General features: G+C 35.8%; 1 protein-coding gene across 1 annotated transcript; it reads left to right on the top strand.

Annotated features, from left to right (window-relative positions):
• The first annotated feature begins 18,938 nt into the window (after positions 1 to 18,938).
• On the top strand, positions 18,939 to 47,346 carry LOC134470286 (3-alpha-hydroxysteroid sulfotransferase-like). Its single transcript, XM_063253001.1, has 6 exons — positions 18,939 to 19,111; positions 19,987 to 20,199; positions 22,572 to 22,697; positions 36,313 to 36,407; positions 45,828 to 46,005; positions 46,973 to 47,346. Exons 1-6 carry the CDS (start codon positions 18,976 to 18,978, stop codon positions 47,089 to 47,091), a joined length of 867 nt encoding a protein of 288 aa, XP_063109071.1. The 5' UTR covers positions 18,939 to 18,975; the 3' UTR covers positions 47,092 to 47,346.
• The last annotated feature ends 24,743 nt before the right edge of the window (positions 47,347 to 72,089 follow it).

Below are 72,089 nucleotides of genomic sequence, written 5' to 3'. Positions count from 1 at the left end.
TAATTACCATTTAAGACTATGTGGAGAAATCAGTTCAGTTACAGTGAACAATATTGTACATGTTGAATGACAATGAAAAAGTTAGTAATGATGATCATATTATAAACACATACATAACAGTTTATACTGTGCACTATACATATGACATATCTTGCCTGTTAAATTAATAAATGAACCAATAATACTTCATAAATATTAGCACAATACCTCTTGTTAGCAAAAACAATATTTTCCTTTACTCTTCTGAAAAACAAATTTATTGCATGTCTTCCAATAAACGTAATGAAAGCATTGTTATAATAACTCTTTATGTGTTTCTGGTATCACTTTTTAAATCAATTAATACACGCACAATTTTCTCTTACGATGATAGTTACAAAGCAACTTATATGTCCATCAAAAGATAAATAAATAAAGGAAATGTGTTTATACAAAATGAAGTACTGCTCTTCCACAGTGGAAAGTAAACTAGAGTCACTTGTAGGTAAATGTATGCATTTTGAGACAATAATTTTTTTATCAGTACTGGGGATCAAATCTCGACTGCTTGCTTGCAAGGCACGTGCTTCTGCTCCTGAGGTAAATCCCCAGCCCCTTGAGACTATCATTTTAAGTGACATAATTCTGACATACATTTTAAATACCTCATTGTTTCTCATACATAAGAAACACAAAGTATACATAAGAAGCAAAATAAAAGAGAATAGGAAGTAGATAGATCTGTCTCAAATAGGAAAGAGAACAAGAGGAGGAGCAGGGGAGATAATTGGAGGGAAAGGGGATAAAGTAAGCAATTATGATATGTTAGCATGTGTGCATCAATTTCATGTTATACTTTGTTTCTTTTCAAAATAAAAAGAATACTTTGCTTCTTTTCAAAATAAAAACATTATTAATAAACAAAGGAATGCCTTAGAGCAACTACGGTCAGCAAGTGCCCTCTTATGTCTACCAACAACATACCATCATACCAACAGAGTAGTTTAAAAACTCCAGCTTGGACTGAAACCTTCACATTTCTTGCTTCACAGAGCATTCCACTTGGAAATACTACCATAGAATGAAAAAAAAAACAATAATACGTAACAGTGCTTATGATGCTCAACCAGAAGTACTGTGATAGCACATATTTCATTTCACTCAATCACCCTTTCTGAGACTAATATTTGACACATTATGAAATGGAGACAGTGACTATGTTGTCATTAGAGGTAATGAAGGTGGTGCTAGGAAAGAGTGTGTCAAAAGTAAGAAGGTAGCTTTCCTTTTGCAACTCGTCAAACACTACATGAGGTAATTTTCCCATTCTCACATGGCATCCAGGCACAAATAACTGAAGCCGTCATCTAGAAGACACTTCATAGGGAAAGGTGCAATGCACATTAGGTTAAAACCTGAATCCAAGTCTGCTTTATGTTTTAACCTTTGCTCCTCTCCATTCCAAACACAGGTATAATAAGCTAATGACATAATGTGTAAAATAAGACTTGCAAATATTTCCAGTACATACTATGATGAATCTGCATATTGTGCAATGGTAAAAAATCAAGCTAATGATCTTAGTCGTCTCTTTGAACATGTATATTTTTTGATGGTGAGCAGTCACATGGCAGATAATGCATTGGAATGAGGCATGGTGGGAAAATGTTTACAAACAAATGTAGGAAGTAAGAGGAAGCTTGAACAAGACCAAGTCTGATAATTTATTGCTGTTCTGTCTGGAAACTACCTTAATCCCTCCTGAGGGAAAGAACCTCCATCTGGTCCCATGTCTCAAATATTTCACCACTTCCTTATATTCTCAACATGAGAACTACACCTTCATTACAGCAGTCACTAGAACAAGTTTGTACCACATCCAAATCATACCTAACTGCACCGGACCCCAAGTGCGAATGTCCACCTCATGATGTAAAGGAAATATACACTTCCTCAGTACTCATAGCTCAAAAATTTATGTTGAAGTCTAACTTGAGACTCGTGACAACATCTTGCAGATGGGAGCTCCTCTTAAACACGCAGCGGCCTCTGCCTTCTTCAAGAACCTGTCGTCATCTACATTAATAGAAGGAAAGAGGCATAGTCATATAGGGATTCTGAGTAGAGGAGATGAAAACCTGGGTTTTGCAGCTCTAGAAAGAAAGATTCTTTAAGGGAAACACATCATCCCTTTGCACGTGATGGTGGCCAGAAGAAAAACAAGTAATGCAATCTTTCTCCCAAGTCGAAATAGTAGCAGGCTGTAAATTCATGTAAGTTTCAATTAGAGAAAGCAATGTTCTTGTTGTATTTGTATTGAGCTCATTAAACATAGGTTTATGTGAAACAAAATAATACATCCATTATACCAGAACTAGAATTTGATGACTGTTCTAAATATTCTTTTTCCTCATTTCTGAGGATTTTTTTGAAGATTGTTATTACTTTTGGAGATCAATTGATCGTCCAGTGGATCCTATCAGTGTCATTGTCACTTTGATCACTGCCTTATAGTTGTCTTTAAATTTCCACTAAACAGAACCTCAGCATGTCTGTGGAGTGTATATCACACTTAGCAAAGAACTTTCTTTGTATTCTGCAGAAATTATTCATAGTGCATTTATAATACTGTCTGTATATTTATGTTGCCTACTTCAGTGTTCCACTTACTACTTTGGACAGTTTTTGGTGACTTGGTTTGGACTGCTTGTCTTAGATTTAACAAAATTCCATCACCAAGTAGGATAGTTGCTGAGATGACTAGTGTATGACTGAAATGCATGGTTGCACAGTGATACTGTCATTCTTCATTTAATTGTAATGAACACCTCTGAGACTCAGGATTCTGCAGTCCTTCTCCAGGTGTTCGTGGTGCTTTGAGTCTTCCATAGCATTTCTGAGTCCTCCAGAAGCCAATGGGTTAAACCTGTGCACAGTATTCTAGATTTGTTGGTGATACTATAGAATACACAATCACACTCATGTTGGACAAGCATGCTACCACTGAGACACATACCTTGGCTAAGATCAATAGTTCCTTGTCTTTATTGTGCCTCTGCATCACCTGGAAGTTTTGTGGAAATCTAAATAGCTCAGCTTACACACTGGGTTATGACTAAAGATGAACAGATTAAAATTTTGAAGTCACCCAGGGAAACAATGGAAGAAATTTTAACCACAAATATTATAACTGAGAATTCCAAAATAAGAAAAGTAGAGTGTCCTCAAGTGAGTAAGGTAATAATGCACCTCAAAATTCCAGAATAGCAATCCAATTCAAAATTATTGAGTGATACAAATTATTAGGATCTGAACAAAAGTTCAATGAAATTCAAGCTAAAAACAATAAAAGTATCAGTGAATAAATAATTAGTTCTTTTTGAGGAATAATAAGATGCTTTCTGCCCCTATTACAAAAGAAGAGGAAAACAAACATTAATAGCATAGAAATGAGAGTGGAAGTTCAGCATAAAGCGTATGTCACAGGTAGGGAACCAGCCGTAGCGAGGGTTCCAGACTCAGCAGTTCCTAATGTTGGCATATATGGCAGGAGGAATTAAGCAACCCAGAAAAGTATAAACCAACAGTGCAAATTCAAGTCAGTGAGTGAATGAAGCCACCAAAGTGATAATGTTAGGCACAGGTGTTGGGGCATATGTGAACACTGGGTGGGACCAGTATGATACAGACCTGGCCCTGGCCAAGGTGCATACACTGGTGAAACCAGCAGCACAGAAGAGTCAGAAGCAACTGTGATGGATCAGCAATTGGCAAGCTACATGAATCATCTGATGTTTCAGCACACAGACACATAGAGTAGAAATGGGTAGGGCCACCACATTACATTTTAGGAAAGGGCTCTGGAGAACTCTTGCAACAGATCAGTCACAGACCCCATAATCAGAGGCCAAGATCCACTTGGCTGGATTACACAACATATTTTTGGGAACTGGTTTGGAAAGACTTGTGAATACCAGAAGAAGTTTGTTGCTTTTATGTCTAGTTGGTCATTGTTTTTCCTTCTGGTTGGGGTACTTTGTTTTGTTCTTTTCTTGTGGCTATCTTTGTCTTTGTTGTGTTTTGGGGATTTTTTATTCTCTCTTTCTTTAAATTAACTAGGCTTTTTACATTTTGTTTGCTTCTACTAAAATTTGTTATCTTTCATCAAATACCTATTGAAATTATGATATCTTCAAGTGAATAAAGATTGTCGCTTTCTTCCTGATTCACTTCAAAATAGCTACTCTTTTTCTTTTGTCCTTCCTTTCCTGTGGCTTTGGACTTCCCACAACTTGCATGATTATCCCTTATTACCTGGCCTGGCTTCTGCTATATTTGACCTCATGACTCTCTATCTTGTCCCCTTCCACTCTTGACACAACTCCCACCCCCATAATATGGTTAAATCATTTTCCTAAAAGGGAAATTATTATATACTAGTTCTTGGCATATGTTTCATTTTGTTATATAACTGTAAAATTTGATCCAACATTATCAGGATAATAGTTAACACAATTTGGCATTGCTCAGCTGTCATAGATGCTATATTGCTATTGCTAGATGAATTGATTCAGTCAGCATGTAATACATGGTATAATCTGATTTCTTGTCTTAAATGAAAACTGATTGTATTGTGCCACAATCAACACCATAGTCTAGTACCACAGGAATGGATACTAAACCAAATGCCAAATTCTCATGCTCAACAAATATGGAAGATTCTTGAAGTAAACATAAAGAGCCACCAGTGTCCATTTTTCAAACTGGGGAACTGGGGTGCCAGAGGTGAATTCCTGCACACCAATATGGGCCTGGAGAGAGTTTAACATCATCACTCCCAGAGGCTGAGTGCCCACTCAGCTTCCAATCACACTAGACTAGGCTTGGGAGGTTTTGCAGCCCATCTAGACCACGCACAGTGAGCTTCTTCCATCAGCGAATGAAGTCAGTTCCAGCACATTGATAGTTGACAAGGGAGAGCTTTAGACCATCACACACACAGTGGTTAGATGCCTGCTAAGCTTCCTGGAACACTGGAGGTGGCAAGGGAGGTCTTGTGGGCCCAGTGGACCATACTTAGCAATGTCCATTCAGTCACAGGAGCTGAAGGCATAGGAGATATTTTCCAACATGCCCAGGATAAGCTTTAAAATATCACTTGAAATATAGAAATATAGGAAAATGAAAGACTAAAATGCAATCTCAATACTCTAGCTAATCCTAAGAAAGCCTAGGAGCCATGTACATAGAAGGAAGTATATGCCATAATCCTGAAATACCTGAAATAAGAGAAACTGAAATAAAGAAGCAACTCCCAGAAGCTTGAAAGAAATCCAAATTAAAAATAATGCCACAGGTAAAACAAAAATGATAAAGGTAATGAAAGACAGGTTGAAAAACATCTAAAGTAGACACTGTTAAAATATTCGAGGAACAAAACAAAAAATAAAATCTGTGGATGAACAATATAAGAAACAGAATACATGAAGCAAATTCAAAGAGATATACAGAAAATAAAAAATTCCATTGAAAGTTGTCAAAACTACCTCAATGAAAGTGAAGACAGAATTTTAGCTTTCAAAGATAAGATTGCATCTAGCGAAATGGAAAGATCTTTTCAAAATATCAAGGAATAAGGAAATAACACTTAAACAGCTGCAAATGATGCAAAGGAAAACATCATAAGATTAATAGGGATAAATGAAAAAAAAGGGGGGCAACACAAATGATATCAAGATGCTCTTTACAGAAGTAAGAACTGGAAATTTCCCAAACATGGGAATGGAAACTGACATTAGGCTTAGTGAAACAAAGATAACTCCAAATAATCATAACCAAAATAAAACTATACCCAGACATATAATAACCACCATACCAGAAGTCTAACAAAAGAATAGGATCTTAAAAGATGTTAGACACAAAAGAAAAATCACCTATAAAGGAAAACTTATCAGCATCACAGCAGACTTCTCAGCACAAACAGTGAAGGCAAGAGGAGCATGGAGTGAAGTGTATCTTCACTCCATGAAGATCCTAAAGTATCCTAAAGGAAAATAACTTCCAAACTAGACTGATGTACGTTGCAAAACTGTACTTCAACATGGATGGATAAATAAGATACCTCCATGACAAAGAACACCTGAAGAATTTCATGATCACCAAACCAACTGTGCAAAGAATACTGAAAGACAGTCTACATACACATAGGAAAAAATGTTAAGCAAGGCAATTAAACAGAACAGAAAGATGAAATGCAGTAGCAGAAGGATAACATGTCAACAGTAAACCAATATATAACAGTTATAACCATTAATGTAAATGGTCTCAATTCACCAATTAAAAAACACATTGGCAAAATGGATCAAGAAACAACATCCAAACATATGCATTCTACAAGAAACCCATCTAACCCAAAAGGAAACTCACAGACTGAAAGTCAAGGGATGGAAAACAATATTTCATGCAACAAAATGCCCCCCAAAAGAGGGGTAAGTATTCTGTTTACAGACCATGTGAACTTCAAACCAAAAATGATCCTAAGAGATAAGGAAAGTCACTACAAACTTGTTACAGAAAAAGTTCAAGAAAAGTGATAACAATCAAATATATATACCCCAAATTCCAGAGCACCCAGCTATACAAAGCAAGTATTAACAGAAATGAAAAATCAAATAAGCAGTAACACAATTATAAAGGAGACCTTAACATACTATTGACACTAAGAGACAGAACCACCAGCCTGAAAATCAGCAAAGAAACAACAGAACTTAATCACACTTGTGAACAAATGGACTGATAGACATATACAGAGTGTTCCATCCAACAACATCAGAATACACATTCTTCTCAGCAGTACATGGATCATTTTCTAAAATAGAGCATATATTAGACCACAGAACATATTTAAGTAAATGCAAAAGAATTGAAAAATATCCCATGAATATTATCAGATCGTAGCACCAAAAAATTAGAATTTAATCACAAAAAGGCAGAAAATCCACACACATGGAAATAGAATAATACAACCTTGAGAAATAATTGAGTCACAGGGGAAATTAAAGAAGAAATTAAAAAATATCTAAAAGCAAACAAAAACACTAATAGAACTTATCAGAATCTGTGGGATGCAAGGAACTTGGTCCTCAGAGGAAAATTTATGGCAGTGAATTCCCACATCAGGAAAGCAGAACGAATATAAACACACAACATAATGCTACACCTCAAACATCTATGAAAAGAAGAGCAAGTCAACCTGAAGCCAAAAGGAGGGAAGAAGTTATAAAAATCAGAGCACAAATTAATGGAATATAGACTAAGAAAACAGTCCAAAGAATTAATGTATCAAATAATTGGTTCTTTGAAAGAAAAAAATAAAATTGATAAGGCCCTAGCCAATCTTACTAAAAAGGGAAAGAAAAAGCTACAATTCATGCAATAAGGATTGAAAAAGGTGGAATTAGTACAGATTCTGTAGAAATAAAAAAGATCATAACACCTATTTGAAAAACCTCTTATCTTATAGGTTTTATTCACACAGAAGAAATAGACAGATTCCTAGAAGCATATTAAGTGCAAAAGCTAGGTAAAAAGATGTAAATCTGCTGAATAACACAATTCCTAGAATGTAAGTCCTTATCTACAAAGAAGAGTCCAGGCCTGGACAGATTCTGTGTGGCATTCTACAAGAAGTACAAAGAAGATTTAATGTTGGCTCCTCAAACTCTTCAATGAAATTAAAAGGGAAATAATCCTTCCTAAGTCATTCCTGGAAGCAAATATTACTCTAATACCAAAACCTGAGAAGGACCCAACTAAGAAACAGAACTGCAGGCCAATCTTCCTAATGAACACAGAAGTAAAATTCCTCAATAAAATGTTGGCATATAGGACGCAGCAAATCATCAAGAAGATTATAAACCATGATCAAGTGGGATTCATCCCAGGCATGCAGGGATGGTTCAGCATATGTAAATCAATAAATGCAGCTCTGCATACAGTAAATCCAAAAGTAAGAATCACATGAACATTTCTATAGATGCAGAAAAATGTTTTGATAAGGTCGAACATTCATTCATGATAAAAATCTTACAGAAAATTTGAATAGAATGTCTATACATCAATATAGTAAAGGCCATCGATGGCAAACCAACAGCCAGTATCATACTAAGTGGCCAAAAATTGAAGGCTTTTACTTTAAAATCATGCACAAGACAAGGGTGCCCTTATCATTGCTCTTATTTAGTATAGTACTGAAAATCCTAGCCAGAGCAATTAGACAAGAGAGAAAAATAAAAGGGGTAAAGATAGGAAGACAGGAAGTTAAATTATCATTATTTTCATATAACATGATACTCTACATAGAAGATTCCCAAAACTCCATTGAAAGACTCTAGATATAATCAATAAATTCAGCAATGTAGCTGGATACAAAATCAATACCAAAAATCAATAGCATTCCTAGAAAATAACAGGAAAATAACAGAGAGAAAAACAAGAGAATTCACACCCTTTACACTAGCATCCAAAACAAGGGAATAATTAGGAATTATTCTCCTAAAAGAAGTGAAAGATCTATATAGGGAAAATTATAATACAGTGGAAAAAGAAATTGAAGAGAATCTCAAAAAATTGAATGACATCCCTTGCTCATAGATAGGTAGAATAAATATTGTGAAAATGCCCATTCTCCCAAAACTGTTACACAGATTTGATGCAATTGCAATAATTATACCATTCACATAACTAATAGATCTAGAGAAATCAATCCTAAAATTCACCTGGAACCAGAAAACACGTATAATTACAAAAACTTTTATAAGAAGCAAAGGCAAGGCAGGGGCATCACAATCTCTGACTTAAAGTTGTACTACGAAGCAAGTGTCGTAAAATCAACATGGTACTGAACCAAAACAGAGCTGAAGATCAACGGAATAGATTAGAAGATACAAGCACAGCTAAAAACACACTCAACCACCATAACTTTGATAAAGGGGCCAAACATGTTCACTGGAGGAATGATAGTCACTTTAATAAATGGTGTTGGAAAAACTTGCTCCCCATATCCCGATAACTAAAACTAGATCCATGCCTATCACCATGTACTAGATTAAAATTTAAAAGGATCAATGTCTCAATATTAAAACTAAATGTGTTGGAAGAAAAATTGGGTAAAAAGCTCGAAGACATAGAGGTAGGTAGAGAATTCATGAACAGGAATCAACTGCACGGGAATTATTTCCCTGAATGAATAGCTGGTGTCACATCTTATTAAAAAGTTTCTGCATGTCAAAAGATATATGCAATGTAGTGAAATGAAAACCCACAGATTGAGAAAAAATCTTAGGGAACTGTCCTTCAGACAAAGGACTTCTCTCTAAAATATATAAAGAATTTAAAAAATCAAACATCTAATCCAGAAATGGGCATCTGAGATGACTACACAGTTCTCAGATGAAGAAATGCAAATGACAAGTAAATATAGTAAAAAGTGTGCAACATCATTATACATTAGAGAAATGCAAATTAAAACCACACTGAGATTCCATCTCACTCCAGAAAGAACGGCCAGGATCAAGAAAACTACCAACAACAAATACTGAAGTGGCTGTCAGGAAAAGGGAACTCCCCAGCATTGTTGGTGGAAGTGCATCCTGGTGCAAGCATGTGGAGGTCAGTCTGGAGATACCTCAAAAAGCTGGGATTTAAAGTCCCATTCAACCCAGCTACTCCACTTCTGGGCATATTCCCAAAAGAACTGAAAACATCATATCACATTGATATTTGTGCACCCATGTTTATAGCAATACAATTTGTAATAGCCAGATCCTGAAAACAAAATAATTGCCCATCAACTGAAGAATGGATAAAAAAAGTTGCAGTTTTTTCATACAATGGAGTAGTACTCAGCTATAAAGAATGACTGCATTGAGACATATATAAATAAATGGACGCAGCTTGAGATCATACTCATAAGTGAAATAAATCAAAGTCACATGTATAAATACTGAATGGTCTCCCTAGTGTAAGAAAGGGCAAGAGTATATAAAAGTATGTAGTAATCATGATTACACATTATATTGCTTTGAAGCCGTATACTGTTCTCATTCATTAGTTGCAGTCATTTTATTCTGGTTGTTTGACATTATTGTATGTGATGGTATGAACAGCTATTTTGAAGAAAATAATATAGTATAGTAGCTAGTGCTGACTTAGTCTCATCTTATTTTGAAGTCCTACCAAGCTTTTGTTCTTCTGTCTCCATCAGTTTTATCGTGTTGCATCTTATTGGATTTTATTGTATCTGAGAGTACAAACAAAGTATTTTATGGAAAAAGAGATAATATAGTAATCATCATTCATTTTCTGTTAGTTGATTCTGAACACACTGTAACACTTTCATTCTCTTGAATGGTTTTATACTATCTTGTTATGTTTGATACGATAGTGTATGCAGACTATACTGTAAGAAGATATACTCAAAGATTTCAAGGAAAGAGACACTGTGGTAGGTACTGTTATGTCAGATTATTTTGTAGTGAAACGGTGTTGATTAAATTATTCTGTTCTGACCTGTGTTGTTATGTCCTTTATATCTTATTATTTTTGGTAAATAGAAAGAAAAAAAGAGTTGGTTCTTTGAAAGAATAAATAAAATTGATAAGCCCCTAGTGAACCTTATTTAAAAAGGAAAGAAAAAAACTCAAATTCATGCAAAAAGTATTGAAAAATGTGAAATCCCTACAGACTTTATGGAAATACAGATGATCATCAACACATGTTTCAAAAACCTCTACTCTCATAAGTTTGATAATACAGAAGACATATTCAGGTTGCTAAAAACATCTGAAGTAACAAAGGCAGGTCAAGAAGATATAAAACTGGTGAATAACCCAACTTCTATAACTAAAATTGAAAATGTAATTAAGTCCTTAGCTACAAAGAAGAGCCCAGGTCCAGATGGATTCACTGTGCAACTGACAAGAAATAAAAAGAAGACTTAATGCCAACATTTCTCAAAATCTTCAATGAAATTGAAAGGTAAGCAATCTTTACTAAATCACTCCTGTAGGCAAATAATAGTCTTATGCCGAAACCTAAGAAAGGCTTACCTAAGGAATCAAACTACAGGCCAATCACCCTAATGAACACAGAGGCAGAAATCCTCAATAAATTATTGTCAATCAAGATACAGGAAATCATCAAGAAGATTGTAAATGATTACAATGTAGTATTTATGCCAGGCATGTAGGGATGATTCAACATACATAAATCAATAAATGTAATCCACCGTATCAATAAAGCCAAATGTAAGAATCACATGTTCATTTCCATGGATACACACAAAGCTTTAGATAAGGTCCAACACTCATTCATAATAGGAAACTTATAGAATATTGGAATATATGGTCTTTACATCAATATGATAAAGGCCTTCTATGACAAACCAACTGACAAAACTGAAGATGTTTACCTTAAAATCAGGCACAAAACAAGGATGTTCATTATCACTTCTGCTATTCAGTATAGTACTGGAAATCTTAGGCGAGCAATTAGAGAAGAGAGAAATAAAACAGATAATGATAGGAAAACAGGAAATGTAATTGTCATTATTTGCAGATGACATGATACTCTACATAGAAAACACCAAGAACTACAATGAGAGACTCCTAGACATAATAATTAATTCAGGAATGCAGCAGGATACAAAATCAATACTCAAAAATAAATAGTATTCTTATATGAGAACAACAAAATCATGAGAGAGAAGCAAGAGAAGCCACACCCTTCGTACTACCATTAAAAAATGAAATACATAGCAATTAATGTAATTAAAGAAGTAAAATATCTATACAGGAAAAATTATAATACCCTGAAAAAGAAATCAAAGATGCCCTCAGAAAATGGAGAAACATCCCTATTTCATGGATCCCAAGAATAAATATTGTGAAAATGTCCATTCTTCAAAACTGTTATACAGATTCAATGCAATCCCAATAAAAATACCATCAACTTACCTCATAGATCTAGAGAAATAACTCCTAAAATTCCTCTGGAACCAGAAGAGACCTAGAATAGAAAAGACAATTCTAAGCAGCAAAGGCAAGGCAGGAGGCATCACAGTCTCTGACCTGAAGTTTTTCTACAAAGCTACTGTAACACAATCAACATGGACCTGGAAAATAAACAGACCTAAAGATCAATGGAATATATTAGAAGATACAACCACAACTACCAACACACTCAAAAATATTATCATTGATAAAAAGGGCCACACATCTTCACTGGAAGAAAGACATTCTCTTTAATAAATGGTGCTGGAAAAACGGGTTCCAAATATGCTGAAAACTACAACAAGACACATTCCTATCAACAAGTAAAAAACTAAAATCTATATGGGTCAAAGATCTGAAAATTAAAGGAGAAAAACTAAATCTATAGGAAGGCAAATTGAGTAAAAACCTTGAAGACTTGGGGGAAGGTAGAGAATTCATGAACAGAAATCAAATGACACAGGAAATACTTCCTAGAATCAATAATTGGGATCATATCTTATTAAAGATTTTCTGCATATCAAAATAAATCTCCATCATAGTGAAAAGCAAACCCAGAAACTGGGGAAAGGTCTCAATGAACTGTCCCTTACACAAAGGCATTCTGTCTAAAACATATAAAGAATTAAAAGAAATCAGATCCCTAAAATTCAAAGATCCAATCCAGTAATGTACATCTGAGATGAATACACAGTTCTCTGATGAAGAACTGCAAATAGCAAATAAATACATGAAAAAATGTTCTTCATCATTAGAGAAATGCAAATTAAAACCACACTAAGATTCCACCTCACTCCTGAAAGAATGGCCAGGATCAAGAAAACCTCCAACAACAAATACTGGAGTGGCTGGGGGGAAAAGCAACTCTCCTGCACTCTTGGTGGGAGTTTAGACTGGTGCAACCATTGTAGAGGTCAGTCTGAAGATTTCTCATAAATGTGGATTTGGAAGTTCCATTTGATCCAGCTATTCCACTTCTAGGCATATTCCCAGAAGAGCTAAAAAGATCATAATGTAGTGATATGCATGCACCCATGTTTATAGTACCACAATTTGAAAAAGTCAGATCTTGGAAAAAACCTAAATGTCCATCACCAGAAGAATGGATGAAGTTGTTGTGGTATTTTATACAATGTAGTAGAACTCAGTTATAAAGAATGATCATATTGAAATAAACAACCAGATGCAACTTGAGACCATACTCATAAGTGAAATAAATCAAACTCACATGTATAAATACTGTATAGTCTACCTAGGGTAAGAAATTGTAAAGGTTCTTAACAGCTTTTGGTAATCATGGTTCCCCATTACATTGCTTGGAAGCCTTGTAATTTTTCCTTCACTAATTGGAATGGGGTTTTTTTTCCTGATTTGTTTGATTTTATTATCTGTGATGGTATAAACAGCTATTTTGAAAAAAACAAGATGTTATAATAGCCAGTGCTGATTTAATATCATTTTGCTCTCAAGTGCTACCATGCTTTTGTTCTTCTGTTTCCATTGCTTCTATCATGTTGTATCTAATTGGATTTTATTTATATGGTAGTATTAACAAATATTTATGGACAATGTGATAATATAGGAGCCATTGTTCATTTTCTGTTATTTGGTTCTGAATATCCTATAATACTTTCTCTTGAATTTTTATACTATTTTATTATGTTTGATGCTATTGTATATGAAGGTATGCTCAACTGTTTCAAGGAAAGCAACATTATGGTAGCTACTGTTATATCGGGTTGTCTTGTGGTGAAATATTGTGTTGCTTAAATTGTTTTGTTGTGATCTGCTTTGTTATGTCCTCTTTTCTTAATCTCTTTAAGATAGCAAAACCACCTCTGTCCAGAACCCATGCCTGGAAGGTAAAGCATCTCCTCGGAAAGCTTTGACTGTAATGATAAAACTATCTTCCATAAGAAATTTTCAAACAGTGACAAAGGAAACAAAATAAAAATAGTAGAGCTACCCTACATCAAACTCATCATCAAACTATAACTCCTGATTTTTTTTCTTCAGAACAGAACTATTTAAGCAACATGGTGTTTCACCACAGGATAACGTGACATAAGAGTAGTGACCATACTGTCTCTTTCCTTGAACTATAGAATATGCCTTCACATACTATCAAACATAACAAGACAGTGAAAAGCCATTCAAGAGGATAAAATATTACAGGGTATTTAGAACCAACTAACAGCAAATGAACAACAGTTTCTATACTATCTCTATGACTATAAAAAGTTTTATATTATCACATAAAATAAAATCCAACAAGATACAACATGATAAAACTGATGGAGAGAGAAGAACTAAAGTTTGATGGGATGTCAAAACAAGCTGATATTAAATCAGCGCTATCTATTATGATGTCTTATTTTCTTCAAAATAGCTGTTCATACCAGCACAGACAGGATATCAAACAACCCAGAAGAAAACCAATACAATTAGTGAATGAAAACATTATAAAGCTTCAAGACAACATAAAGGGGGATCCTGATTACCACATACTTTTATGTATTCTTATCATTTCTTAGACTGGGGAAACTACTCGGTACTTATACATGTGAGTTTTATTTATTTCACTAATGAGTATGGTCTCAAGCTGTGTCCATTCATCTGTAAATATCTCAATGTGATCAATCTTTATAGCTCCATCATATAAAAATACCACAATTTTTTTATCCACTCGTCAGTTGGTGGACACTTAGGTTGTTTCCAAGATCTGGCCATTAAAAATTGTGCTGCTATAAACATGGGTGCACATATATCAGTGTGGTATGATCTTTTCAGTTCTGAGCATATGCCTAGAAGTGGAATAGCTGGAACAAATGAGACTTCCAATCCCATCTTTTTGAGAAATCCCCACACTGACCTCCACAATAGTTGCACAAGTCTACACTCCCACCAATAGTGCAAGAGAGTTCCTTTTCCCCACAGTCTCTCCAGCATTTGTTGTTGGTAGTTTTCTTGATCCTGGCCATTCTTTCAGGAGTGAGACGGAATCTCAGTGTGATTTTAATTTGTATTTCTCTAATGAGTAATGAGGATGAACATTTTTTCATGTAATTATTTGTGATTTGTATTTCTTCATCAGAGAATTGTATATTCATCTTAGATGTCCATTTTTGGATTGGATCTTTGAATTTTGGCGGTCTGAATTTTTTAATTCTTTATATGTTTTATACAGAGTCCTTTGTCAGAGGGACAGTTCAGTAAGATTTTTTCCCATTTTGTGGGCTTACTTTTCACGATGCTGGGGATTTCGTTTCACATGCAGAAACTTTTAAATAAGATGTGGTCCCAGTTATTGATTCAGGGAAGTATGTCCCGTGCAGTTTGATTCCTGTTCATGAATTCTCTACCTACCCCTATTTTCCAAGATTTTTACCCAACTTGTCTTCCAATAAATTTGGTGCTTCTGTTTTAATATTCAGATCTTTGATCCATTTAGATTTTATTTTAGTACACGGTGATATGCATGGGTCTAGTTTATTTTTCGGCATATGGAGAGCCAGTTTTTCCAACACTATTTATTAAAGAGACAGTCGTTCTCCCACTGAACATGTTTGGCCTAACCCTAACCCATTTATCAAAGATAAGGTGGTTGAGTGTGTTTGTAGGTGTTGTATTTCTGTTTTGGTTCCATTATGATGCTGATTTTACCACAATTGCTTTGCAGTATAACTTCAGGTGAGGCATTGTGATGCCTCCTCCCTTGCCTTTGCTGCTTAGAACTGTCATTGCTATTCTAGGGCTCTTCTGGGTCCAGATAAATTTCAGAAGTTATTTCTCTAAATCTATGAGGTATGTCGATGGTATTTTTATTGGGATTACATTTGAATCTGTATAACAGATTTGGAGAAGGACATTTTCACAATATTTTTCCTTCCTATCCGTAAGGAAGGGATGTCTCTCCATTTTCAGAGGGACTCTTTCATTTCTGATCTTTCAGTTCTTTCATGAGAATAAATCCTAAATATTTCAGTTATTTAGTTGCTAGTGTGGTTTATCTTCTCTTATTTCTGTCTTTTTGATTTTGTTGTTAGTGTATAGAAATACTATTGAATTCCGTGTATTGACCTTGCATCCAGTTAATTGCTGGATTCATTATGTCTAGGAGTCTTTCAGTGGAAGTTTAGGGGTCTTCTATGTAGAGTATCATGTCATCTGCAAAGACTGATAATTTAACTTCCTCTTTTCCTGTCGTTACCCCTTTTATTTCTCTTTCTTATCTAATTGTTATGGTTAGTATTTCCAGTACTATATTAAATAAGAGTGGTGAAAAGAGACATCCTTGTCTTGTGCCTGATTTTAATGTAAAGGTCTTCAGTTTTTGGCCATTTAGTATGATACTGGCTGTTGGTTTGTTGTGGATTGCCTTTATTATATTGAAGTAAATACTATCTATTCCAATTTCCTGTAAGGTTATTATCGTAAATGAATGTTGGACATTATCAAAATCTTTTTCTGCATCTATAGAGATGATCATGTGATTCTTTTGGCTTTATTGATATGGTGGATTACATTTATTGATTTACATATGTTGAACCATCCTGCATGCCTGGGATGAATCCCACTTAGTCATGGTGTATAATCTTCTTGAGGATTTGTTGTATTATATTTGCCAATATTTTATTGAGGATTTTTGCCTCTGTGTTCATTAGGGAGATTGGCCTGTAGTTCGATCTTTAGGTGGTTCTTTCTCAGGTTTGGGTACTAGAGTAATATTTGCTTCCAGGAATGGCTTAGGAAGGATTGCTTCCTTTTCCATTTCATTGAATAGTTTTAGGAGTGTCAGCATCATGTCTTCTTTGTACTTCTTGTAGAATTCCGCAGTGAATCTGTCTGGGCCTCGGCTCTTCTTTGCAGGTAAGTGTTTAAATACATTTTCAGCTTCATTAATAGATATTGGTTATTCAGCAGTTTTACATCTTTTTGACCTAGCTTTAGTATTTCATATATTTCTAGGAACCTGTGTACATCTTCTGTGTTATCAAACCTATGAGAGTAGAGATTTTTTAAATAGATGTTATCTTCTGTATTTCTACAGAGTCTGTAGTGATTTCATCTTTTTCATTCCATATTGCATGAAATTGAGCTTTTTCTTCCCTTTTTTTAATAAGGTTGACTGGGGGTTATCAGTTTTATTTATTCTTTCAAAGAACCAACTCTTTGATTCATTGATTCTTTGTATTGTTTTCTTAGTCTTTGTTGCATTAATTTGTGCTCTGATTTTTATAATTTCCTCCCTCCTTTTGGTTAGGGATTTAATGGATCTTCTTTTTCTAGATTTTTGAGGAGTAGAATCAGGTTATTTTTGTATTCTTTCTGTTTTCCTGGTGTGAGAACTCAGTGCAATAAATTTTCCTCTGAGGACATCTTTCATTTCCTCCCTCAAGTTCCAGTAACTTGTATTTTTTTTGTTTACTTGTAGGCACTATTTAATTTCTTCTTTAATTTCTACTGTGATCTACTAGATATTCAAGAGTGTGTTATTCAGTTTCAATATGTTTGTGGGGTTTTTGAAGTATCTTTTGTCATTAATTTCTAATTATATGGCCATTGATCCAATAACATGCGTGGGATCATTTCAACTGTTTTGCATGTATTTAAGTATGTTCTGTGGTCTAATATATGGTCTATTTTAGAGAATGTCCCATGTACTCCTGAGAAGAATGTGTATTCTGATGTTATTGGATGGAACACTGTATATGTCTATCAAGTCCATTTGTTCATAGGTGTGATTCAGTTCTGCTATCTCTTTGCTGACTTCAGACTGGTTGATCTGTCCCATGGTGTCAATGGTGTATTAAGATCTCCTGTTATAATTGTTCTACAGCTAATTTGGCTTTTCATTTCTGTTAACATTTGTTTTATATAACTGGGTGCTCTGAAATTTGATGCATATATATTTTAGGTTGTGATCTCTTCCTCTTGAATTTTCCCCCAACCAGTATCTCTTGTGATCATTTGTTTGAAGTTCACATTGTCTGCAAACAGAATATCTACTCCAGCATTTTTGGGGGGCGGGGCTTCCTGTTGCATGAAGTATTGTTTTCCACCCTTTGAGTTCCAGTCTGTGAGTATCCCTTTGGGTTAGATGGGTTTCTTTTAGACAGCATATGTTGGATGTTGCATTAACAAAGCTCCAGTGGAGTCACATGTAGCTCTAAGAAGAATGAAAGAAGCACATTCATTTATCGAGTCAATGACAAAGGAAATATTGTCTGCATCAGCCTCCTGAGTCATAGCGAGTGTTTGCCACTGAAATTCTTCCATGATTTTCTTCGCTTTTTTGTTTGTCCTTTGTGGGTTTTTATGCTTTTGAGACAGGGTCTAACTCTTCAGTTTATTCTGGCTTTCAGATCACAGGGATCTTTCTGGCTCATTCCCCCAAGCTTTGGGATTACATTTGGGCAGCACCATGCCCAGTCTCCCCCACACTGCACTACGAAAAGAAATCAGGGACTCCTGCTTCATGGCTACTGTGCTGCTAAGCTGAAGTTACAGATGCAAAACTTTTTTTCACTTTTATGAGGCAGTACCTCACGGATTAGTACAGGCTAGTCGTGAACTGTTAGGGATGCTCCTGCCTCAAGTCTCCAAAGTGCTAGGATTACAAGCCTGAATCACACAGCTGATTTGTTCTTTTTATACATTTAAACACATTGAACCAAGTGAAGTTTACTGTATATATTTCTATATACTTTTACTTGTTTTGAAAATCTAGTTGTTGATCTGAACTACAACTGAAACAATACTAAGCTCAGAATAATCAAACAATTGCTCAATACAGAAAACCTTGTGATCAGGAGATACAGATTTATTTGTGATTATTTACCAGGCAATTTTTTAATAAGATAAAGAAGGTTAGCTATTAACTATAAATACCTCTTGTCACTTGCCACAGTTGGAACACTAAACAAGGCACAAAGAACTCACCACCATGTCAGATAACACTCCGTGGTTTGAAGGGATAAAATTCCCTATGGTACACTTCAGTCCTGAAATATTAAGGGAAGTACGGGACAAGTTTGTGGTGAAGGATGAAGATACAATAACAGTGACTTATCCCAAATCAGGTAAGGAGATGGGATCATGAGCCTATCCTATGAAAATCTATGATTTGGGTTTCAGTAATTCTACAGATGAATAGAAAGCTCACAATATTCTAGAAACCACACAGTGCTTTGAGAAGCAAGGAATAGTGCCTTAATGCATTTGCATTAAGAGAAAAGGTTGCATCTCAAATATTACACAGGGAGGTGAGAGTAAAGAAGGACCAGAAATGTAACAGGGAAATACTAATGCAGATTCTCAAATTTCAATAATTTTATGGGGGTCAATGTGGTAAAGGATGACATTGGAATTTTCATAACACTCAAAGAGTAAAGACAGTGGGAGTTTAGTAAATGGGCTTGAGTAAATAGTTAAAGAACTATTAAAGTTCTAGTTAAAGACATTTAAATACTTATTTTCTGAAAACTGGTAGATATTCAAATATCCATTGTCAGATGAATGCATAAATCGAATGCTAAATGTATACCACAGAATATCATGCACTCAGAAATGAAATTCGGAAACATGACCCAACATAGATGAATAGAGCTCATTAAGCTAAATGAAATAAGCCCATCATGAAAGGAAAACTGTTACATTTTCACTTATGTGAAATACTTGCACTACTCAAATTCATGGACATAATGGGCAATATTGGTTGCCATAGAGTGCATGGAGTCACTAGGGACTAGTATTTTATGAGTAGAAATATTTATTTTTCTTAGACAGATTATTTGGGACATTGAGCACTAAATGGAGTATGATAACCATTACTTGAAAGAACTGTAAATTATGCTTAAAAATTGCTGCAAGTTTACATCTATATTGTGCATATTTTAGGCCAATTTATAAAACTCATGTAGATATTACTGACAATCATTATTCCTTCTTTTTTCAGGAACCAACTGGTTAATTGAGATTGTCTCCCTGATTCTTTCCAAGGGGGATCCCAAGTGGGTTCAATCAGTGCCCAACTGGGATCGTTCACCTTGGATAGAGTCTACAGGAGGTTATGAATTAGTGAAGGGTCAGAAGGACCCACGAGTCTACACATCCCACCTGCCCCTCCATCTTTTTCCCAAGTCCTTCTTCAGTTCCAAAGCCAAGGTCAGTGCACATTGATTTAGAAATTCTTGTTCAGTCAATCAAGGTCTTGGCCTGGCCCCAGGTGAATGGCTTAAATGAAACAGAAAAATGATTTGATCTTTCAATTCCAGGAGGCAAAAACCATATAACTGAATCCTGTATTTTCTCGTGGTTGAGATGCAGAACTTCTCTGGGTGTCCTAAATTTGTTTATATTTCAATTTAAAGGAAGGGGATTCTGAGGCAAACTCAGAAAGTGAGTTGGATCTTGGAAGTCACTTCAAAAACTTTTACCAGTAGTAAACTGTGCCAATTCATTGGACTTTTTGATCTATGAGCTTGGTGGCTCTATTGTTCTTAATAGGGGAATAAGCAGCCCGTGATCTTGGATAACTCAGTTGTGATCCACCTGACCTCAGAACACTGTGCCTATACCCATTTCCAGCCTGATCAGAGATTCCTGTGTTCAGCAGCTTAACAATGCACAGTCCGTTTGCCAAAAGAATCCTTTTAAACTGCTATGTGCCTAAATATCCATGATGTTTTAGCTGAAATGAATTCTCACAATGTGGATCTTGATGGGATGTAATAATGTCCTGAATTAGCTGGTCGTGCAGTGTCTACCATTTAGTCCATATGTGAATAAAAGTATACGGACCATTCGGCATATATATATATCCACTGTCTTAGAAGCCCATATTTTCAGGAGAGACAGGGTTTATGACTATGAGATGTATTTCACCCATTCTTTTGCTACATTGTAACGTAATTGGCCAATATTAATCACTAGATCTAAAGTAGGACTTAACTAGAAAAATAAGTTTTCTGAAACTTGTCCCTCCCTACAGTAGTTGTTATTTCTTTAAAGAAAAATAAAGCAATAACTTTTGTCCCTCAAAGCACAGTTTCATAACATCCTGTTCCCAAAATTTTCTGTTTTGCCCAAGCAAGGCCACCTAGATATGTTGCAAAACTCAAAGCTTATCAGCCTGCCTGTGTTTTATTTCTGTCCACTTGCCCTCTTAAATTTCATGTGATTAGAGACACCAATCCCAACAACCACGACCAAATGTGTTCAACCAGAGCTGACTCCTGTGCTCAGCCTTCAGCCATTTTGCATCCTCCTGAGCCAGATGTCTACCTAGTTAGTCCTGTTTTTCCCATGGTCTCTCCTGACTCTTGAAATCTGCAACCCCTCCATCTTTGTATGTGGAAACTTCCACATCAGAGTTGTCCTTCTGTGAAGCAGTAGTTTCACACACTCGCCTATGGCCAAGTGACTGAGCTGCCATCAACGTTGGGTTTTCTAACTGCTGTGTATTACTGCACATAGCTGTCTGCTGAGACAAGCCATCTCAAAGTAGCCAAGTGGCTAGCAGATTGTCACTTGAAGGGAGCGGGCAGATCCAGATTCTAGCATCCCATGTCTCTTTTTTAGAAATACTTTCTCTTCCAGGCTTTATTTCTGTGGTTTCAAAATTTTTAGTTAAATCACAATGACTAACCTAGAAACTAATGCCATCTTTAGCAAATATCACGTTTGTGTTGCATAGTGATGTTATTACACCCAATTGAAATGAGATCTTAAGGAATTGGTTAATCTGAGGCTGAGACATTTAAGACTAAAGAGAGATGGTGTCAAAATCATGGGATAAAGACCCAAAGAAAACAAGATTATGAAATGCCAAGTTATCTTTTTTCTTTTTTTGGTGTGTGTGGGGTTATTTTTGTGTGAACACATTCTAATCTTAATTACCAGTCTCATGAATATTTGTGAAACTATGCAATGGACAAAATACCACCCAGATTAATATTGAGAATATTTTTGGAACACAGCAGTTTCTTGCAAAACATGTCCAAGTCAATGAGTGGCCAGAGAGGTAATTACTCTCCTGGCTTAAAACTAAGAATCATTTTGTTTGCTCTTGAAATTTACCTAATTAAGTTTATCCTCTTAGAATTGAGAAATGTGGCTTCTTTAATCAAAATAAAGTCTTTGAAACTGATTTCTGGCTTTTTTATGTGAAAAACTGTACATTTATATGTGCCTATGAACATAGTAGAATTTTCATTGATTTTCCTTTTTGGCAAAATTTTTACAAATCTAAGATTTCTCACAAAATTTACTAGTTACAACCTCTCAGTATGTTCCCCAAATGAATAGACAGACAACTCAGAAAGAACATGTATGCAATCCTCCTCATTTATTACACTTATATCAGAGAGCCAGCTAATAAAATTTTAAAAATCTGTATTTGATTACTGAGTGCTGTCACAAATTAATTGATATAATCCATGATATTTAATAGGCATTTTGTACAAATTTCCTAGGTAAAGATCAAACCATGTAGGAATGAACTCTACTAATTGTTTACTTTCTCAATTTTTAAATTTAAAGTGATTTATTGTATTAGGAATCCCAGAGATGCTCTTGTGTCTGGTTATTTTTTCCTGAGTAAAATCAATGTTACTGAGAAGCCAGAGACGCTGCAACAATATATGGAATGGTTCCTGCAAGGAAATGGTGAGTTGCCATGCAATGTAGGAATTTAAGAACTCAAGGTCTTTCACCCACTTCACTGAATCCATCCAGGCACTTTAGTTCAGCAGCCTGCAAGTCCAAGGGTCCATCCTCACCACGGCACAGCTGTATTTTATGACCTCACTCTCATGCACAGTACTCACACTCCACACAGCACTCCAAAACAAAAACAATAGAAAAGAAGAAAAGAAACGAAATGAAAAGAAAAGTTATATAAAGACACAGCCAGGAGTAGTGGAACATGTTCGTTATTTCTGCACTCAGGAGGTTGAAGCAGGAGGATTGCTTCCAGTTCAAGTCCAGCTAGGACTATATAGGAATTTCACGATCAGCCTGAATTGTACAGAGAACTACATGGGGAGTTCAAGATCAGCCTGAACTATGTAGATAGACACTATCTCAAAAACAGAGAGAATAATTATTAAAACATCATATGCGTGCTGGGGATTTAGCTCAGCAGCATAAGCACCTGCCTGGCAATTGGGAGGCCATGAGTTCCATCCCAGGAACTAAAAAAAAAAACATTATATGCATAGGTCTACATCTACACTAGATTGTATCTGCTGTGATTAATAAGGCTATATATTCCTAGGATTGAGACAGAGGTGTACATCCATCAGTACTCTTACATGAGACCAAGAAAGTCACCAAAAGGGGAGGTCGGGACCTTGATTCATATGTTCAATTGAGGCAGTTATAGGTGTCTTGACTTCTAGGAAAAAAGGACAATTTTCAAAACATGTAGCTAAAAATCAAAAAATAATTTATTAGGCAGTACACTACATACTCAGGAAGAATAGAGTGTGGGTGCTCAAGAGAGAGCTCGATATGCTCTGGGGCTGCAATTCATATGTGGTCTGGGAGAATCCAATATATTGATGATCTCAGATGTGTACAGCTACTGTCATCAGGATATTTTGGCGTAGAGTAGGATGTAAGCCATTTTCCTGTATTTGAATTTTAGAGATTTATAACTCTCTTAAATGTGCCACTTCATTGAGGTTGAAGGTGTCTTTGTTGAAAAGCCATGTACCAATGAAAAGCGTGGCCTCTGATTTTGAGTATTAATGTTTCTTTATATTCTTAAGGAGTTTGCAGAATGGAACAGGTATTGGAACCTTCAGCCATTTCTGTGTCCTTACACTGTGGTTTTCTTTAAATACTATATTAAAGTCATGATTATTCTCTTTTCTATATACCCATTTTTAATACTAATTTATTTTCTCCCTGCATCTATGATACTTTATTTGTTAAGCTAGGTTATGGATGAGAGTCCCTCTTCTTCTGGGCACTTTGGGCTTTAGTTTTCATAGGGTCTTTTCAGCCAGGAATTGAAAATCTTCTCCTGACTCATGCAAAGTCAGTTTATTGTTAAAGAGGCATAATTCTTTGATACTTGCTTCATATTGGGGGAACTGGGCCATCAGCAAGTCATTCAAGCTTAGAGAGAGATGGACATGAACATTATTTCTAAATATAAGTCATGTAGTGTACAATTTATAAGTTACAGTTATCAGGAAGATATATATATATAAATGTTGTTTGGAAAATAGGACACTAGAGGATCAGGTTGAGCTGGAGAAATCTGGAAATACAAGTTTATAAAAATATTTAAAAATCAGGGGTAAAAACTTAAAATAGAATTATGGTGAACTGATGCCCCCATAATACAGAAATTAGATGTTATTGGGCATATTGGAATAATCCTTTCATAATTAACATTAATCTTTAGTTATCTTCTGGTGTTTAGTCAACAAACAGGTACATTTTAAGAGCATATAAAAATTTTCTTAGTTATATCATAATAAATATAACATGTTTAAATTTGAAATGAAGTTGTTTCCAGGAAATACTACATGTATTCCACTTCTTGGTGGCCACTGGGTCATCAGAACTCTAAAATAGGCCTCAGAACTTACACTGTAACTTGTACCTTTTAGGGATGAACACCTTTGTTGTAACTGAATTTAAATAATATAAATATATAAAACAGGAAGCAGACAACACAGAGTTAGTTTTCATTGCAAAACTTATAATGTTCATAAGCAAGACTATTTTTATTCTATGCTGAGTCTATGTAAGTTACCAAATCTTTGCATACTTCAATGTACATCAAAATATCATAAACTACTCCACCAACAAAGGGTTTAAAACACATTTTTTGAAGAGCTACTAGAACTGGTAACCTGGACTTCTTGTGGATGTAGGTTAAGATTTTGAAGTTGTGACTAGAGACTGCCAGTAATGGCTGGTGTCATATTTGGAGCCCCTTTTGTGATGTAGTTTTAGTCTTTGTTTGTTGTTATTTTTATTATTGTTTTGGAGGATGTTTTTAAGACAGGGTCTTGGTATGCATTTCAGGGTTGAGTTGGGCTCACTTTGTAGCCTAGGCTGGTCAGGAACTTGCAGTGATTGTCCTGCTTCACCTCCAGAGCACTGGGAATGCCAGGAGTGTGTCACAACCTCTAGCTTAGCACTCTGTTTTTATACATCCATGAGGTACTATATTTTGGATTCTACATTTTATTGGGTATTTAAGATTCTGTTAAAATAATATCCATGTTAGTACAAATAAATCTATGTTTGTAAAGCAAACATAGTTCTCAGGGAGTTCACAGGGGGTTATTTCCGAGGGCTTTGAGGGCCTGCTTTCTTCTTCTGTTCTTGCCTTTACCTATTGTTATCTGCGCAAGCAATCATCAGTGTTTAGTTTCACTATACACTTTTCATGGAAACCATTGGGGCATTGTCTGCTTTAGTGACCCACCTTTTGGCTGAGTATATGCCATCTATCTCCTTGAGTCTAACAATTTTCCTGCTTGCACCATCAGATGATTCACCACAGATGAAGTATCTCTTAAAGGAATGCCATCATTTGCTGTGTACTGGCTGAATTTGGAGACAAAGGCTGACATCCTGACTGTCCTCTTAGCTCTTCACTGTTTCTTAGGTTTCCCATGCCTTGATTACTGAACATCCAAAAGATTGATGACACCAGTCTTAATGAGGCAATGCTAATCCATTATTATCATCATTATCATTTTTCTGCACATTAAAGCACTTTAAAATGTAAAATGAGATTGAAGACAAGTCTATATTTTATCTTTTCAATTATATTAATATTTTTTTGAGACAGGGTCTTTCTAGGTAGATAAGATTGGCTTTAAACTGACCATTGTAGCTCAGCCTGATAACAAAGAGGTAGCAATCTTCCTATTTAATGTTGAGAGTTTTCAGATTATAGCCTTGGACCACCACAGGTAGTTATTTTATGAGAGCGTTAACATTTGTGTTGGTATTACATCTTTTTCACCTTATGTATGAAGGCTATAATTTTAAAACATTGAGTGAGTAATTTTTTTAAAAGTCATGTTTCTGTAGAATGCTAGGATGTGATCATTACTAACTTTTTTTGTCTTTTTGAAGCAGGATTTTGTTATGAATTACATGGTGGCTTTGAACTCACTTTGTAGCCAGTGTTGGTCTTGAACTAACCATGATTCTTCTGTTCAGTCTCCTGAGCGATGCAAGATTGCAAAGTTTTATGAGAAAAACATAAAGTAAAATCAATAAAAATATTAATAAATCTAATTATACTTTTTCTGCATGAGGAATCAAAATTAGTTAACCTAGTTGGTCACAAGAAAATATTGGGAATTTTACTTAAAGTTTTTAATTAATGCAGTTGTGAATGTTTAATTTTTCAGTGTATATTTAGAGTACATAATGATTACACTCATCATGAGGAGTTACTACCTGACACAATGCTCTCAATTCCTTTGAATTCTTTCTCTTCTCTCCCTCCCCTATCATTCCGTCTCTTGGTCCTCTTTGCTATTTCAAAGATCTGTCTCTTATTTTCTTCCTTAGGTTAGCCATGCTTTGGATTTCTCATATGAGTTAAAACATGCAATATTTAAACTTATTTGTCTCATAAGTACTCAGAGTACTCATATCTAAGTTATATAAAGAACTAAAAATTTTTACATCTCCTCAAAAAGATCACATCAAAAAAGAACAACGGGAAGAGTTGACCCTTTGAAAAACAGCCCAAATTGACAATATATATTTAAAATAACTTAAACGTCTAGGACAATTAGAGCAATGCATGTTAAGACAATCTGAAGTTCTCTAATACTCCAAGAATAATGATATCATCAAGAAATCCAATAATAAGAAAGGCTGGAGAGTTAGGTGAGATAAAGGAATTGCTCTGCACTGTTGGCAGAATGTAATAGAGTATAAGGAATATAAAGTTGCTCCGGAAAGGTAAAAATAATTTGGTTCACAGAGGGAGATACAAATCTAGTTTCAATCTTCTGCATCAATTATCCAATTTTCCCAGCACCATGTATTTTTTTGTTGTTCCACTTTTTTTGTTGCTTTTGGTTTGTTTTAACAAATCCATTTGATTTCAAGGATAAAAAGAAAGAAAAGGCTAAGAAACAAAATTATAACAATGGTTCAACCTTGTCAATCAGAGGGCTACATTGGTATTTACATTGCTCAGATATGTATTCCACAAATCATTCACCCTGAGAACAAGGCATCTGCATTTTATTTGTCACAACAATACCAGCACAAAGCTTTCTATTCATTGAAACCAGAAGAATCCGTAGCATTAATATCTTAAATATTTTTATAGCCTTATGCATATATATACACATATATATGCTTTTTCTTTTTGCTTCTCACATTAATGAAGTATTTAAATGAGTCATTTATTTCACTAATATGTTCTCAAATTGCAACCATATATCTATAAAAGCATAAAATCTATCATTTTGTATGGCTGAGTATTACGTCATTGTACTCCAACTTTTCTATCTATTTCTACATTGATGGCCATCTAGGATGTTTTCAACATCTGGCTATTACAATCTGTGCTGACATAAATATGGGTGCACATGTATCACTGTATTATGATGTGTTTACTATTTTGAGAAAGATAACTAGAATGGGAATAGTGAAGTTGAAAGGGATATCTAATCTTAGCTTTTTGATGAATTTCCAAAAGGTTGCACCACTCTGCATTTCCTGTGATAGTGGAAAACGGATTACCTTCTCCCTCATCCCTCCAGAATTTGTTATTGCTTTTTTTCTACTTTTTTGTCTGTAGGGTTTTTTTTTTAATTTTTTAGTATTTCTTTCTTTTAAAAAAGCAAGAAGTATTGTAAAAAATTGTAGAATTTTTAAAAAGTAATCAACAGTAGATAATACATTACAAACTGTTATCTTAGAAGTAATTGTTTAAGTTACAAAATAAAAGCCTAAATAATGAACAATAATAGCACAAACTATTCTTTTTGATGAACTAATAAAAACTTAGTAGTATGTTATGTATCTTGCATATTTAAACATATGTATAGTTATATGTGCATACATACAAGTTGGTCTTTGGTCACTTTTTTCCCTTTCATTATTACAATATCTACTGTACATTTTGGATCTTATTACTCTTTCAGTGTTTTATTACTAGTATTATTATTTAATTTTAACCTACAGAGACAATGCAATTCTTAAAAATGTGAATATTATTTATTTTACTTATGACCATAGTCTCAAGTTGGCTCCATTTACACGTAAAAGCCTCAAGATCATCCTTTTTTATAGCTTGATTTCTTTACAGTAGCTATTCTTCTGGAGTGAGGTGGAACATCAGTGTTGTTTTAATCTGCATCTCATAAATGATCAGTGATGTAAAACATATTTCACATATTTATTTGTTGTGTTTGTTGATCTGAGAAGTGTGTATTCATTTCAGGTGCCTGTTTTTGAAATAGGGCTTACTGCTAAGAAGACTGATTTTTTTGAGTATTTTTAATATTCTCAGTAGTAGTCTTTTGTCTGCGGAACAGCTGGCAAACACTTTTCTGTTTGATTGTGTCTTCACTATTTTGGTGGTTTCTCTTGCAGTGCAAAAGCTTTTGAGTAGGGTAAGATCCAAGTCGCTGATTGTTTGTGACAGTTTCTGTGTAATCCAGGTGTTGGTCATAATTTCTTTGCTTACATCAGTGTCTTCAAGAATTTTAGCCCCTCTATCTTCCAGCAGATTTAATGTTTCTGTGTTAATGTTAAGATATTCAGTGTCTTCTGACTTTAGCCTGATGCATCAAGAGAAGTTGGCTTAGCGTTTCTGGAGTCATTTCTGCATATTCTCATCTTTCCCATTAATCATCAGATCTGTGTTTTTGCAGAACCATAATGTTATTTTTGGTAGTAGCTTTATAGTATAATTTTAAAACAGAGATTATCATGTCCCCATTCTGGTCTTTATTGCCTAGGATTGCATTTGCTATTCTAAGGCTAAACTGTTTCCAGATAAATTTTAGGATTTTTTTCTAACTGAGATATGCTATTGGAATTTTGTTTGGCATTGCATTGAATCTGTACAACAGTTTTGGAAGTATGACCATTTTCTCCATATTGGTTTTTCTGAATCAAGAGCACAGGTTATCTCTGCATTTTTAAATAACCTCTTCAATCTTCTTTTGTAAAGTATTGTAGCTATGTTTTACATCCTTTGTTAGACTGATTCCTAGGTATTTCATTTTTTGGACTCTGTTGTATAAGGTATTGCTTCCCTAACCTCTATGCTGCTAAGTTTGTTGTTTGTGTACAAGAACACTATCATTTTTTGAGAGCTGAGTTTGTAACCAGTTATGTTACTGAATTTGTTTATTAAATCTAGAAGTCTTTGGGTGGAGTTTTTGGGTCATCTAAATAGAGTATCAAGTCATCAGCAAATAACAATGGTTTAATTTCTTCCTTTCCTATCCTTATTCTTTTTCTTGTCTAATTGTTCCTGGTATGTTTCCCAAGACTATATTGAATAACAGTAAATGTAGTGGGCGTCCTTGTCTCATTACTGATTTATAGAGAAATCTTTCATGTTTGGTCCTTTTAGTGTGCTGTTGGTTTCTGTTGTGGTTTTTATCACAATGAGGATAGTTTTTATCACAATGAGATAGTTTTTATCAGGATGGTTTTTATTACAATGAGATAAAGATCATCTTTTTCAATTTTCTGTAGAGTTTTTTATCATGAATGCATGTTGGGCTTTGCCAAAAATTCTTTCTATATCCATTGAGATGATCACATGACTTTTGTCCTTGGCTCTGTTAATTTGGCATAGCAGTATTATAGATTCATGTATTTTGAAGCATCCCTGCATCACTGTGGTGAATCCTCCTTGATCATGGTGTATAGTCTTTGGTGATTTGTTTCAGTCTTTTTTCCAATATATTACTGGGAATTTTTGCATCAGTGTTCATTGGAGAGAATGCCTAAGATTTGCTTTCTGAGTATGGTCTCTCTGTCATTTTGGCCACAGAGTATTGCTGGCTTACAGGATTGAAGCTGGGAATATTGCATCTTTACAATTTATTTAAAGAGTTTGACAAGTAGTGGTGTTGGGTCTTCTCTAAATTTCATGTAGAATTCATAGGCAATTCATCAGGCCCTGAGCTTTTTTTTGTTGATAATTTTTAAATACATCTTTGATTTTATTTATTGATGCTGGGTTACTCAGCATTTCAATGCCTTTTGATTCAGCTTTGTAAGTCACATATATCTAGGAATTTGCCATGTTTTCTGCATTTTCCATCATTTTAGTACATATTTTCAAAGTAGATATAGATGATTTTCTGGATTTCTGAAGGATCAGTTGTGATTTCAACTGTTTGTTACCTAATTACATGTGGTTGAGTCTTTTCTTTCCTTAGTATGATAAGGTTGGCTAAGGGTTTATAAATTTTATTTAATACCTCAAGCAACTAACTCTTCAATACAAAGATATTTTACATAGGTTTCTTAATTTCCAGTTTGTTGATTTCTGCTCTGGTTTTTATAATTTACTACCTTGTATAAAACTTTTGCTTTTTCTGTTCTTCATTTTCTAGACATCTGTGGTTCAGTATTAAGTTGTTTATTTGTGTATGCTCTGTTTTCCTACTATGTATGTTGACTGATATAAGTTTCTTCTTAAGACTGCTTTTACTGTATGCTGTAAGTTCTCATATATTGAATTGGGATTACCATTCAATTGGCATTACTGTTTAATTTTTTTCTTTAATTTCCTTTGTCATTCACTGGTTGTTCAGCAGTGTAATATTTAATTTCTACGTGTTTATGAAGTTCTGATGGTTTTCTTTGGCATGGATTTCCAATTACACTGCACTGTGGTCTGATAGTATACATTGGATAATTTCAATTTCTTTGAATTTATTTAAGCATGCTCTATGTGCTACCAGGGTTCTCTACTCTGGAGAGAGTGTTCTGTTCAACTTAGAAGAAAATATATTCCAATGTTGTGGGGTGGAACACTCTATAGACATCTACTAAGTCCATATGTTCAAAAATTTGATTTAATTTTGGTATTACATTATTGATTTTTTGTCCATCTGACCTACCTTTTTGTGACAGTGGGATATTGAGGTCTCTCAATACAATTACAAAAGAGTTTATGTGATTTTTCAGGTCTGTTAATAATTGCTTTATATAATTGGATGTGCTGCTATTGTTGCATATATATTTATTATTGTTTTCTCCTGTTTTGAATTTTTCCTTTAATGAGTAGACAGCGGCCTTCTTTTTCTTGGGTAATGAATCTTGACTGAAAATTCTCTGTGTGCAAATGAAATAGAAATCCATCCATTTTTGTATGTTATTGCCTCGTGGAAAGGATGTTTCCCATCCTTTGATTGTTATTCTTTGAATTTATTTGGATTAGGTGTATTTCTTGTACACAACGAATTGTTGGATCTTGCTTGTTGATATAATCTGCCAGTGGGTTTGTTTTTTTTTTTTTTTTTTTTTTTTTTTGGTGAATAAAGACCATTAAGATTGATGGTTGTAAAGTGTTGTTTATTAATTTATATTTGCCACATTATTTTCCTGTTGGTTAATGCTCTGTTTTTCCCCTCTCTATTTATTTGTCCACATTGCTGGATTTCTTCTGTTCAGCTTCGTGGAGCAGAAGTCTTATTTTCTATTTGTAGAATGCCCGTAAGAATATTTTTGCAGTGCTATTTTGATGTTTATGAATTTCCTGACATGTTCTTCAGCATGTAAGTATATTAATTCTCCATCAATTTTTAAAGACAGTTTTGAAATTTATATCAATCTTGGCTGAAATTAGCTTTCTTTAGAATTTAGAGTACTTCAAGCTCTCCTTGACTTCTGACTTTGTGCTAAGATGTCATCTGTAATTCTCATGGACTTTGCTGTAGAGATGAGTGGTTTCTTTTCTTTATCAACTTTTTGGATTTTATACTTATGTGGAATTTCTGGAATCCTAACAATGATATGCTGGGCTATAGATTTTTTTGTATCATTGCTATATATCTCATTTATCTGCATGTCAAATTCCTTTTTTCTACCAGGAAATTTTTCTGTCATTATGTCCTTGAAAACTTCTTAATGTTATTTATGGTATCTCCTGCTTTTTCATTGACTCCATTTAATCTTAAGTTATTATTGTTAAACTCATCTAAAATAGTTGCTGGATTGATTTGTCACAGTCCCTTGCTATTTTAAGCAATATTTCTTTCCTGATCTCTAGCTGCAAGCCTGTCTTTCGTGTCTGAGATCTTTTCTTCGCATTGGCCCATTTACTTCTTATATTTTCAAGTGGAGTTTTTTTCTCATAAATATTTGCTTGAATTTGATTTAGGGATTTCATTTCTTTCCTATGCTGAACTTCCATAATATCATAAAATGTGACTTTTTAAATATTTGCCAGCCCTTACATAATGAGCATGCTATGTATTTTGGTAATCTCTGTAGTTACCCTAAAGATTATTTCTCATTTCATTCATGCCTGATGTTCATCCAAATTGTTGGTTTTTTCCACTTCAGGCAGATATTGGGGAGACCCTAGGGTTGACCCATCTCATTGCTCACTGAATTTGCAGTTGATGAACTGCATATCTGAGGTTGTATGTTGCTTTAGTGTCTTCTCTTATTTCCTTTTTGTTTTTTAATTCAATTTTGGGGGTGATGTTTATAATTTGAGAAAGGTGGGTTGCTTTTGTGGAAGTTTTTCTTATTTTTTTTCCTACTGGGGACTGAATAGAGAACTTTATGCTTCCCAAGTATATACTGCTGAGATTGTTTGGCCTGTTCATGGTTGTTTGGCCCTACGACACCATATTTTCTGTGAGCATTGGTCAATATCAGTTATGAATTATCAGAAATGATGGCTGTTTTAAAGAACTGTGTTAATTTTAGTTATTGTGCTACCAATAGCATCAACCACAGCCTAGACAATAACAAAATGAGCCAAAACTTATCAAGCAACATTTAAACACATGAACTAGAATTATGATGATAGAAAACATGTGAAACAAACCAGATAATTATATGTAATATGCAAGTCTGCAGTGTGGCAATTTTTCTCACTTAGGTTAAAATTAAAAATTGATTAAAGAGAAAATCCAGAAGTGGATGAAGAGAAAGAAATCAGAAGTAAATAGGAGAGCAAAAGTGGGTGATGTCAACTTAAGGGGACTTGTGTAAAAGACTGAAGATAAAGAGAAATTGAGGACATAAAGGAAAGAACAGAACAGCACCACACCCACAAAGAGCTTGGGAACCACTTCCACACTCAGATAGAAACATAGAAGGGGAAGAGAATAGAAAATTAATGAAAAAGAAATAGTCCACTAACAAAATTCCCTGTCATTGAACTAGTAGACAACCTGTGGAGATAGAGTTCTGAATAATGCTAATTTATCCTAATAGGAACGCAGCACTTTATTTATGATGAAGTAGTGGATAATCCCAAGCAGTTTCTATGGGTGTGTGCACAACCTGGAGCTGCTAAAGGAAGCCAGCTATATTGCTGGGATTTGAGTTTATCCAGCTCATCTCCAAAATGGCTTCTAGCTCATTTCTGTCTCCCTATGGGATGGCTAAGTCCTCGGCACTCATCACAATCCATTGCAGTCTCCACATCTGCTGATCCCCTGTAGTGCAGTGTCCACCTGCCTAGGCTTCCATGGTCGGCAGCCATCACTGTTACCATGACCGTGCACATCCAGGTTCAAACAGCTCCTCTCACACAGTGAGTCCCTCTATCAGGGAGAGGGTGCCACCCTCAACTCCATTCATCTTCATTGAAGTTTTTCTTTTTTCTCTCTGTGGGCTTCAATTCAATTTTAGGTTCTCCCTGGCTCCAGGTGACCCATTTTCTTCCTTCTTGTCTTCTTCATGATGCTATATTCCAGCATTTTGATGGCTACACTCAGAGAGTCTGTATTCTCTAGTATTTACCACACCATCATCTTCCCAGTGGTCCAGCACCACGTGCTGAATAGGATCTTTTTCTTCCAACATAACCTTTTAGTTCGTTTTCAATGATCTAATATCTGAATATGTCTAATAATATTTATTTGTTTTTCATTTTCTTGGATTGCCCACGTATCTGTTTTTTTTTTTTTTTCTATAACCATGCTGTTTGTATGGCTAACTTTGTAATATAGTTTGACGTCTGGTATTGTGATGCCTCTTGTTTCTCTCCTGATGCCCCAGGTTGCTTTTGCTATTAGGATCTTTTCTGTTTTCACATGAACAGTACAACTGTTTTTGTTACATCTGTAAAGTATACTGCTGTTATTTGACTGTGACTTACATAATCTATAAAACAGCTTCGGAAGTACAGCTATTAGCAATATTTTTTGGAATATTCAGGAACAAAGGACATCTTCTCAATTTACCACATCCTCTTCAGACTCTTCCTTTCAGACTACTGCTGTTTTGATTGTAGGGTTCCTTCAAATCTTTGCATTCATTAATTCCAAGGAAGTTCATTTATCTTGAAGCTATTGTGTTTTTTCTTTATGCTGTTTACTATCATACTAATGATTTTTGTGTGTTGATGTTACACCCTGCTGTATTGGCATTCTGGTTTGTGTCTAGATGTCCCTGTAAAACCTCATGCAATCATAGACTTTGGGCTGTTCAGAGGTGCACGGATCCAATTTGTGATTGATTGATTGACCCACACTGTGAGTGTGAGTGCTACAACAGCAGTTGTGTGGGTGATCTGCATAAAGTTTAAGGTGCACAAAGAAGCTTGTGCTTCTATCCCTAGGGTATTTTGGGGGGGGGGGGCAGCAATGAAATGTTGGTTGTCACACACCTCTGCCTTGCAGCTAGTCATTTAAGTCTAGTCTTGTCTTCTTTTCTTTGTTTGTTTTCCTTACTTTTTCTCTGCTTTCCTCCATCCCAGTTCTTTCTTTTTGACAGTCTCATTAACTTTTACAATATCAGTTGTAGAAACTGAATTTTATATATCCTTTCATTTTCTTGCATTATAGAAACAATCTTTTCTTTTTTCCTTTTCTTTTCTTTTGTTTCATGGTATTTTTGTGACCGGATTTCACTCCGCTGCTCAAGGGACTTTGAACTCAGTTATATTCCAAATTGCCATTGAAATCAAGGTGTTGCTCCTGGTTCACATTTCTAATGAAATTGTTTATTAATTACATGAATCCTTGTGTACAACTTCAGTTTTGTATGTAGAATATCAAGTCGTCTTCCAATAATGATAATGTGAGTACATTATACATTATGTATTTCTTTTATTTGTCTGTATCTCTGCCTCACTGCTGTGACTAATGTTTCAAGTACTACGCTGAAGTGTCTTTAGTTGCTATCATTGTCACACACTGATAACTTTAGAAAGAATGATTTAAAATATACCATTGTACCTACTAGAATATAAAATAAATAAAACACTTGATGTCATAGGTTTTAGAAAGGATATTCTAAACAGAACCACATTTGAAGAACAAATAACAGCAATAATCTACTACATGGATTTTATCAAATGAAAAATACTTGAACTGGGAATGTTTTTGCATGCCAGTGATCTTAGCACTCAGCATGCTGATGTAGGAGGATTGTAACGAGTTTATTTATTTATTTGTTCATTTTTTTATTTATGCACATTAGAATAGTACCTCAAACATTAGTCAGAGCAATCAGGCAAAAGATACAGACAAACTAACCACAAATAAGAAAAATATATTTGTTTAATTAAATAAATAAATAAAGTACAAATACAAATTCCATATGGCCAAGACACTCTCCTTCAAAGTATCTCACAGAATGATTTAATATCATCATACTACATTGATACATATATATTCTTATTTATAGCATCACAATTTACAATAGCTAAACCTGGAAGCAACCTGTATGACCGTCAACAGATCAATGAATAAAGAAATATGGTATCTCTACAAGATGTAGTACCTGTCCACCATGAGGCAGGTGAAAGGCATTTGGTAGATAATTGATGGAGCGGTAGACCATACTGTTGGTGAAACAATGAGACACACATGTTACAGTCTACTTACTGATCTCCCTTTCCATATCTGGCTTGAAGAGCAAGCATCTCGTTTTTGCTGTTTTATGTCACTAGGTTTTAATATATGTATCAAAATTATGGTGTACATTGAAAATATATATGATTAATTTGTGAGTTGTCTCTTAATTAAGAGACAGGGGAGGAGGAAAAGTGAAATTTGTACATGGACCTCTAATTTGTAGAGTTTGTAGTCTGTCACACTTTCTGCACCCCCACATGCAGTGATATATGGATCGTGGTTTGAGCATGTCCGTGGTTGGCTGTCCATGAGAGACATGGAAAACGTCCTCGTGCTGAGTTATGAAGATCTTATCAAGGTAACCTGTGTGGTGCAATCAGCACACTCTCCTCAAAGCCTGTACTCTCTATGACAGCTTTTATCTCAGGAATTTGTATTCTGCCTTTCTTTTCAAAGTTCACACTCACAAAGATTCAGGAAGTGTGAGAATAACACTATTGTCTTATTTCCCTTAATTGTGTCTCTTCCTGATTCTGGTTCATGATATCCTTAGGTTTTCTACATTGTTTGAATTCACAATGTGTAAATAATAGTTCCACATCCAAAGTCAGAGTGTGATGGTTACAGGTAGCGGGACAATTTCTAGGGGCAGGGCTTATGATGCTACTGTTAACCTGGAGAGTTCCAGAGATGTGTCCAGTGCTCTGTAATTTCCGTCTCACTGATTAAAAAAAAGGTGAAGTAGTGAAGTTAATATATGTGAACATTTTGAGTGTTGAAATACTGCAGGAGAGGGAAGGACATCAGGTAATTCTGTCATCCTGAAGGTGGGAAAAGGGATGTTGTTGGACACGAGGGATAACCTCTAGTATTCTGTAGTTTAGAAGGATAACTGTAGTTTACAGAAAATTAATTGACAAAGGCATGTAACATTTCCCAGCACAAACAAATGAGATTCATATGACTGGAAAGATCTGCCAAGAAGCCAAACCTGATCATGACACATTGCATAAACATTAATATCCCATGCTGTACTTCATGAATTTCAAAATTTGCTATACTTATTATATATACATACTCAAAGGTTGATATTTAAAAGCACAGATTTTCAAGCATTTCAATTAGGCTCTCAGCAAGCAGTGCACCTTTCTTTCCACCTCCGTGGGTGGTAGGACACTGTATCTAAAGGGGCCAAATGAAAGCATCTCTTGGTGTGTGAGGTAAACCAGTGCTGTACTTCTGCACACAGACACATAAACACAAGTACAATAGAAGCACACCACTTAACCCAAAAAGAAACAGAATAAAACCCACAGAAAACAGAACTGGGTCATTTCACTGACAAAGCCCCTGACTAGAATCGGGTGAGAAGCATCCAGTAATAGCAGACTGCTGGCAGATGGAAATGAAGTTTGAGGGAAATCAGTTCTGAGGTAGAAGCCAGAATACCCAGGCTCTGCCTATGTGGTTGACAAAAATCACTTAGTGCAAAAAGGACCAGAAAAGCTTTTATGGCCTGAAGCACACAGAGCAGCCATAACTCAGTGGCAGAAGTAAGGAAACCTACTTGTCCTAGTGTTGGGCAAGGGCATGTCTCTTTTCCAACAATGAATGGATAACAGAAGCCACTGGTGTGGAAAAGAGACTGTTGGGCAAGATTTGGAAGAAGATGACTGCACAAAGATCTGGGAAAAAACCCTGGATTTCACTAAGAGTGTGACAACTGTGATAGCATCAAAGAAACAAACACATTAAGGAAAATTCAACACCCATAAAGTTGTCTTCTGAATACCACTACTAGCTCCCACAATTAGAGAACAAGATCAGCACATAACACAGCACAAATTCCATGGAAAACTTGGCACTACACAACACATCACTATAATGTGAATTCAGTACTACCAAAGAATTGAGGGCATCCGAGGAATTTTGCTCTCTTTCTCTTTCTTTTGTTGATTAGCTTTCTTTATCTGGCTGATTTGTGGAGGATTTTGTTATGCTACAGTGGTTTGTTTTTGATGCTTAGTTTTTCTTGGTTTATTTTATTGCTTTTTCTTTTGATCAATTAGATTTCTTACTTGTATGTTTCTTTTGCTCTGTTCATCTTTCTCTGTTTCCTCAGTTGTCCCTCTCTGTTTATGATACCTTCATGTGAATGAATATTTTATCAGTATAGTATTGTTTCAATATTGGTTATTGTTTTTTCATTCCTTTTTCCTCATTATTCTCCAGTCTCCCAAACATTGACTGAAGGTCCTTGGCATTTCTTTATTGCCTCTACTATATTTCAGCTACTTCAAAACTCTGCTTTGTTACTTAGCCTTCTTTAGTACCACTCAAACATCTTAAAATCAATATACAAGGGGAAACTCACTGCATACCAGTTACCAGAATATGGTGAAGCTATGTCATTGCACAGACTGCTCCTACGTTTAAAAGTGCTACATTAATACTTAACAAAGTTTTTCTGTTGCTAAGCAGTGCTTGCTGATATTTTCATTGATAAATGCTCTTTCATAGCCAGGATGCCATAAATGCTTTAGTAAGTTTTTCTACCTTGTATCCCAACATTGTGATTGGGTTAAAAATCATCACCATTGTGCATGACAAAAGGTCAGAGTGCTGAGCCAAGTAAATATTAACTTCTAAAACTCAATAAAATGGGATGTTAGGAACTTGGCATAGACATGGAATGAAGTATCACCTAGAGAACAACTTTGAGGAAACAGACACTTCACAGGGGAATGTGAATGCTAGGGATAAAGCTAAGCACCCTAGAAAATCTATGAGCACAACACACACCAAAAAAACCTAAAAACTGACAAGAAAAGAAGCAAAATGCAACACAAGACATCCACACAACCAAACCAGATAGAAAACAGAGCACAATGAGTCAGACAGAATTAGAAGTGATATACTGGATCTTCCTGAAAAGATAGAAGCAGATATGAAAAAAAAATACATGTGTCTATGGAAAAGTTAAATTCTCTGGTGAAAAATGCAACAAAATGAAAGACACACCTAATGTATTTGGATAGACACAAAGAATTTGAGGAGCTCAGAAATATAAAAGAAACCATGTATGCCCAACATAAGAAAACAATCCCACTGAAAATATGTGCAATAGGTTGAATGAATATGCTGATAGACTATCAGATCTAGAAAACAGAATTTGGTTATTGACTACAAGACAACAGAATTATCTTAAAATAACAAGGGACAATACAAAATCCCAAAGAGCTGAAAAATTAATGAAAGAAGAACAACATAAATCTTAGCTGAATTAACAAAAATGTGAGTTCCAAAAGCATTAAAATTATCTTCACATAGATTATAGCAGATAACTTCCAAAGGTAAAGAATTTTACACTTAAATAAGTGTGGGTTATCCCACTACAATTATTCATGCCCAAAATCCATCTATATTATGGCGTATAGTACACAAGGTCTCAGAAATTCGGCACAAGTGCACAATAGTAAATGATGTTAGAAAAGAGAAACAGATCATCTATAAAGGAAAGAACATCAGAATCACAGCAGACTTCTCAACACAAATCCTGAAGTCATGGGAAGCCTGGAATGACATATTTCAAGTGCTACAAGAAAACAACATCAAACAAGATTGATACACTCTGAAAAATTATCTAGTAAAATTAATGCAGAAATAACATTCTTCTATGGTGAAGGACAACAAAATATTCATAATCATTTACCATCCTCTCTAAAATGCTCTGAAAGACATTGTAAGAAAAGTTATGAATGAGTCTAAAATTACAATAGCATGAAGGAAAAGAAGCCAACAGGCAGGAAAAACAATTTTTCAAAAGAGAAATAAAGATACCAACAACAGGAATATAAAATGAGAAGGATAATCAGCATGCACCAGTGATAACTTTCCAGGTAAATGTTCTCAATTTAGCAATGAATGCAAACATATGAGAAAAATGAATCAAGAAAATTCAGCAATATGTTGCATACAGGAAACATATTTAATCCCAAAAAAAGCATAGACTGAAAGTCAAGGATAGAAATCAAGAATCCCTGTGGCAGGAAGCCACCAAAACAAAAAAGCTACTGTATTGCAGACAACATAAACTTCAGGCAAGATCGATCAAAACAGACAAAATGTTTATGTGTTTAGGTAAAACATAAAGAAAAAGCAAAACAAGCAAATATCAGTACATCCAACTACATAAAACCAATAATAAAGGACATAAAAAATATAAATATAAGCACAGTTCTAATGGGGGACCTTAATATTTCACTATCACAACAAGATCAAATAGGGAAAAAATCAGCAAGGATATATCAGAACTAAAACAAATATTCTAACAAAAGGACATAGTAGATTTCTATACAGTGTTCCACAACACAGCATCAAAATACACATTCTTCTCAATGGCACATGTGAAGTTCTTTAAAGTATTAAACACACTAACACATAGGATTTGTCTAAGTAAATGTAAAGGACTTGAATTTATCAAATGTCTATGATTTTACCATACGAAATGTGTTTCACATAAAATTATAGGAGAACTTTAAGACTTTCTACAATATTTCTCAGAAACTGAGTATTGAACTCAGGATATCATACCTGACAGCCAGGTGCTGTGAGACACTTTCTACAATTAAGTAATAATATTTATACAACCTGTAGGAAGTTATACGATTCAATAAAAGTAGGTTTAAGAGGGAAACATATAGCAATGAACTGTCACATCAGGAAAATGGGACAAACTAACATAAACAACCTGACCTTGATCCTCAAACTCTGAGGATAAAAAAGAACAAATAAATATCAAACCTCAAATGAGAGGTGCAATTATAAGTAATAACGAATCAATTAAATGAAGAGGTCACTTGAAAAATTAAAAAATATTTTGATAAGCCCTTAGTCAATTTATCAAAAATCAAAGGAAAAACTAATCCACGGAGGCAGGAATGAAGAGTGTAAAATCACAATGGCTCCTGTGGAAATTCAGAAGGTCATCAATATTTATTTGAAGAACCCTGCTGTCATGGTTTATGTTAGTCATGCCCAGGCCTCATGCATTTGCACTGTGCGTTTGCGACTGGTTCATTGTATGGTGCTTGGATTGATGGTGCCGGTGCTTCACCCACATATGGGTGGAGACAGGCTACAATGTAATGGCAGGAAGAAGGTGTGTCTGGCTCTCTTTTGCTGGTTTCTGCCTTGCTGTTCACAGCCACCATAAACTGCAGCCCAGCCATTCCATCCTGCCTTGAAACCAACTGAGGATGGACTGAAACCTCCAAAAACTGTTAGAAATAATCCTTTCCTTTCCAACTTTGGGCTCCAGGTATTTTGTCTCAACAACCAGTAAAAAGTAACTAAGACATCTACTCTAAAAGACAAAAAACACAGTAGAAACAGGAAGGTTCCTAGATACAAAGGAATTACTAAAACTGAATCCAAAAGCATAAAAATGCTAAATGCCTCAATATTACTCCATGAAATTTAAAATGTAATTAAAATTTCACCCTTAAAGAAAAGGTCAAATGCTGGGGATTTAACTGTGTAAGCACCTGCCTGGCAAGTGCAAGGTCAAGAGTTCAATCCCAAGTACAAAGAAAAAAAAGCAAATATTGAAAGAAAGAAAGAAAGAAACACATGAAGAATGAAGGGAAGAAGACCAAAACAAAGAGAAAAAAAAGAAAGCCCAAGGTCCTACTGAATATACAGATGAATGTTACAGAAAATTAGTGAAGATTTATTACCATTAGTCATGAAATTACACAGCAAAATTGACAGGGTAAAAGTATTGCCTAACTCATTTATTACCCTTACACTAAACCAGAAAAAGAAACAACCAACAAAGAATACTACAGGCCAATCTCCCTCATGAACATAAATTCAAAAATTCTGAATCAGACAATGGCAAACAGAATGTAGAATATCATCAAGAAGATTATACATCATGATTACTTTTGATTCATCCCAGGAATGCTGAAATGGTTCAAAATAAGCAAATCAATAAATATAACACATCATGCCAAAACATCAAAAGACAAAATCACATAATCATCTCAACACACACAGAAAAAGCACTTAATAAAGTTCCGCAATTTCTCAGGATAAAAATCCTACAGAGAATTTCAATACATGGTCTTATCTCAATCTGACCAAAGTCCCCAATGACAAACCAACAGCCAACATCATACTAAACAGGCAACACCTGAAAGCTTTCACTTGCAGAACTGCAGAAGGATACCCACTAATACCAATCCTATTGAACATATCACTGGAAACATTAGCCAGAATGATTAGATAGGAGAGAGAAATAAAAGAAATAACAATAGCAAAGGAAGATGTTTAATGATAATTATGTTCCAATGACATGATATCCTAAAAGAAGACATAAAAACCCTAACCAAACAATCAGCAGGCATAATAATCAAATTCACTGGTATAGTTTGATGCAAAAGCAATACTCAAAAACTGTAGCATTTCTAGCCCCCAACAATAAACACACAGAGAAATTTAAGGGAAAATACAGCTTTCACAATGGCATTCAAATAATGAAATATTTAGGAATCAGTATAAGAAAGGAAATACAAGATCTATATATTGAATATTTTAGTAATTTCAAAAATCAGATCAAAGATACTACCAGAAAATGGAAAGATATCCCTTGAACATGGATATGAAAACTCACTATAGGGAAAAGATAAAACTGAAAAAACTATTATGCATATATAATGCAATTCCAAACAAAAAGCCTTTAATATCGCTTCACAGAATTAGAGGAAACATTGCTAAATTGATTGGAAACCAGAAGAGGCCAAGAATCAGAACAATTGTGGGCAACATGACAAGTCCAGCAACATAGCAACTCATGATCTGAAATTATATTACAAGGCTAATGTGTCTAAATCAGCATAGACTAGCAAAAATTAGACTTGAGGATCAACAGAACACAACAGAAGATGAAGACATAGTTCCAAACACACTCAGCCATCTCTGTTTGGCATAGAAACCATACATATTCACTGGAAGAAAAAGAGTCTCTTTAATAAATAGGGCTATAAATAAATAGCTTTTCACACTCTAAAGACTAATACTGGACATGTGTTTATCACGTGGTGAAAACTAAGATACAAATGGGTCTATGACATAAATATTAAAACACAGTGAATTTTTGGAAGAGAAATAGATAGAAATTTTGAAGTAGGGGCAGGCAAAGACTTCATGAGCAAATTCGAGACCACATTGGAAATACAACAAAGAATCAACAAATGTTATCTCATTAAAATGCTGTGCACAAAAAAGGAAACTACCAATACAGTGAAAAGACAATTCATAAAGTATAAAAAATTATAACTATTTTCCCCTCAGACAAAGGACGCTTATCTAAAACATATAAAGTATTTTTAAAACTCAGGCTGCCCGCATTTGAAAACCTAATGCAAAAAAGTCATCTGAGATGAGTATAATCATCTTCTCAGATGAAGAAATACAAATGGCAAATTAATATATGAAAAAATATTCAATATCATTGGTCATTCAAAAGATGCAAATTAAAATAATACTGAGATTTTATCTCATTCTAGAAAGAATGGTTATCATCAGGAAATCAATCAGTAATATTAAAAAATATTTCTAGAAGACAGAATAGATAGAAATCTTGAAGACATCACTGTAGGTAAAGATTTTATAAACCAAAGTCTGTTCTGATGGGACATTCGACAAAGAGTAAACACCAGGAATCTCACCATAGTATCAATTTTTTTGCACAGCAAGAGAATTACCAAAATGAAAAGCACCACACAGAGTGGGCAAAAATTTAGCTGATTGTTCCCCAGTCAAATGACTTACGTCTATAACATATGAAAAATTGAAAATAACCAGTCATCAAATTGAAAAACCTAATCCAAAAATAGGCATCTGAGTTGAATACACATTTCTCAGAAGATGTACAAAAAAGCAAAGTAAAAATCTTTCAACACTAAAAGTCATTCAAGAAATGTAAGTAGAAAGAACACCAAGATTCTATCTCACCCCAGAAAGAATTGTTAGTTTGAAAGAATCAACCAATCACAAATACTGGAGCAGTTATGGGGAATAAGTTACGTTTTGCACTACTGGTTGGAATGTACATTGGTGCAATCATTTAAAAAATATTTTAGAGATTCCTCAACAAACTAAGATGAGAGATCCCATTTCATCCAACCATTCCTTTCTGGGTGTCTTCCTGGAACAATTTAAACCATTCTACCACATGGATATATGAACACCCATGTTTGTAGCAGCACCGTTTGCAATAAATGATCTTAGAAATAACCAGATTTCCCAGAAACTGAGAAAAGGACAAACGTGTGTTTTTTTTAAATATGATGCAGTACTATTCATCCTAACAGAATTATAACTAGAGCCATTTCTATGTAATGTGATGCACCTGATAACATACTCTTAAGTGAAATCAATCTAGCTCAATGTGCATATGTCACATCATTTCACAGGTATTAGCTACCAAATGTGTAAATAGAGAGCCCCATATATAAAAGATATTTTGAAACAGGTTAAATTATTCAAAAGAAAGCGAATTAAGGAGAGAGATGGGAGAAGGAAGGAAAGGGAAAAAGAGTCAAAACTCCAAATTCACATGAAACATAGCTGTTAAATAATACATTGTTTCTCTACTGGGAGAAATTAAAAGGGTGAGTAAGGACCAAAATATCTACCAAATATTTGGAAATAGGAAGAAAAAATGAGAAGGAAACAAAAGGAAGACCGAGGAGGAAAGAAAGAAAGGGAATGGAAAAATGGAAGGAAGGGAAGTAAAGCTCTATTAAATAAGATAGGAAAATAGGTCAAATGGAAGGCGGGTTTGGGGGAAAAATAAGAATAAAAAGTATAATGTGTAGATATAAATTTTCTCTAATGAATGTGGTTATTATGCACATCTAAAATGTACCCATAAATTTTGTAATAAGGAATAATTGTGAAAATAATACTATGCTATTAAACAGTGGAAGAGAGAATATAATACAAACCCTGGCTTTATACTCCAGGAGAGAAGAAAGCTCCCTATCACCATCCTCTGGCTATTTCAGTTCTGGCTTCTGTGTTTGCATCAATTCTGTCTGCTGCAAGAAGCTGTGAATCCTGAACTTATATCTAAAGGGACTTGTTTCCACAACCTTTTTTCAAACCACAGAAGGCATATATCTTTACTTCTATTCATATCTGTGTGTCCTTCTTGTTTGTTAACTGGGTACCATGCAATAGATATAAAGCAAAATCTTTCTTGTTATAAAAGTTTCTATCTTCATCTTACTGTCTTAGTAAATAGTAATTATTGAGATCATGTATTATGGGATCGTGTAAATGCTTTGTCTTATCTAAACATTATTTGAAACAGTCAGTGTTTTGTTTGTTTGTTTGTTTGTTTGTTGGTATTAAAACTATTTATTCGCTAGTTCCCACTTTATACCTCCTTGCTTAGGATTATTGTAGTCTATCTGTGTTTCTAATACTGGCAATGGAAGGTTCAGGTCCTGTTTCTATCATGTGCTGTAGGCCATCACACTTGGACTTCTTTATCTTTGCATGACGCACACAGTTCAGGCCATCTCATTTTACCTCTCTCATTTCTTCCACCTCTTAAAGCAACTCAAATTTTTCTGTCTTTGATAAATCTTGATTGTATTTATCATTTCTCTTCTCTAAGTTAGTTAGCTACTTTCTTGTAGCCTCCTTGTCCTTCCTCTTCAATCCTCCTGCTCTACTTTTAGGTTTTTGTTATTTTTTTCTTTAGGACACAAGAAGCACTGTAGAGAAGATCTGTCAATTCTTAGGAAAGAAGTTAAAACCTGAAGAAACAGATTTAGTCCTCAAGTATAGCTCCTTTCAATTCATGAAAGAAAATGAAATGTCCAATTTCACCCTGTTGCCTCATGCTTATACTACTGAGGGTTTCACACTTTTGAGAAAAGGTAAGAAACAATGCACTACTTTCAAAATATATCAGGGGACATGGAAGAGATTCCTCTTGACCAGAACAGAATGTGGATAGTTAAGATGCCTAAGAGTTTCAATTTTGTGCTCAGAGTAGACACCAACTAAGCCTTAATTCTCCATTCTCCAACAATTGCCTTCAAGGCCATATTCCCAGGGACCTAAATTTGCTCAAAATTTATTGTGTCATATTATAGCTAAGTATTATTAGTTTTTTTTAAAGAGGAAATTGTGACACACACATAGAAGTAGGACAGTTTGGAGACGTGGAACAAGTTGACCATCTACAATCAAAGAGAGAAATCTACAACAGGACCCTGTAAGAGCTCAGGACCCTCAGAACCATTAGCTAATGTTCCAGCCTCCAGAATGTGAGAAAATTAATGCTTATTATTTCAATCACCCACCCAGTCTGTGTTATCTTGTAATGCGAGATCAAGCAAAAAAAAAAATACAAAAGCTTTTGAAAGATTTTTGAGTCAAGTAGAAAGACAACAAGAAATACACATCTACAAGACATGTAGGTTTGTGAATTACTCACATTCAGAAACTGAGATACCAACACAGAAAAACTGAGTATGCCCACATAATGTATTATGTTAACCCACATGGCAAATGCTATTGACTCCTGCTAACCAGTAAAAACCGACTGTTGAGAAGGAACAATTTCAAAATGTTTCAAATGACTGAGGCACTCTTGCAGTGAACAGATTATACATACAGGCTCTGCTGGAAGGGCGGGGGAAAGAAATTGTTTCTGTGAAGGTAGACGTATGAATGGTAGGCACCCAGGCATAGAAAGGCTATTGGCTCTGAACTGGTCCCTCAGCTATGTCAGCTACTGTCTCTGTGTCAGATGGATCATAGGAGCTAATCAGGGAGATGTTCTGAAGCCTTTCGCACTATTACCAAATCTGATCTACATTTCTATGCTGTGTTTCCCAGGAACTGTGGGGGACTGGAAGAATCACTTCACTGTAGCCCAAGCTGAAGCATTTGATAAAATTTATCAGGAAAAGATGGCAGGATATCCTCCAAAACTGTTTCCATGGGAAGAATGTTGAAAATGTCTATGTGTTATTTGGATACTGCTGTGTCCCTATCTTGTACTTCTGCATGCCTGTGGGATCATAGCATTAAATCAAGATTTTATTGTGAAGTTTTGAATTATCCAGTCTTTACATTATTGATAGCCTGCTTGTTATAAATTTCGTTTTTTCCTGTATTCCTTTAAAAGTACCTGTACTTTAGAAATTCTTCATGTTCATTTGTATACTGCATTATTGTGAAAAAATAAAAATTACACTAAACTGTGTCAAACTCCTTTTTAATTTTATTTGTTTGATACCAGGAATCAAATTCTCATCCTTACACTTGCCAGGCAGATGCTGAACTGTTGAGCAATAATCCAGGCCCTGTTTTGTTTTTTAAAGGAGAAAAATAGAACTAGATATAAAGTTTCTTAAAAGGGCAGAAAGAAAAAATAATAACTAGTACATTTTATAAATCTGTTTCCATAGTAGTTACTCAGGCTACAAGATACACTCATGGCATCTTTTCCATAAATATTAGCAAAGTTTTCTTTTCAGTGAGAAGAAAGAATTAAAATTACAACTGTCTTTACTGTGGTGTGTGTGTGTGTGTGTGTGTGTGTGTGTGTGTGTGTATTTTCCTTTCTTCCTTTTGTTTTCCCTTACCACAGTGTCAACATGTTATGGATGATACAAAATCTACAGGAATGTAATTCTATTTTCTATCACATGTACTTCCATAAATCATTACTATCTGACTTCAAATATTATAATTACCAATGTTACTTTATTGTCTTACTTGGTGATGTGACATTCTAAACAATAGGCTATTTGTGTTAATGGTATATAACACAAGGAATTGATGAACTCATATTTTTATTTAGTGCTTTTTATTTGTTCTTTATTCTTGCTTATGTATGACTCTACTTCAGAACTGTATTGAGATGGTAGACATCATTTAGTTCCAATTCTTCTGTGAACCAATTCTCCAGTGATTTTCCTCTATTAAAACCCTACTTTAGGGGCTGGGGATTTAGCTCAGTAGCTTAATGCCTGCCTGGCAAGCACAAGGTCATGAGTTCGATCCCTAGTACAAAAAAAAAAAAAAAAAAAAAAACCAGAAACTACTTTTGTGGGCATGGTGCAAACAGATATGCCTGTTTTCTGAGGTCATATTGTTTCAGAATCCAAGAGATCAGACAGACCAATAGGGAAACCATAGGATTCATTGGGTTTTAGGTGCACACTGGCTCATCTTGACCTTGAGACGCCCTAAGTGATGGCTAAGTAAGCCTGAAGAGAAAAGCTTTAATTTTTAAACATTTTAATTTAGAGGTTTGTCTTTAGAAACTAGAGACAGGGAGAGGCACCAAGTGTGCAGAAATAAGGCAAGACATTAAAATCAATTAATAATTTAGCCACACTGAAGACTGAGCCTTATGAATTTTGTGAGAACACGTGTCATAAATTGTTTTCAGGACACAGTTGTTAATCTTATCTGTAACAGAAGAAGTCATAGCTATAGGGATTGAGGGGAGAGCTTTTACAAGGAAGGCTTCAGGCTGAGAGAGCTATTTTGTTTCCTTTTCTTTTTCATTAAAGATAAAAAATGCAAAACACAAAAAGGATAGAAATAATTTAGAAATTGTTAAAAAGCGTTAAGAAATCACTGGTTGATAAATTACATATTGTCATCTTAGAAAAACTTGTTCAAGTGCCAAAACAAAAACATAGATAGTGGACAATCATGCAATGAGAGAGCAAGCCATTCTATTTAAGGTCATCTATCTTACATACTTAAATCTTCATGCAGTTTTATCATTTAGAACAATTTTCTTTCCTTTCTGTTTTACAACAACTATTACACATTTCTGATCTTATTACTCCAGCAGTTGTTAGTATTTTTTATATAAGAAAGACAATGTGATATTCATAAATAGGAATCTTATATATTTCACTTATGAGCACAGTCTTCATTTGTCTCCATTTAATGATAAAGGTCTGAAGATCATCCATTTTATGGATGAGTAATTTTCCATTTTATAAAAAATACCACATCTTCTTCATCCACTTAGCAGTTGCTGGGCCTTTTGGTGTTTCCATGATTTAGGGAATACAAATATTGCTGTTATAAACATAGGTGCACATATATCAGTGTGACATGATATTTTCAGGTTTTCAGTGAAAATATCCAAGAGTGGAATAGCTCCATTGAATCAAACTTCCACTTCTTATCTTCTGAAGAATCTCCATACTGATTTCCTTAGTGGCTGTGCCAAGCAACACTCCAAAAAACAATGGAGAATTATTCCTTTTCCCCACAGCCTCACCCACATGTGTTATCAGTTGATTTCTTGATGGCAGCTATTCTTTCCAGACTGAGAAGAAATCTCAAAGCTGTTTTAATTTTCATTTCTGAAATGACCAGTGATTGTGAACATTTCTGCATGTGTTTATTGGCCATTTGTATGTCTTGATCTGAGAAATGTGTGTTCATCTCAGATGCCCTTTTTGGAGAGAGTCTTTGAATTTGGGGGACCTAATGTTTTTTAATTCTTTACATGTTTTTGATACAAGTCCTTTGTCTTGGTTGCTGATTAAGAATTATTTTTAGCTCATAACTTTGTGCTTGTCAGGTACGCACTTACTGTGCTGAGATAAATCACCTTTCCCTTCCAAGTTTTCTTCTGTTTCCAAATGAATTTTAGGAAGGTTTTCTCTAGATATGTAAGATATGTTTATCTTGTTTTGATTTGGATTCTGTTCAATCTGTATAGCAGTTTTGAAGAATGACCATTTTCAAAATACTGTTTCTTCCTAGCAAAGAGCAAAGAAAATCCTTTCTTTTCTAATATTCTCTTCAATCTCCTTTTTACTCATAGTATAACTTTCAGCATGTAACTCTTTTACATTCTTGGTTAATTTTAGTCCTAAGTATCTCATTCTATTAGATGCTATTATGAAAGGCGATATTTCCATAATTTTCCTCAGTGAGATTTTGTTTTTGAACAGGAATGCTATTGATTTTTGAGTATTGACTTTGTATCCAGCTTCATTGCTGAATTTATTAGATCTAGTAATCATTAAAAGGAGTATTTTGAGTCTTTTTATAGAGTGTCATGCCATCTTCAAATAGTGATAATTTAACTTCTTCCTTTCCTTTGTTTTTTCCTTTTATTTCTGTTTCTTGTTTGATTGCTCTGTCTAATATTTGCACAACTATATTGAATAGGAGTGGTGATAGTGGTCATCCTTGTCTTGTTCCTGAGTGTGGGAAGCCGCCTATGATGGCGCCCATTTCCTGTTTCCGGGTTCTTCCCGGCCTGAACAAGCCCGCCAAATTGTCATGTCTGCCCAGTTACCCGTGACACTAGCCTATCAGCTTGTTAGACGCGCTTCTCTGTGATTGGATACTGCTTCCCCTTATAAGAGACTGTTCCTGCCCCCAACGGGTGGAAGAGGAACCAACACTGAGGGTGGCAGACCTTGTTAGGTCTGGTTCGCTGTACGCAATAAAGTTTGAGAGCTGATCCTGCTCGAGTTTGGCCTCCTGTCTTCCGCGGCTCCGGTCACCTGGTGGCCCGTACGGGGAAAAAGGTAAAACACTCAGCGACGTGCCTCTTCGGCCGGGAGGTGCGATTGCTGTCGCCTGCGGTACGACGGAGGACCTGGCCCAATAACAACGGAAGGCCGCGAGCGCCTCTTCTCTTCACCCTGATCAGCTACGTGAGATACAGCGGTTCCCGGGACAGGTGAGTACTGGATCGCCTGGGTTGGGTGGACGCACCTAACAGATTTTGAGCGCCACACGGGTGGACGCCGGTCTTTTTTTTCTTTGCATTTGTTTCACTTTTGTTTCGCCATTGTGGGCAACGCTGCTCGCAAACCCCTCGCTGACTCCCTAAGAGTCCTGCTGCGGACCCGAGGCATCTACATAAACCGGGTCACCCTTTCGAGATTTCTGGATCGTGTTAATGAAATTGCCCCCTGGTTTTGGCCCACGGGCTCTCTAACCCTCCCGTCATGGGAGAAGTTAGGAGGGGATCTTAGATGCGCCCGAGAAGAGGGACGCTTGGATCCCATGGTTTTACCCCTGTGGGAACTGATTAGGGCTTGTCTGACGGACGAACAAACCCCCGGGCTTTGTTCAGCCCGACAGGCTCTTGACAAAGCTCGATCCGAGTGCTCGGAGGAGCCCGAAGTCACACCTGACTTTGGGCCTCCAGAGAAACACAAGGGCTCCGATTCTGATTCGGATTCGGAAGGCTCAGAAGAGGAGGTCGTCTTTGCTAAGCATGACCCTCCTACACCGTTACAAGAGGAACTTAGGGCTCGGGAAGATAAAAAGGGGAACCAAACACCACCCTGCCCGAGCTACTCCGCTTTGCGGGAGGAACTTAGGTCCTTCCGCTCCTTGGCAAGCTCGCGACCCATGGTCGCCCCCTTCAGGGCGCCAGGCCCTACTGCACCGCCGTGGCCGGAAGAGGAGTTGCTCCCTGGGCTGCCACCTCCACCCGTGGCCGCCAGAGGGCGCCCACAACCTATGGCACCGCCCTGGTTAGAGGGAGAGCTACTTCCCAGATTACCTCCTGCGCCCCCTTCTGTGGGAGGAGGAGGACGTTCCTTCCGTATGTGGTAAATGCTCTCCAAGTTCTGGAGACGGCGGGTCCCATTAAACCCTCTTCAACGGTAGCCTCCATATTCCTAGGTATTCAACATCAGCTATGGAATAGAACCTCAAAAGTGTTCATCTCACATATCAGAGCCCATACTAATTTACCTGGGCCCTTGGCGGAGGGCAATGCCTTGGCAGACTCGGCCACGCGCCCGATATGGGTCTTCACCTTTCCCAACCCTCTGGAAGCAGCCCAAAAAATTCCATTCTCAGTTCCATGTTAATGCCTGCACCCTCATGGCGCGCTTCAACATCACGAGAGCACAAGCACGAGAGATTGTACGGTATTGCCCAGCTTGTGTGATCTCTTCACCCCAACAATCTATTGGCATTAACCCAAGAGGACTTCGCCCAAATCATATTTGGCAAATGGATGTTACACACATCCCAGAATTCGGAAAACTTAAATATGTTCATGTTTTGGTAGATACCGCCTCCCAGGTTATGTTTGCCTCGGCAGAACCCGGAGAAAGGGCCACCCACGCTATTAATCATTGCCTGGCAGCCTGGGCTGCTTGGGGAAAGCCCAATATACTAAAAACAGACAATGGTCCTGCCTATACCAGCAAAATTTTTATGACATTTTGTCAACAAATGGAGGTCACTCTTAAACATGGCATTCCTTACAACCCCCAAGGACAAGGCATCATTGAGCGATCCCATCGGACACTCAAGGGTGTCTTACAAAAACAAAAGGAGGGAATAGGCCATGGCCTAACGCCCAAAGGAAGAATATCATTGGCACTCTTTACCATAAATTTTTTAAACCTTAATCACAATAATCATTCCCCTGCCATGGAGCACAATAACCCGTCCCCAGCCGACAAAGGGCTGGTGAGATGGAAAGATGTCCTTACAGGACAATGGATGGGCCCGGATCCAGTGGTTAGCTGGACCCGAGGTGCGGTTTGTGTCTTCCCACAGGAACCAGGCTGCGAACCGCTGTGGGTCCCGGAAAGATTGACGCAAGCAGTAAACTCCCCACCAGTTCCTGATAAAGCACAGGAGGATAAGCCCGCGGACACAAGTCAACTCGACCCTTCTGGGACTGACGCTCAGCGCCCGAGACCATCTACAAACTAAAATGTCTGGTTTGGAGTTTTTTCTATTCTGTGGGTTCCTATTAATCACCCCTGTGATATGCTCAGATTCCGCAGAACCACCACAATATCTTTGGGGTCCTTGGCACCACCCGCCTACATTGGCACCTTTTTCGGCGGCCTCGCCCGCCTCACCCAGGGTTTACACCATCAATCAAACAGTCCTTGATTATGACCCACCCGCTTAACTCCGGTCGACCCTCCATTTCTCTTCCTTCTGTCCCACGATTACCTCTTTTTGGATCCTAATTGCCATGGCTATCCTAGTAGGGCTTGTGGTTATTAAATGCTTGTTAGATCGCCTCATACAAACTCAGCAGCAGGTTAAGATCACAGCCATGGCAGCCATGCAAATGGCAGCAGGTGGCCCATCAGGCCAGCAGGCCGCCGCATATCTCCTTCACATTGCAGAACATCAGCTATAAGAGCTGAGTGGGCAAGCCAATGACGGGTAAGATGGGAAAAGCCCTCCCGGTCAACCTAAGACAGGCTCCACTCAGATATACATGGCCTATAAGGCCAGGGGTCCCTCCCGGAGTCAAATTATTGGCATTGAGATGCGAGACCAAGGGTACTGCAGTGCCATCCGCCCCAAAGGTTGGGGGGAAGGCAGGAATGAATGTCTATATGCATCCAGGTTCGGTTCACAAAAGCCTGACCCTGCGAAAAAATGAACCACTCACCTTGAGCATGGTCCTGGCGCAAGGATATGCACAAAACAGGGTGATGCACAGCAGGGTATAGACCTCTACATTCTCTCATGCCTCGGCCTACAAGGTAGGCCCACTCCTAGGTGTCTAACAGCAACAAGGTCATAGACACCTTGGAGGGACCCACAGACCATCCTATTTTAATAAATAAAAAAGGGGGAGATGTGGGAAGCCGCCTATGATGGCGCCCATTTCCTGCTTCCGGGTTCTTCCCGGCCTGAACAAGCCCGCCAAATTGTCATGTCTGCCCAGTTACCCGTGACGCTAGCCTATCAGCTTGTTAGATGCGCTTCTCTGTGATTGGATACTGCTTCCCCTTATAAGAGACTGTTCCTGCCCCCAACGGGCGGAAGAGGAACCAACACTGAGGGTGGCGGACCTTGTTAGGTCTGGTTCGCTGTACGCAATAAAGTTTGAGAGCTGATCCTGCTCGAGTTTGGCCTCCTGTCTTCTGCGGCTCCGGTCACCTGAGGTTAAAGTGAAAGGTTTTAGCTTTCATCCATTTAATATAGTGTTGGCTGTTGGTTGGTCATAGATGACCTTTAGGAAATTGAAGTAGAAACTGTGTTTTGAGTTTCTGAAGGGTTTTTTTTTTTTCATGACCAAGTGTTGCACTTTATCGATAGCTTTTTCAATGTCTGATCAGATGACCATGTGGTTTTTTTGTTTTTGGCTCAGTGGATGTGGTGTATTACATTTACTGATATTCACATGTTAAATCATTCCTGCATTCCTGGAATCCAACTTGGTCATGATGTATAGTCTTCTTGATGATGCATTGCACTCTATTTGCCAGTATTTTATTGAGAATCTTAGCATCAATGTTTATTAGTGAGACTGGCTTATAGTTTTCCTTTTTTGGTTGGGTGTTTCTCTGGTTTTGTTAGCAGAGTAGTACTAGCCTCCAGCAATTATTTATGGTGAAATGATTCCCTTTCAATTTCATTGAAGAGTTTTACGAGAATTGGCATCAAATACTATCTAAATTTCTTGTAGAATTCAGCTGTGAATCCGTCAGGACCTGGACTTTTTTTGTTGGTATGTTTTTAAAAACATATTTTCATTTTAAATAGCTGGTATTTGGTTGTTCAAACCTACTATATTTTCTCGATGGAGATTTGGTAGTTCTCATGTTTCTAGAAACCTGCCCATTTTCTCTGTGTTCTATACTACCTGAGTAGAGGTATTACTAGTGGATAATCATGATTTTTTTACTTTCCATGGGATCTTTGGTAATTTTCTTCATTTCAGACCTTATTTTGTGAATATGAGGTTTTTATTTCTTTTTTTTTTTGATAAGGTTAGCCAGAGGTTTATCAATTTTTTTACTCTATCAAAAAATAGTTTTTTGATTCATTAATTATTTGCATTGTTTTTCCTAGTTTCAGTAGTATGAATTTCTGCTGTGATCTTTACATTTTCCTCTCTTCTATGGGTTTTGGGTTTAACTTGGGTTAACTTGGGTTTATCTTTGGGTTTAACTTGCTCTTGTTTTTCTAGCAGCTTGAAATGTAGCATTAGGTTGCTTATTTGTGCTCATTCTATTTTCTTGATATGACATTTTATTGCTATACATTTCCTTTGTAAGAACACTTTCATTGCATCCAACATTGTTTCCATACTTTCATTGAGTTGTAAAGATTGTTTTATTTCTTCTGGAATTTCATGTGCAATCCACTGGTTGTTCACAAGATTGTTACTTAATTTCCATGTTTGTATGTAGGTTTTGCCATTTCCATTGTGGTTAATTTTCAATTTCACTGCTCTATGGTAAGGTAATATTCATGGGATAATTTAAATCCCTTTGCATTTACCTAAGAATGTTTTATTGGTGGCATGTAGTCTATTTTGGAGATGTCCCATGCAAAGCTGAGATGAATGTGTATTCTGATGTGGTTTGGTGGAATACTATTTAAAAATGTACTAAGTCCTTTTGCTCATTTATGATTCAGTTCTATTTTTTTTTTGCTGATTTTTGGCCAGTTGATGTATCTCTGTGACAACTGGCTATTAAGATCCCCTGTTATAATTGTGTTCTTGTGTATTTGCTTTTCATGTCCATTAGTATTTGATTTATATAGTTGGGTGCTCTGGTATTTGGTGCATATATTTATAACTATTAGTTCTTCCCACTGAATTTTTCCCATTAAAGTATGTAGTGACATCTTTATCTCTTTTATCATTTTAGGTTTGAAATTCACAATGTCTGCAAATACAATATTTACCCTTATTTTTTCAGGGTTCCTGTTGCATGGAATACTGTTTTACATCCTGTAATTTTTAATCTATGAGTTTCTTTTTGAATCAGATGTGTCTTTTGCATACAGCATATTGTAGCATCATGTTTCTTGATCCATTATGTTAACCTATTTCTTTTAATAGGTGGATCAAGGCCTTTATATTTACAGATATTATTGCTATATACTGATGTATGCATAACTTTGCCATGCTATGTTCCAGTTGTTTTCTTTCTGCTTTTCGCCTTATTTAATTGCTTTTTCTGCCTGGTCGTAAGAACTTTCTATTGTTGTTGTGGAGATTGTGTTCATTTTCACTTCTATCTAGTGTGTCCTTGAATATTCTTTCTAGGGCTGGTTTGGTGGACAAATATTTGTTCAGTTGTTTTTTTTGTGGAAGTATCTCTTTTCTTCATTAAATTTGAAAGAAAGTTTTTCTGGGTACATCAGTCTGGGTTGAAATTTGTTTTGTATCAGGGCTTGAAATACCTCACTTCAAGTTCATCTTGACTTGATGGTTTGTGCTGAAAGTCTGCTGTGATTCTAATGGGTTTTCCTTGACAGATGAGTTGTGTTTTTCCTCGATCAGCTTTTAGTATTTTGTTTTTATGTTGTATGTAGGGTCTTGATTATTATATGTCTGAGTGCAGATTTATGTTGCTTTTGACTCTTTGGCATTGTATATGTTGCTTATTTTTATATCAGGTTTTTCCCCATTTTTGAGAAATTTTCTGCTCTTACTTCTGTGAATAGTTTACCTATGTCATTTGCATTGTCTTCTGCATCTTCACTGATGCTTTTATTAGTCTTCTAGTGTTTCTCTTTGCATCATCTTAAAGATGCTGGATTGCCATTTCATGCTGCTTTGTTGTTTTTAAAATTTCAAGCCTTTCATTATCACTAATTGCGACCATGTCCTCAAGCCCAAATTCTATCCTCTGCTTCATTTAAACAGTTTTCCCAGCTTTCAATAGAATTTATTGTATCTTCAGTATCTCTGTAAGTTTGTTTCACGGATTCTTTTATTTATATATTCTTGATTTAAGGTTTCAATCCTTTTCCTATGCTCTTGTACTTTTTATCTATTTCTTTGTTAGCTATTCTCAGCAACTCATTTACTAATGTTGCTATTTATGTCTTTACATGGGAGTTTAATTCTAATTTAATTTCCTCCGTAGCCTAAAGGATTTATCTTTTTATTTTACCTTGTATCTTTTCACAAATTTCTGTTGTGTGATTTTTAAAGTCCTCTGTTCAATGTCTCCTTTACTTGCTCCAGATGGCCTAGATGTTTGAGATTGAATTTGCTTTTTGGTTTTGCTACATTCATCTTTTGACTAATATTGGATCTTTCAAGCCCACTAGTCTCACCTATTAGTAGTGTGTATCTTAGCATCGTACTGTGTGACTGATGTTTGTCCCACTGATAGATGCCAAAATTAAGAGGTGGACCAGTCACTTAAAATCTTTCTGCAGGATCTGTTGAATGATTCCTTTATTTTTTTTAATTGAAAGACCTATGAGTATTGATGTAAATCAGCCCTTAGTGCCTGCTGTTACCATATCTTCAGGTTGTGCCAGGTCACCATATCTGCCTGTCATATAGTGTTTGCTCAGATAGGACCCTACTCTGTCACTGGGTGTCTCACGAGCACATTTAATTTTCTCCAGGTTGAGAGAAGCCTTATTGGCACTGTCCTCCACCTGCTTGATGTTTTCTATGTGGAGGAAGGACTCACACTCTTGCTGAGATCGCCAAGATTCTACTTCTGGAGGGGGCTTTACGATTGGTCCTGTTTATCCACCACTGGAATTGGCAAAATACATTCTTATTTTAGGGACAAACATCACACTGATGGAAGTTTGCTGAGGTCTTCTATTTGGATGAGGGGTTATTGAATCTCTCATCATCACAGCACAGTTAATCCATTCCAGTCTGGGTTCTGGAGGGAGGAGTGGGAGTAGAAGATCAACATCAATAAGAGGGGCTGGAGGTAGGGCATACTTGGGGACAGTGGCAGGATAGCAGAGGTGCAGCCTGGGCCTGTACACTGCTGGGTGTCTCCTGGTGTCAGGGGATGGTGGGGGTGTGAAAGAGATGGGCTTGGGGGGCCTGACCTTGAGTGTCATTAATGGTCGTGTGTGACTGGCAGATGGTGTGACAGTGGGGGTGTGTAAGGGCAGGCTCGGCATTTCTGGCCTTGTGCACCACTGAGAATCCTGTGTCTCATGGGGCAGACAGTGACACTGTGGGGGTACATAAAGGGTGGGCTATGGTGGCCTGGCTTGTGAGCTGCTGAGGGTCCTGTGTCCCACAGCAGGCAGTAGGATGATGGGGCGCAAAAGGGGCGGGCTTTGGGAGCCTGGCCTTGCAGGCCAAAGAGGGTCCCGTGTCCCATTGTGTATACATTTTTTTAAGTCCCACATTTGAAGTTTTCTATAACAAATTTTAATGGAGATCATCACTATCATTAACAATTACGTTGACATGAATAGATGGCTCCCAAAGGGGCACAGGGAAAATTTAAAAAATAAAGGAAAATGAGCCTTAGGTTTATGTACCAATCCAAATGATGCTTCTGAGGTTTTGGCCATGAGTAACCTGGTCAGTTTCAAGGGTAACCTAACCAGCACTGTTGTTTTCTTAGCATTCAGCTCTGCTTACACAGGTCAGCCTCCAGTGATGGTGGTCTGATCTCATGGAAGGATCAGTTGGTTTGGGTGGTGTGGATCCTGCTGGCCATTCACCTCTCCTGGTCATCGGCTTCTGTTGACTTTGATGGATCTAAGGCACAGTTCCTGTAACTTTAATGGTAATGGGGTTGGACAAGGTGTGAGTATGGGCCCATTCCATAAGGGCATAGACTGACTGGATTTTACTTGTTAGAACAAACAATATCCCTAGGTTTGAATGAGAATATTGGATCTGAAAAGCTTATATGCATTTTCTTCTGTACAGAGATTTAGTCATCTTAAATGACTATTTCAAAGATTGTATGCATATGTTTAATGTTGATTTTTCTGGTTTTCAACATCACCCTTAATTTTGCCTATGAGTACGGTGACCACCCAAAGATTTTGTAAGGAAAATGCCATTTGTTTGGGAGGGAGGCACCAGACTCAGAGGAGGACCATGGGTGGAATTTGTTTGCATCTTAGGTAGATTTTCCAGCAATTGTTTGAGTGTTAATACCATCTGTTCTATTTTTCCTAATCTTTGTTTCCCTTATGCCTTGTGAAGCTGCCATTTTATCTTTAATGTCTTTGTGAGTTCCTTGACTATGTCAGCTACAAATGTGGGTCATTTTTCTTCAGGAGTAGTACAAATCTTGACATGATGTCTCTTATCAGCATACACTGTACCATTCCTGTCATGTGAACAAATCCTGCTTGATCATAGTGTGCAGCCTTCTAGATGATTTGCCGAATTCTCTGTCAGTGTCTTATTATGGAGTTTTGCATCTATGTTAATCAGTTGGATTGTTCTGTATGGTGTTGTTCTTTTTTGGATAGCTCTATGTTCTGGGTATTAGGTTTAAAGTTGCTTGCAGGAATGGTTTTAGCGTGTGATTTCTTTCAATTACACTGGTGTGTTGGAGTATGAGTGGAATTAGGATTTTCAATTTCTTATAGAATGCAGGAGGAAACCATCACTGCGTGGACTTTTGTTTATTGATACATTTGTAATTGCATGTCCATTTTATTGACTGATATTGGGTTAGAATATTTACAACTTCATGAGTCTGTTTTTGTAATTCATATGTGCCTAGGAATATCTCCACATCTGCAGTTTTTATTTTATTAGAGTACAGTTTTTTGAAGTAGGTTTTGATAATTTTTTGGATATCCACCAGATTGCTTGTGATTTCACACTTTGCAATTTTACTTCCTTCAACGTATACCTTTTCAATCCTATTTTTGACAAGATGGCTTACAGTTTTAGCAATTTTACTTACTTCTTTCTAAGAATGAAATATTTGATTCATACCTTGTATTGTTTCTAAATGTTAGTTGTATTAATGTCTGCTCTAATTTTTACATTTTCCAGTCTTGCAGGAGCATTGACTTGGATTTGTTCTTACTTTTCTAAAACTTTTATATTCAACATTATTTTCTTTGTGTGAGCTCATTCTGTTTTCCTGATTTGCAAATTTAGAGCTCTAAATTTCCCTTCTATGGGTGCTTTCATTGCATCCCAAACGTTCCAACATGTTGCATCATCATCTTCATTTAATTGTAGATAATGTTGAGTTTCTCCTTTAATTTTCTCTCTGACTCATTGGTTGTTCAGGAGAGTGTTGTTCAACTTCCACGTGTTTATGTAGTTTTTGTAGTATCTTTTGCTGTTGATTTCCAATTTCATTGCATTATGCTCAGATAATATTAATGAAGTAGTTATAGTTCACCTGCATTTATTTAGCCATCTTCTACGGGCTAATATGTCTTCTAGTTTGGAGAATGTCCCAGGTGAGCCTGAAAAGACACATATTCTGATGAGGGGTGAAACAATCTGTAGACTTCTAGTACATTCATTTGTTTACAAGCTTGTTTTAATTCTGATTTTTGGACTAGTCGATCTATTTAATTGTAAAAATGAAGTATTAAGTTCCCCCACTATGATTATGTTATTGCTGATGTGATTTTTCATGTCTTCATACTTGTTTTGTGTAGTTGGGTGAATTGGTGTTTGACGCATATCTCTTTATGATTGTATGTCTTCCAGAAATATACTTTTAGAAGACTGTAATAACCTGTGATTTTTTTGATGAATCTTGGCTTAAAGTTCAAAATATATTCAACTAGAATTGCTAGTCTATTTCATGATTTCCTGTCATATAGAGTATCATTTTTCATTCTTTGACTTTTAGTCTTTGAATTTCATTTTGAATTAAATACATGTGTTGAATGTATAATATTCTGGGGGTCTTCCTTCTTGAAACATTCTTTGACATTCTGAGAGTATATTTCTTTAGAATGGTAGCTTGAAACCATTTTCACAGTTGATTATATATATATATATATATATATATATATATATATATATAAAATATGCCTAAGTTTTTCATATATTGTTCTTCTTTTGGGTTCCTTGTCTTGCCATTTTGTTAAATTGCTTGTCCACTTGGTGAGTTCTTTGTATTGGTATTCTTGTTATTTTGATTTTCATTTTTTCATTCTAAATATGCTTCAGAGTGTTATAAAGGGATGATTTCACGATAATGAATTTATTCAGGTATTCTTTCTCATATAAATAACTTATCTCTGCACCAATTTTGAAGGATAGTTTTGCAGAATATCTCAACCCAGGTGAGAAGTTGCTTTAATTCAGGTGTTGAGATACCTCACTCTATATATTTCTTGATTTAAGTGTTTGTGTTGAGAAGTCTGCTGTGATTCTAATGGGGTTATCTTAGTAGCTAGATTTTTCTTTTCTCCAATTGCTTTTGACAATCTTTTTTTTTTGCTGAATTTCTGGAATCTTAATTGCTATATATACCACAATATACATTTATTTTGGTCTTAAGTGTTTAGATTTCTGTACACTTCATTTATTTTTATTTGAAAATCTTTTTTTGTTTCAGAGAGAATAAAACCAAATAAAATGAACAGAATACAGATAAATAGATCAAAGCAATGAGTGCAATGAGAGTACCAAACAAGAGAATAAGAAATCATTAATGAGTTCAAGAGTGCCTCATGTTTTTTGAAAATAGCTGTCCATTCCACCAAACATAATTATATCAAACAAAACAAAACAGACTAAACAAGTGACAGCAAAATGATGAAAGTGATTCAAAACTTCCAAGCAAAAATAACAGAATATCAACAATGGTTATTTTTATATACATATTTAACTTTAAAAACAGCAGCCCACAACATCAGATATAATAGAATCAAACAGATCAAAACTGAATGAAACAAAACAAATGACACAATTCAAGATAAACAATAATGTACTTCAAAACAAGATAGTAGGATTTAAACAATGCCTAACACCTTTCCCCTTAAAGCACTTTTCTTATCATTTCACATTCACAGTAATTTTTGTACAATTTCAATTCCTCTAACTCATTCAGTTTTCTGTTACTAGGGAGACAACCCAATGTGATTCTGAGCCATTTCACCCATTAGCACGACCTCAAGTTGTACTTGTTTATCTACGAGAACCTTGAGATTATCCCTCTTCATAATTGAGTAGCTTTCCTTTGTATGAAAATATCCTATCTTTCTTATGGATTTCTGCAGTATATGAGGAAGCTACTGCTGCTTCTTTCTGGTTCCGTGTCTCATGGAGCATTGCTTTTTCTCCTTAGATTTTCATCTATGCACTTTGTTTTGAGCGGAATATGCTCTCTGTGTACAGTATATTAATAGATCTTGTTTCTTGCACCATTCTGACTGTTATTTCTTTATTGGTTAATTGAAAACTCTCATATTAATAGTTACTATCTGCATCAACTGGCTTATCTTGCCATGCTATTTTCCTAGCTTTTACTCCTTACATTCCCCCTCTGTTCACTTTTTGCCCTGGTCAGAGACACGTCTCTGCAGTTATTTGCGGATGCATGATCCATTGTTCTTTCTCTAGTATATCCTTCTGTACCCTTTTTAGGATTGCTTAAGTGTTGGCAAATTCCTTCACTTATTCTTTATCATGGAAGTGTCTTATTTTTCCAGTAATTTTGAAAGGTATTTCTTCAGGGGACAGCAATCTGGGTTGGATTGTTTTCCATTAGAACTCAAAACACTGTACTCCAATCTCTTCCTGACTTGATGGTTTAACCTGGAAAATCTGCAATAATTCTGATGTGCTTCAGATTGTACATGATCTTTTGTTCTCTAACATACTAATATTTTATTCTTGTCCTGAATTTTTGGAAACTTGATTATTATGTCTGAGGGTAGATTTATTTTGGTTATGATTTTTTTTATTTAAAGAGAGAAGAAAAAGAAGAAATAAAAGGAAAGGACATTAAAAAACAATGCATTAAAAGGGTACGAATAAAACAGTTTTTCTAGAAAAAAATATCTACAGTATTAAATCACTGGTTAATAGGTTACACATTATCTTCCCAGAAACAGTTGTCCATATCACTAAATTAAAGCATACAAAGTGAACATTCATACAGTGAAATTTGAGACAGTTTCGTTCAATGATCCAACAAAAGCTCAGTTATATGGTTTTACATCCTACACACTCGAACATACCTGTGGTTACATCTCTTAGTCCACCTTACTTTCCTCTCTTCTTTACAGTAACAATTAGACTTTTAGGGTTTTATTACTCTCACGGTTCTTATTACTTTTTTGAAGAGAATAGAACCAAATGTGACTAAGCAAAACAGCGTCAGTTACAACAGAATGGTGGGCATAGCACGGGATGCAAAAATAGAATACCAGGTGACCAAAGTGGTTACCATTGTGCCTCTCACCATTTTTAAATTGAGTTGTCTATATCATCAGGTATAATAGAATTGATCAAAACAGTACGGAACAAAACCAATAAAATCTACACTGAGGACCTTACAGGACTTCAAAAAAAAGAATGATAGTCAATCCATATTGGGCATCATAGTATATCTTATTGCATTCAAAGTGATTGCCTATACCCTCAAACTTGATACTATCAAACAAAATAGAATATATGATAGTCAGACATAACAAGATGGGGAGAGCAATACTGGGGTTCAAGTTAGGTTAATAGGACAACAAAAAAGTTACTATAATATGTCCCATTATTTTTTTAGCTTAGTTTTCCCTTAATTAAAAAAATGAGAGAAAATAGATTAATTTTAAAATAAGGGGAAGATTGAGATAAGAGAGGACATTGTAATTGAACAACACAGGGCAGAACCGATCAATTCAGTCATCATTGTGTTTCACCACTAAATAATGTAACATAAGGGTAGTTGCCACAGTGCCTCTTTCCTTAAATTATTTGAGTGTAACTTCACATACTATAATATCAAGCATATCTAGACATTGTGAAGCCTTTCAAGAGAATGCAATAATTACAGGGTATTTAGAACCTGCTAATAGAAAACGAACAACGGTTTCTATATCATCTCCTTGCCTATAAAGACTTTTGTTTGTGCTATAGCATATAGTGAAATATAGTAAGATACAACATGTTAAAACTAGTGCAAGCAGATGTATCACAGCTTGAAAGGACTTCAAAACTAGACGATATTAAATCAGCACTAGCTTTTATGTTGTGTTGCTTTCTTCAAAATAGCTATTCGTGCTATCATAGATACTAAAATCGAACAACCAAGGTTAAAACCATTGTGGTTAATGAGTGCAAACATTATATGGCTTCAAACCAATATGATTGGGAATCATGATTACCACATACTTATATGTATTCTTATCATTTCTTACACTAGGGAAACTATTTGATATTTATACAAGTGAGTTTGATTTTTTTTCACTTATGAGTATGGTCTCAATCTGCATCCATTTATTTATAAATGTCTCAATGTGGTCATTTTTTATAGCTGAGTAGTAGTCCATTGTATAAAAATGCTACAACTTTTTTATCCATTCTTCAGTCAGTGGACACTTAGGTTGTTTCCAAGATCTGGGTATTACGAATTGTGCTGCTATAAACATGGGTGCACATATATCACTGTGGTGTGATGCTTTCCGTTCTTCTGGGAATATTCCTAGAAGTGGTATAGCTGGGTCATATGGGGCTTCTAGTCCTAGTTTTCTGAGAAATCTCCACACTGACCTCCACAATGGTTGCACTAGTCTACATTCCCTCCAACAGTGCAGGAGAGTTCCTTTTTCTCCATAGCCTCTCCAGCATTTGTTACTGTTGGTTTTCTTGATCTTGGCCCATCTTTCAGGAGTGAGATGAAATCTCAATGTGGTTTTGATTTGCGTTTCTCTAATGACTAATGATGATGAGCATTTTTTCAGATATTTATTTGCCATTTGTATTTCTTCATCTGAGAATTGTTTATTCATCTCAAATGTCCATTTTTGGATTGGGTCTTTGAATTTTGGGGGTCTAATTTTATTAATTCTTTGTATGTTTTAGACAAAAGTCCTTTGTCTGAGGGGCAGTTCACTAAGATTTTTTTGCAGTTTGTGGGTTTTCTACTCACCACACTGGAGACTTTTTTGGACGTGCATAAACTTTTTCATAACAGGTAATCTCAGTTATTGATTCTGGGAAGTATTTCCCGTGTGGTTTGAGTCCTGTTCATGAATTCTCTACCTACTCCTATATCTTCAAGGTTTTTACCCAATTTGTCTTCCAATAGATTTAGTGTTTCTGTTTTAATATTTAGATCATTGATCCATTTAGATTTTATTTTAGTACATAGTGATAGGCATGGGTCTAGTTTTAGTTTTCAACATATGGAGAGCCAGTTTTTCCAGCACCATTTATTAAAGAGACTGTCATTCTCCCAGTGAACATGTTTGGCCCCTTTATAGAAGACAAGGTGATTGAATGTGTTTGCAGTTGTGGTTGTATCTTCTAATCTATTCCACTGATCTTCAGCTCTGTTTTGGTTCCAATACCATGCTGATTTTACTACGGTTGCTTTGTAGTATAATTTCAAGTCAGGGATTGTGATACCTCCTGCCTTGCCTTTGCTGCTTAGAACTGTCCTTGCTATTCTAGGTCTCTTCTCACTCCAGATGAATTTTAGGAGTGATTTCTTGAGTTCTATGAGGTATGTTGATGGTATTTTTATTGGGATTCCATTGAATCTGTATAACAGTTTTGGGAGAATGGCCATTTTCACAATATTTATTCTTCCTATCCAAGAACAACGGATATTTTTCCATTTTCTGAGATCATTTTCAATTTCATTTTTCAGTATAATATAATTTTCCCTGTATGGGTTTTCACTTCTTTCATGAGAGTAATTCCGAGATATTTCATTTTTGGGTTGCTAGTGTGAAGGGTGTGGTTCCTCTTATTTCTCTTTCTGTGACTTGGTTGTTAGTGTATAGGACTGCTATTGATTTTTGAGTATTGATTTTATAGCCAGCTACATTACTAAATTTATTTATTATATCTAGCAGTCTTTCAATGGAGCTTTGGGAATCTTCTATATAGAATATCATGTCATCTTCAAATAATGATAGCTTAACTTCTTCTTTTCATATCTTTATGCCTTTTATTTCTCTCTCTTGTCTAATTGCTCTGGCTAGTATTTCCAGTACTATAGTAAATAGGAGCGGTGAAAAGGGACATCCTTGTCTTGTGCCTGATTTTAAAATAAAGGCCTTCAATTTTTGGCCATTTAATATGATATTGGCTGTTGGTTTGTCATAGATGGCCTTTGTTATACTGAGGTAAAGACCATCTATTCCAATTTTCTGCAGGGTTCTTATCATGAATGAATGTTGGACCTTATCAAAAGCTTTTTCTGCATCTATAGAAATGATCATGGGATTCTTACTTTTGGCTCTATTGATATGATGTATTACATTTATTGATTTATGTATATTGACCCATCCATGCATGTCTGGGATGAATCCCACTTGGTCATGGTGTATGATCTTCTTGATGATTTGCTGGATCCTATTTGCCAATATTTTACTGAGGATTTTTGCATCTGTATTCATTAGGGAGATTGGTCTGAGGTTCTCTTTTTTAGTTGGGTCTTTCTCAGGTTTTGGTACTAGAGTAATATTTGCTTCCAGGAAAGACTTAGGAAGGATTTCTTCCCTTTCAATTTCATTGAAGAGTTTGAGGAGTGTTGGCATTAGGTCTTCTTTGTATTTCTTGTAGAATTCTGTAGTGAATCCGTCTGGGCCTGGGCTCTTCTTTGTAGGTAAGGATTTAATTACGTTTTCGATTGCATTAATAGAAATTGGGTTATTCAGTAGTTTTACATCTTCATGACCTAGCTTTGGTACTTTGTATGCTTCTAGGAATCTGTCCATTTCCTCTGTGTTATCAAACCTTTGAGAGTAGAGGTTTTCAAAATAGGTGATGATGATTCTCTGTATTTCTATAGGGTCTGTAGTGATTTCTCCTCTTTCAATCCTTATTGCTTGAATTTGAGCTTTTTCTTCCCTTTTTTAAATGAGGTTGGCTAGGGGCTTATCAATTTTATTTATTCTTTCAAAGAACCAACTCTTTGATTCATTGATTTTTTGGATCTTCTTTATCTCTATTGCATTGATTTCTGTTCTGATTTTTATAAATTCTTCTTGTCTTTAGGCTTTGGGCTTGACTTGCTCTTCTTTTTCTAGATGTTTGAGATGTAGCATCAGGTTATTTATTTGTATTCGTTCTGTTTTCCTGATGTGTGAACTCAGTGCTATAAATTTTCCTCTAAGGACAGCTTTCATTGCATCCCATAGATTCTGGTAAGTTGTATTTGTGTTTTCATTTTCCTTTAGGTAGTGTTTAACTTCTTCTTTGATATCCTCTGTGACCCACTGATTACTCAAGAGTGTGTTATTCCATTTCCATGTGTTTGTGGGAATTTTGTAGTATCTTTTATCATTAATTTCTAATTTCAGAGAGCTATGATCCGATAACATGCAAGGGATGATTTCAACTTTTTTGCATTTATTTAGATATGTTTTGTGAATTTATATATCATCAGTTTTAGAAAATGTCCCATGTACTTTTGAGAAGAATGTGTATTCTGTTATTGTTGGGTGGAATACTCTGTCTATGTCCATTAAGTCCATTTGTTAACAAGTACGATTCAGGTCTTTTATTTACTTGTTGATTTTCTGTTTGGTTGATCTGTCCATTGGTGTCAATGGTGTGTTAAGATCTCCTGTTAGAATTGTGTTACTGCTGATTTGGGTTATCATTTCTGTCAATACTCGTTTTATATAACTGGGAGCTCTGGAATTCAGTCCATGTATATTTAAGATAGTTATCTCTTCCTCTTGGAGTTTTCCCCTAACCAGTATGGAGTGACCAACAGTTATAAACATTAATGTAAATGGTCTCAATGCACCAATTAAATTACACAGACTGGAAGAATGGATCGAGAAACAGAATCCAACCATATGCTGTCAACAAGAAATCCATCCAACCCAAAAGGATATCCACAAACTTAAAATCAAAGGATGGAAAACAATACTTCATGCAACAGGAACCCAAAAAAAGTGGCAGTGGCTATTCTGTTTGCAGACAATGTGAAATTCAAGCCAGTAATGATCAGAAGGTTATGATTAATTGGATTTGTATAGGCCTTACTTATCTGAATGTCAGATCCTATTCACAAATACTTCAGAACATTTCTGCTGTTACTTCCATAGTTAGTCCTTTTATGCCACCTTTGTTGACTCCTGCATTTTGCTGACACTAATCATTGTTGTCATTTTTTACATCATCTTGCAGTTATTTAATTGTTATTTACACTTTTCTTGTCATTTTGAAGACTTCCTTCCTCTGCAGACAACTGCAATCCTTTCTAAGTATGCAAATTCAGCTTTAGTTTCTTTGAAGCAGTTTTGCTACTTTTCAGTGGAGCTTTAATATCTGGATATCTTTGAGTGAGTTTCATACATTGTAATTTCCTCATATTGTTCATTCAAGGTTTCCAACATTATTTCATGAAACTCATTTTTAATCTGTCTTCTTTTTATGTACTCAGCAATTTATTCACTAGGCCTGTCATTTCTTCTTTTTATCTGTGGTATTATTTCTGAGCTGATTATTTTTCCAGTCTTATGACATTAATTCTTCACTTGATTTACTATCTGTTGAAAAATTTCTGATACATTACTACCAATGTCAATGTCTATGTCAATGTCTCCCAGATTTGTTTTGTGTAGATTAGAGTTCTAAGATTGATTTTGCTCATTCATCTTGACATTTTCCTTCAAATGAGTCACTAGTGTGGTTCTAAGCTCCACATTGACTGGCCAAATATAGTGGAGGAAATGGACAAGGCACTTGTGTTTCTCTGAACCTTGTTTCTGGTGAATGCATGAGGTGGGCTTTTCCAATTATCAGCATCTATATTGAGGCTTCCCTGTTTGCTGCAGTCACACAGGGACAGGTCTGTTTATTTTCTTGGTTTATGCAGCTACACTGGCACTGATCTCATGATAGCAGGTGTGGAGCGGTAAGTCTCAGAAGGGTTTGTTACAATATAATGAGGAAAGACAACCTCACTGTGCAGCCAAGCAGATCATGCCATAGGAATTCGGAGCAGCTATGCTTCTCTGTGACAGAATTTTTGTTAAATTTAAAATAGGCATTCCAAGATCAGTCACCACAAGCTGGCCAAGCCCATATTTAGAACATTCATTATCCACATTAAGCCATATCCAGACAATTCTACAATCATATTTTTAATAATTTCTCCAAAATACAAAAGAAGTATTGGATTAAGGATGTCACATTCTTTAGACATATGCTTGGGATTCTCATAATTGGAAATATATAGTAAACAGTAAGGTAGCGATCTCACGGACAATGACATTATTAGGATTCTCTCAATGAGCAATTCATCTTCAAAAGACTTAATAGTTAGTCTCAAAAATGTTCAGATATGTGGAAATAAAATATTAGTAACAGGCAAAGTGTTCTCATGCTGGTACAGAGAACATAATATTTTTAATGCATAAACATATTTTAAATGAACACACTACAGATATAAAAAGAGCATTGTTTCCTCTAATTAATACTTATGTGGATTTACCACCTGTTTGTTTTTTGATTTTGGGGAAGGATTGCATTGCTTTTCTTTTGATGCCATTAGGTGAAAGGAAGTGATGTGATTCCCTTAAAGGATCTTTGTTTCTAGAGCTGCAAAATCCTGCACAATGTCCCTGAGGCCCAGCTTGTCTGGAACTATGGAGTTCTGAGCAGGCAGAGGAGGGCCACTGGTTCTGCAGGCCCAATGGCTTGGGGTAGCGTGGTACCAGAGTCTCAGTAGCTACAAACATAGCAGGGGATTTCCAACAGATCTGAGGAAGCTTTCAAATAACACTTGACACAGAAATATAGGAAAATGACAAAACAAAAGACCAACTTACAACCTCAAACCTCCAGCCCATCTCAAGAAACCCTAGGAGCAGTGTATTTAGAAGAAAATATATCCCATCCACCTCATATAACGGACACAATAGCTACTGAAATTGACAAGCAACTCCAGGAAGCTTTAAAGAAATTCAAACTTGAAATAATCTCCCAGATAAAAGAAGAAATGATAAAAGAAATGAAAGAGATTCTGAATATATCTAAAGAAAACACAGATAAAAAATTGGAGGAACTAAACAAAAAGATAGAATCCCTAGACGAGCAATATAAGAAACAAACAGAATACATAATGCAGATGCACAGAGATATACAGGAAATAAAAAACTCCACTGAAAGTTGTAAAAACTACCTTAATGAAAGTGAACATAGAATTTCAGACCTTGAAGACAGGATTGCAGCTAGTGAACAGGAAAGGAAAGATCTTTTAAAAATAACAAGGAATCAGGAAACAACAATTCAACAACTGCAAGACGATGCAAAGAAGAATAACATAAGAATGATAGGGATTAAAGAAAAAGAAGGAGACAACATAAAGGATGTCAAGAGGATATTTAGAGAAATAATAGCTGAAAATTTCCCAAGCATGAGATCAGAAACTGACATCAGGATCAGTGAAGCATATAGAACTCCAAATAGTCATAACCAAAATAAAACTACACCCAGATATACAACACGAGAATAGATTATTAAAAGCTGTCAGAGAGAAAAGACAGATCACTTATAAAGGAAAACCTATCAGAATCACAGCCGACTTCTCAGCACAAACGATAAAGTCAAGAAGAGCATGGAGTGAAGTATTCCAGATCCTAAAGCAAAATGATTTCCAGCCTAGACTGATATATCCTGCAAAACTATCATTCAAAATGGATGGTGAAATACGATACCTCCATGACAAAGAACAGCTGAAGAACTTCATGAACATCAAAGCAACTCTGCAAAAAATATTGAAAGACAGTTTAGACACACAAAGGAAAAAAACACTAAGCAAAGCAAATAATTAAACAGAACAGAAAGATAAAGATGCAACAGCAGAGAGATAACATTCCTACAATAAACCAGCATTTAACAGTAATAACTATTAATGTAAATGGTCTCAATGCACCAATAAAAAGAAACAGACTAGCAGAATGGATCAAGAAACAAAATCCAACCATATGCTGTTTACAGGAAACCCATCTAACCCAGAAGGATACTCAAAGACTGAAAGTCAAAGGATGGAAAACAATTCTTCATGCAGCAGGAATCCAAAAAAAGGCAGGAGTAGCCATTCTGTTTGCAGACAACATGAACTTTAAACCAACAATGACCATAAAGGACAAAGAAGGTCACTACATACTCGTAAGGGGAAAACTACAAGAGGAAGAGATAACTATCTTAAATATATACGCAACAAACTCCAGAGCAACCAGTTATATAAAACAATTAATAACAGAAAAGAAAACTCAAATTATCAGTAACACAATTGTAACAGGAGACCTTAATATGCCATTGACACCAAGGGACAGATCAACCAGACAGAAAATGAGCAAAGAAATAACAGAACTGAATCATACTTGTGAACAAATGGGTTTGATAGACATATACAGAATATTCCACCCAACAACATCAGAATACACATTCTTCTCAGCAGTACATGGATCATTTTCTAAAATAGACCATATATTAGCTGACAGAACATATTTAAACAAATGCAAAAGAGTTGAAATCATCCCTTGCATGTTATCGGATCATAGCGCTCTGAAATTAGAAATTAATGATAAAAGATACTGCAAAAATCCCACAAACACATGGAAACAGAATAACACACTCTTGAGTAATCAGTGGGTCACAGAAGAAATTAAACAATACCTAAAAGAAAATGAAAATGCAGATTCAACTTACCGGAATCTGTGGGATGCAATGAAAGCCGTCCTGAGAGGAAAATTTATTGCACTAAGTTCCCACATCAGGAAAACAGAACGAATACAAATAAATAACTTGACGCTACACCTCAAACAGCTAGAAAAAGAAGAGCAAGTCAAGCCCAAAGCCAAAAGAAGAGAGGAAATTATAAAAATCAGAGCAGAAATCAATGCAATAGAGACTAAGAAAACAATCCAAAGAATCAATGAATCAAAGAGTTGGTTCTTTGAAAGAATAAATAAAATCGATAAGCCCCTAGCCAACCTTATTTTAAAAAGGGAAGAAAAAGCTCAAATTCATGCAATAAGAAATGAAAAAGGTGAAATCACTACAGACCCAATAGAAATACAAAAGATCATCAACACCTATTTTGAAAACCTCTACTCTCAAAAGTTTGACAACAAAGAAGAAATAGACAGATTC

Source organism: Cavia porcellus, unplaced genomic scaffold (assembly GCF_034190915.1).
Source record: "Cavia porcellus strain 051 isolate PalLab524CR breed Dunkin Hartley unplaced genomic scaffold, mCavPor4.1 scaffold_7, whole genome shotgun sequence".
NCBI lineage: Eukaryota > Metazoa > Chordata > Mammalia > Rodentia > Caviidae > Cavia > Cavia porcellus.
This window is presented reverse-complemented; position numbering and strand designations above follow the sequence as displayed.

Excerpts from the sequence above, each read along its gene's own strand:
- LOC134470286 (XM_063253001.1), top strand. The coding sequence starts at position 18,976 with ATGTCAGATAACACTCCGTGGTTTGAAGGGATAAAATTCCCTATGGTA. Across the intron at positions 19,112-19,986 it reads AGTGACTTATCCCAAATCAG|GAACCAACTGGTTAATTGAG; the intron begins GTAAGGAGATGG and ends TTCTTTTTTCAG. Across the intron at positions 36,408-45,827 it reads GTTATGAAGATCTTATCAAG|GACACAAGAAGCACTGTAGA; the intron begins GTAACCTGTGTG and ends TTTTTTCTTTAG.